This window comes from Chenopodium album, chromosome 22 (assembly GCF_948465745.1).
Source record: "Chenopodium album chromosome 22, dcCheAlbu1.1, whole genome shotgun sequence".
Classification (NCBI taxonomy): Eukaryota; Viridiplantae; Streptophyta; class Magnoliopsida; order Caryophyllales; family Amaranthaceae; genus Chenopodium; species Chenopodium album.
This window is the reverse complement of record NC_137855.1, coordinates 29,917,112-29,989,200: the sequence shown is the minus strand read 5'-3', so window position 1 is coordinate 29,989,200 and position 72,089 is coordinate 29,917,112. Positions and strand designations below refer to the sequence as shown.

At 35.8% G+C, this 72,089-nt stretch overlaps 1 protein-coding gene, 4 long non-coding RNA genes, 1 other non-coding gene and 1 pseudogene across 8 annotated transcripts in view; 3 read left to right on the top strand and 4 right to left on the bottom strand.

Moving 5' to 3' along the window:
• LOC145604149 (uncharacterized) overlaps positions 1–972 on the bottom strand; it is a 9,457-nt gene extending 8,485 nt beyond the window's left edge. Inside the window, exons 1-2 of the mRNA XM_081660099.1 lie at positions 910–972; positions 1–684 (exon numbers count right to left, since the gene is read on the bottom strand). The exon at positions 1–684 is cut by the window's left edge and continues 48 nt beyond it. Of these exons, the coding sequence (XP_081516225.1) occupies positions 1–684; positions 910–972 (747 nt within the window). The remainder of the gene's footprint in view (positions 685–909) is intronic.
• Positions 973–3,251: 2,279 nt separating this feature from the next.
• Positions 3,252–4,316, top strand: LOC145606108 (uncharacterized). The gene is made up of 2 exons (XR_014105217.1): positions 3,252–3,589; positions 4,064–4,316. It is a non-coding gene; the product is annotated as an uncharacterized LOC145606108 (long non-coding RNA).
• Positions 4,317–30,750: 26,434 nt separating this feature from the next.
• On the top strand, positions 30,751–38,274 carry LOC145603608 (protein NCA1-like; annotated as a pseudogene). Its single transcript, XR_014104882.1, has 8 exons — positions 30,751–30,901; positions 31,870–32,143; positions 32,271–32,502; positions 32,629–32,774; positions 34,489–34,576; positions 34,669–34,822; positions 37,045–37,194; positions 37,811–38,274. The product of XR_014104882.1 is annotated as a protein NCA1-like (transcript).
• A 2,938-nt stretch (positions 38,275–41,212) lies between these two features.
• Positions 41,213–43,395, bottom strand: LOC145605571 (uncharacterized). The gene is made up of 2 exons (XR_014105100.1): positions 42,785–43,395; positions 41,213–41,725 (listed from the first exon to the last, which is right to left on the bottom strand). It is a non-coding gene; the product is annotated as an uncharacterized LOC145605571 (long non-coding RNA).
• TRNAD-GUC (transfer RNA aspartic acid (anticodon GUC)) lies at positions 43,179–43,250 on the top strand. Its single transcript has one exon. It is a non-coding gene; the product is annotated as a tRNA-Asp (tRNA).
• A 2,311-nt stretch (positions 43,396–45,706) lies between the features above and the next one.
• LOC145605874 (uncharacterized) lies at positions 45,707–47,094 on the bottom strand. The gene is made up of 3 exons (XR_014105152.1): positions 46,959–47,094; positions 46,808–46,865; positions 45,707–46,047 (listed from the first exon to the last, which is right to left on the bottom strand). It is a non-coding gene; the product is annotated as an uncharacterized LOC145605874 (long non-coding RNA).
• Positions 47,095–48,013: 919 nt separating this feature from the next.
• LOC145605621 (uncharacterized) lies at positions 48,014–52,180 on the bottom strand. 2 transcript variants are annotated; one of them, XR_014105118.1, is made up of 4 exons: positions 51,946–52,178; positions 49,499–49,678; positions 49,021–49,415; positions 48,021–48,261 (listed from the first exon to the last, which is right to left on the bottom strand). It is a non-coding gene; the product is annotated as an uncharacterized LOC145605621 (long non-coding RNA). The 2 variants fall into 2 exon arrangements; XR_014105117.1 differs by having other exon boundaries at positions 48,014–48,261; positions 49,021–49,678; positions 51,946–52,180.
• Between the last annotated feature and the right edge of the window lie 19,909 nt (positions 52,181–72,089).

The following is a 72,089-nucleotide window of genomic DNA, read 5'->3' as shown; positions in this document are numbered from 1 at the left end:
TTTGGTTATGAACCATGAGTTGACTTTTAATTTAGAGAGAGCTGGGAAATTTAGATTGTAGTTCTCAGGCAAGAGCCGATATAGGCTCGGCAAATCTAGTAGGGCTAAACACAGGAGCTTGTCCATCTTGATCATCCCAACATCAGGCATATTAACATCCCCATCACTAAAAACTTGCTTAAGCTGAATACAATTTTGTATGAACATGCTCTCCAACTTTGGAAGGCGGTCCCCAACAATTAAGGATATTGGCAGAATGCTCTCCAATTTCTCACAAGATTCTATGTGAATCTGTTTGATTTCAAGGAAGCTCATCTGTTCAGATGGATCATCTAGCTTAATAATTGTTTCCAGTGCTCCACATTCAACGAGTTTGAGACATTGTAACTTATCCAAACTCCGAACAGAAGTAGAGGTGAATAGACAAGTCAACCCATTACATTTGTTCAAGTGAATGTTGGTGAGATTGTTGAGAGAGTAAGCTTGGTGAGGACCCTTCCATATGTACTTCAGTTTTGGTAAGTTAACCAACTCTAATTTAACCAACTCTGAGAGTAGTCCATCATACTTCCGATGCTTGAACTCAATAAGCGTGAAAATCTCTTCTAATTCATTGCAGTCATGGATCTTCATCTTACGCAGAGACTGGAAGCTGCTAACCATTGCTTCAAGCTCTTGCTTTCCCTACAATAATTAAAGGCCAAACTTTAGATCATAGCATAAATCAAAAGCCATTCAAACTTAGCAATAATGTATAGAATTAGAAGCATAAAGAAAACCTAGGCCTAGACCTTGACCATCATCCTCCGTACCAATTGGTTACTTTCAAATTAAGCAATTTTTATATTTTCATACATTACTTCAATACATAGTAACTTAAGCAAATTGAAAAGCTGTGCTTGCTCATACCAGTTGGTCAGGCAACTTCCAAATACTCTTGAGCTTCTTCAGGCATCTTAACTCCATCTCCATGATTGTAGGATAGAGCAGCGGGAGGTCATGTTTAGCATGTAATTGGCACATCATACACGTTCTCCAGTCCATGACAATTTTGTATCCACAACCGTTTTAATTGTGATCCAACTGGAAGCAAGTCTGGAATTACATTCTTCAACATTGGGCAACTGTTAAGGCAAGCAAACTTTTATCTTCCCCAGACAATTAGGTGGAGGTGGCCCATTGCACATCTTCCTCAGCTGATACATGTAATTTAATTCTATTTCAGCTAAATTCGGGAGTACCTGGGATGTAGGAGAAGGCAGCACTGGTGTTGTAACACTGTTATCAATGAAATACTCTAGATCCTTACAATTTGTAAGACGGAGTTGCCTAAGATTCTGAAAACCTTTGTCATCAAGTCGAGGAACCATGTTGCTTATACCCGCCATTGAACCAATACCAAGATACTCCAAACTTGGCAACAACTTATCAAAAAACTGATTGACTGAATTGCCATTAAGATAGTCTAGTTCCAAATTTCTTGCCCCGATGGGGTGTTTAAACAACGTGTTACGATTACTGAAAATTATGTTAAAGCTCTGCAGCTCTCTAAGATAATGGGAAAGAGAGTTGACAGTCTTGACACCACTAAGCCTTCCAGAGAAGGCAGTCAAACTAGGTAAGGACTTCTCATTTTGAGTCCGATCAAGAATACAACTTGCCTCACCATCATCAACACCAATACATATAGCATAATCACAAGAAAAATGTAACTCCTCTAGGCTTGTTAATCTCGACAACACATTCCAAGGGATCCTTTCTAGCCTCTCCCAGAGGGAGACATCCAATAGTCTCAAGTTACGAACCTCTCTGATCTCTTCCGGTAATCCACTATTATAAGCGTCTACACCAATATATTGTCTTAATTGGAGAATCTTCAGGTTCTTCAATTTTCCAATTATGCATAGATTTCTATCAATATGACAAATCAGCAAAATTAGTGTCCCTTTGGAATCTTGTTGCATACTTAATAGGAAGTGAAAATTTTAAGATACAGCCACATGTATCTTTTTTGGTACAGATAAAAAACCTAAAAAGAACATATAGTAGTAGCTGTTTTATAAATAACATACAACTAGGTTAGATCCGTGCCATATACGGCTTTTTTACTCTTTATTACGATCTATTAATTTAAAATTATATTTAAATATATAATAAATAATTTGGTCCAAAATAAACTTCTTATTTTATTCCAAATCAAGCAACTTAAAATATTATTTTTTATCCTTTATGATTGCATATTGTATTTTTTATTCAAGTTTTCTCATATTTAGAACCCTAATGGCATATTATTTTTTATTCTATGTTTGATAAGTTTTCATTTACTAATTAAATGTTAGCTTGAACGATACATGTTCATGATTTTTTACTATAAATAATCATACATATAAAGGAATTTATATAAAGATATAATGGTTAGATATCTAAGTTGCTAAATATATTATTTTATAATTATTTCTCTTAATTTTTGGAAGAAATATTTGCGTATATTCTCTATGAATTTTTAAAAAAGTTTTTTTTTTTTTTTTTTTTTTTGTGAACAAAAATATATACTAAGGACACACCAGAAGATGACACGTGTCATTGTTGGTGTGTCTTTTAGTATATAGTTATTGATTGATTGATGATTGATGGACTATTTTGTAAAGGACATACAATCATTTTTGTAAACAACATCCAATTTTATAATTTTTTTTGGAGAATTTCTCATTGGTGGGCTTGGTAGCCATAAAGAATTGCACATTCTCAATGGTGACAAAATTTTTTACCCCCTGCCCATGCCGAAAACCCTAACCATCACCCAAAACACCCACCCCACCATAAAAACCCCCAAGTCACCCCCCAAACAGGCAAACACCCGCCCCCAACCCGAAAACACCAGCCCTAACCCATTAGAGCCCGCCTCATCTCCCCTTTTCATTTTTCCCCACAACATCATCACCATCATCAACATCAGACATTGTTTCACCATCAGACATGCATCATCGCTGCTCACACTAGTAGAAAAATTGAAAAATACAACGCTCATTGGCCACCGGTTTTTGAAAACCGGTGGCTTAATTAAGTGGCGGGATGAGGCAAAGAACAATGGCCACCGGTTCAACCAAACCCGTGGCAAAAATTGGAAAGGCCACCGGTTTTGAACCGGTGGCTTACTAATATAAAAAAAACCGGACTTTTTTTTTTTGGGAAGACAAAATCAACCCTTTAAATACCCCAAACCCTACAATTTAACCCACATCAGCCGTTCACACACCCCTCATTCTCTTTCTCTCTCCTCATTCTCTTTCTCTCTCCTCAATCAGTCTCATTCTCCTCTTCGATCTGTGAATTGAAGCTTCCCCTCTCCCCTCGATCTTCTCCTTCATCCTCTCCTCCTTCTCTTTCTCTCTCCTCTCTCCCCTCTCCTCCTTCTCTTTCTCATCTTCTTCGATCTCCACCAACACCAATTTTTCCACCACCTCGAAGACCACCACCGCAACAATTCAAAGGCCACCACCGCAACAATTCGTAGGCCATTACCGCAACAAGAACACCACCACCACAACGAACACATGCATGAGCAACACCGACTTTAATCGAGGTTAAGGTTTGATTTTAATCGATTTTTAATCTGATTTTAATCCGATTTTTCGATATTTATTTGATTTTAATCGATTTTATTCGATTCTTGTTGATTTTATTCGATTCTTGTTGATTTTTTCGATATTTATTTGATTTTAATTCGATTTTAATCGAATTTTTTTTATTTTTCAATCGAATTTTTCTGGGTTTTTTAAATCTAGTTCAGATTTAATTATGGGTACATTCTTTTTTCTGGGTTTTTTCTGGGTATATTTCGATCTTCTGGGTTTTTTTATATATTTTTGTACATGTTCTGATTTTTTTTTTCGATCTTCTGGTTTTTTTTTATATATTTTAGTACATGTTCTGGGTTTTTTTCTGGGTATAATTCGATCTTCTTGGTTTCTTAAATATTTCAGTACATGTTTCTGAGGTTTTTTTTTTTTCTCGCAGCTTATATATTTTAATCATTTTACTTTTTTTGTTTTAATTGATGCAGGTATATTGATTTAATTTAGATCTTGAATCGAAGAATCAAGATTTAGGAATATTGATTTAGATGTTGTATGGTTTTTTTTTTATTTTGATGTTGTAATTTTTTTTTGTTTTGGTTTATATTGTATTTTATTTATTTATATGTTGTAATTGTACGATACTTCAATTATATCGATTTATATTGTAATTTTCTTTTTTGATTATATGTTGTAAGTTTGCGAGACTATATATTGAATGATAATATGATATTCGATTTATATTTTGATGTTGGAATTTTTTTTTTTTGGGTTTAATTGTTCGGAATTTCAAGTGAATTAAAAATATATATATATATATATATAGGGAGAATTGCCACCGGTTAACCGGTGGCATTAAATTTAATATCAAAAAAAAAAGTGGGAATTGATTATTGCCACCGGTTAACCGGTGGCCATAATAATTAATACCACCGGTTAACCGGTGGCAATTAGCTGTTTTGCCACCGGTTTTGAACCGGTGGCCTTTCTTCTGGGTATTGCCACCCCCCAAATGACCACCGGTTCAAAACCGGTGGCATAGGGGGGTTTTGAACCGGTGGCCAACTTGTTTTTTCGCCTAGTGTCAGATTCAACTTTAAATTTGAAGGGGAAGAAGAGGATACAGTGGGGTTGTTGGGGAAGTTCAGGGCAGCGATAAGGAGGGGAAGGGGGTGGCCTTTTAGGGCAGCGCAGAGTGGGGAAGAGGTGGTCAATGGGTTTTTTGTTAGGGGCTTTGTTTTTTTTTTTTTTATAACTTATATAAAATTAATAAACCTATTAAAAATCAACACATGGCAAAGAACCTAAGAAAACCGATCACCAACCTGTAATGGATCTTTTCAAAAGTGGGATTATATATTTTGGAATAATCGAAAGGTAGAATTGTTTATAGGGTGAATATTCCTATACACTAGGATGATCCCGTGTAAAACTTTAGCGTGAACTGTAATGTTTTATTTTTAAAAAGTAATTACCATTTTGATTCCTTAATTAAAGTTTTATGTCATTCCCTTTCATATTTATACTTTTTTTTAATTAGATTTTATCCACGTTCATTCATTTTTTTAATTTTAAAAACACACATAAATTAAGGGTCTGTTCACATTTACTTAATTTCAATTCAGTTCAGTTCAGCTCCAATTAGTTCATTTTAGTTCAGTTCAGATCCTAATTTTCCTCTCTCATAAAATATTCAGTCCAGCTCAATTCAGTTCAGCTCCAATCAATTTAATTCAGTTTAGTAAATGTGAACAAGCCCTGAATATTTAGATAGAGAGATAGAACGTTATAGCGAAAATGTGACCCATGACGTATTTCATCCACATTCGGATTGTAGATAGATTTACAATAGTTGATCATGCATGAGGTAGTTTTTTTATGATGATGATGAAATTGTCGAGTTTGAATCCAAAGGAGAAGATTATTTCTATATTTTAACAAACATATTTAATTTTTATTATTGTTGTTGTTTTAGAATTTAAATTTAAATAATGTAAGATCAATATTGATTTTAATTGTAATAATCAATAATTTTTTTTTAAAACAATAATTAATGATTAATTTTCAGTTATTACTAGAATTTACATTTTTCAGAATTTATGTTATTTTCGTCAGTAGAAGAAGATATTACTCAAATTATAATGAATGTTCTTTTTAATTTTTTAATGTATATTTAATTGTTAGCATTTCATGAATTCGTTTTTTGAGTTTTATTAACCTATATACTTCGTATTATTCAAGATGTGTAGATTAAAAAGTATTCTTTGGCTTTCAATAATTCAAAGTTTGTTCTTTTTTACTTAAGCAATGTGTTCTAATATGTTCATGTTCGTTTGTTTAATAAACTTCTATATTCTTTTGAGGCATTCATTTGTTTTATAATTTTTTTTTTGTTTTTTATTTTATTTTTATTTTATTTTTATTTTTTTTATCACTTCTACATTCTTTTGAGGCATTCATTTGTTTTATAATTGTTTTTGTTTTTTTATTTTTTTTTTATCTCTTATGTATTATAAGGTTCTTGATCATTTTGTTAAGCTTATGCGTTTTAGGGCTTGTGTTTATTGAATTTACCTCTTATGTTTTTTGAACTTAACTCTTACATACATATGTTTTGGAACTCAATTAAAATTAGTTTCCAACGTCCTTTTTTTTTTGGAAACAACATCATTTTTAATTATTATGATATTTATTTTGAATATCATATACTTTGTATTAGTTTGTATTTTTTATATTATATTAATTGTCATCTAATTGTGTTTTTATTTTTTAAAAAAATTAGGATCATGAAGGTTGATAACGATATTCTTGAACCCTCTCATCAAGTAATAAAGAACAATTATTTGTAATATTAATAAAGATTATGATTATATTATGTAATGAAATAAACAAGACAATCAATAAAGAACCTCACAACAAATACAAGACAATCATTAAAGATGAATTTTATCACTAGATATTTTTAAAAATTACTAGAAAAAAACATAATGATTTTTTTAAGAGAATATTTTAAAGAAAGAGAACTTCGATAAGTGCAATTACTAGATATATCAAGGATCACTATTATGGAGATAATAAGTTCATTCTATAGGGTCGTCAATATCTGGTGCTAGATATGATAATTGATCTTTGGGTTAGTTAAATAGCCCAAAGCCTTATAGAATGGATCCTATGAGGTCACACAACAAGGGTATTGGGTTAAACAAGTAAGAGGCCCATTAATAGGCCTCATGAGATTATGACATACCATGTAGAGTGTTGGGCTAGAGTAGTGTGTTTAGGATAAGGGTTTTGGGCTTTTGACATGGGCTCTTATTTAGAGATGTGATCTATAAATAAGATCCATGCCTAGGGTTGCAAGTAAGCAGTAACAATCAACATACAGTAGATTGTGAAAGAAGCAACCAAGCCCCAAAACCCTAAACACTCTCCTCACTCACGGCCCTCCCCTCTCCCCTTCACGTTCGTACGTGCGGTGCCCCTCATGGTGGCTCGCGGTGTTCGTCGTGGTGGTTCATGGTTAGCTCGTGTCTCTCTTCTCCGTTGAAGGTTGATTGAAGCGTTCAGTCACGACTAACTAGCATTAGTGGAGGTTTAACTTGTGCCCGGGGACCAAGTAGAGGAATCACGCTTGGGGTTCTTTATCTCCCTTTATTCTTGCTCGATCGCACGTGGAATCACGCTTCAAAGGTACAATTATTTGTTCTTTATGTGTTATGCATTAGATCCTTGGATTAGGTACTATATGAATATGATTCATGTTTATTTTCGCTGCGTACTACCTATAAACCCCTACAGTGGTATCAGTTAGCCTATTGCATTTACGCATATTGCCAATAATTCTTTGATAATCCACAATTTAAATTCAATTAGGAGGGAGAATATTTATTTATGGGTCAATTATTATATTAAATGTGATTTAACTCTTGGAATTGATTAAATGTGATTTTAATAATGCTCAAAATAGTCATGAAGAGATCCGAATTTTGCCCTAGTTTATTCGAATTTTTTCAAACCCTAACCCTAATTTTTCAAAAATTTCGAACCTAATTAGCCCTAAAATCTGATTTTGTGCTTGATTTTGTTCGATTTCGTTTGTTTAATGATTCATGAATTTAATCTAGTTGATTTTATGTATAAATTGTGAATTTTGCATGATCAATGATTTGATTTAAAAGTTAAATTAAATTGGGGATTATTTTCATGAAGAACCCTAGATTTTAAAATTAGATTGTGAATTTAATTTTAAATTGCATGAATTAGCATAAAAGTTATGTTTTAATTTATCATGGACCACATGAATTTTATTTAACAAAAGTTGTTGATTAAAATTGAAACAAAAAAAAGGGAGGATTTAAGGTACGGCAGCCACGGCAGGGTGGCGCTGCCACGGCGACTGCCGCACCAGGTGGTCCAGGAGGGAGGGCGGGCTGGGCAGGGTGCTCGGACAGCAGAAGCAGCGACAGCAGTGCCGCGCAAGTGTTGCGTGTGCTGCTGCTGCCCTTGCGTCGCTGCTGTGCAGCGTACACCGCAAGGTGTACGGCCATCGTGGCTGGCTTCAGCTGGCCACACCACGGTGGCTGGCGCACGTTTTTCAAAAAACAAAAAAAAATCTGTTTTTTGAAAATTTATTTCAAGATAATTATGAATTATTTTGGGATAAAATCAGTTTTATTTTGGATAAGTTAAAATATTTTGAAAATATGATCTTTTATTTTAAAAGATAAAATTTGTTTTATTTGGATAAATCTTTTATTTAAGGATAAAATCAAATATTCAAAAGTTGTTATATTTGATATTATCCATATTTAAGTTGTTAAATTGGTAATTATCCTAAATTAAAGTGGTTAATTTTGGATAAGATTTGTTAAGATATTCTGAGCATATTCCAAAAGGATAATAATTAATTTAAATAATGTGATTATCCCATAATTATTTTTGGATATAATTGATTTAAAATATTGTGATTGGCTAGTAATTAGGATAGAATTTCCTAACTTTGTTAGGATAATATTTGAGGATAAATATGATTTATCTTTTAGGATTAAAATAAGATTTGATTCTATCTTATGACTAATTTAGAATATATGATATTTTATTGATGATCATGAATAATATATAATATTATCTAATTACATTAATTAAAATATGAGATATTTAGATGCCATGTTTCCTTAATTGTGAACATTCGATGTTGTAGTTTAGGAAAGCATGATGAGTGATTTATTATGTGACAATTTTATAATATATGATGTTGTTTATTGCTATATAATGACTAGTATGGCCCAGTAGATGGCTAAATACGATCTGCGCATCGTGATGTATTTTTGTAATCTTAGTACGGTCTACGTACCGATAAAGTATTTTGTAATTTTATTTTATTTTATTTAAGTAGTAGATAGAATAGAGTAGAATTACAGGTTGCAGTTAATCCAAGAAGCCCATGAAGTGAAGGCCCAAAGGAGCAAGGTGGATGTGATCCATGATGATTCAAGTGGGAGCATTTACTTTATTAGTTTTCTTAGGATTAGGGGCCATGCTATGTCTTATTTATGCATTCAGTATTTTATGCATGTGAGATTTTATTGATGTTCTGTGATGATGCGCTAGAGTTCACTATTTAATCACAACATAATAAATCTAGATCCCAGTAATATTGATGCAGCTTTTCCAATTAAAAACCCGACGAAAACCTTGATCGTTTATGATGGGTCGGCCTCAGCAGAGCATCATAATATATCTTGGGAAGTGGGGGTAGGACCGCAGATCTACACTTTTAATTGGTTATATTCAACAAGGTTACCTAAAGCGTTTAGAACCTTGAAGCTAAGAGTAATAATTAAACATGCGATGGTTAATTATTCAACCAAGAATTACAAGAGTTGTAATCAGTAAAGAGTTTACTCACCTTGAAAATGTAATGGTTGATGGCAGGGCCTCAGTCCGGTCAATTATTGCACAAATAAAGGATCTTGGAATCACTTAATTCAAGTTGGGATCACTTAAATTGAATAGAGTGTTTTATAGTTACCAATTTAATTCTCTTATGGTACTTTAAATTTAATAAACATAATTGAATTTTGCGTTTACTTATAAGTAACATGTCGTTCTAATTTTATTATTATATATAATCTCCTCGATTGAAAATAAATTTGAGAAACGTTCTCAAAAAGTTTAAAAGATAATCCATAAACCTATATTCCAATTTTGCTAAGATTGTTCTAAAAGGCAAGTTTTAGAAATTCATGTCACAGGTCTAAGGTTGGTTTTATTCAAAATGTTTGAGTAAAATGCCAACACATCTTCATTTTGAAAAATGTTTCAAGGGATATAATGAGATTAGAGGTACAAACCCTCCAAAAGACAAGTATAAAAATCCAATAAAATCTCTTATCCTCAATATGATTGAATGTAAGAAAGTGATTGGAAATATCTATGATCAAAAGTTGATCAAATGACAGTATTCTTCATCTATTTTATATAGAGTTTAATACTTGATTAAACTCAAATATAAATAATGATAGAATAGACTTAGCAAAATCATAAAAAAAAAAGCTTAAAGTAGTTGAGCAATGTATCATTTTGAACCTAAGAGAAATGTTCTAAGTGGCTCAAAGGGAAAGGTTTAGGAATATATGAGGATTGCATTAAGATTTTATAGGCCAAGAAATGCAAACAAGTTGCTACTTCTCAAACCTAGAACTACTTACATGCTAAAAGTTGTTATGAACAACAAATGTTTGGACCAATTCAAATGTTTGGACCAATTCAAATTAATTAGAAACTACCTCATATAGTTGGAAGGTAAAAGAATGGAAATGTTTCAATATAAGAAGTATATTATAGAAATTGATTTAGCATATTGCTACTTCTTGGACATATGATGTCTTGTTTAGATCACTCATTGCACAATCTGGTTGAACTAAAGGAAGAATTTAGCTAAAGGAGGAATAAATCTACAAGTTCAAGAAGCAAATGTTGCTACTTCACAAGTAGAATCTACAAGTCTGGAAGCAAAAGTTGCAACTTTACAAGTAGAACCAGTATCTCACCAATAATAAATTGGCTAGAATTAAATAAATGTTATTCATTCTTGCCATTATCAAAACACCATTTAATGTTAGTAATGACTAAACATCGAAGATTAAAAACGTGGAATAAATGTTATTCTATGCTTCTTTGAGTCATAATGTGTTTTGAATTGCTAAATAGGTTTATAATTCTATATGATAGAAATAATTAAACCATTTCTATATATATAAATTGTCTCTAAAATGTCAATTAATTCGAATAAAAATGAAAATTGCATGTGGAAGATCCAAAGGGATGGAATTTCAATATCATTGAATTATGAATCCATTGATATATGTAATTATCATTCTAATTTGAAACTTTGACAAAGTCACCATTTAGAGAAATGATGATGCGAACTCAAGGTCGAATACATATCGATGTAAGAAAACCAAAGGTTCAAAGGCTAGAGACAGACAATGAAACTTCATTTGTGATACGATCACTATTTATTCTTAGTTGAAGCATGGAAGTGAAAATTTTGAAAAGTTCAAAATGTTCAGTATGAAGTTCAGTATTAACTTGACAAGAAAATGATTACATTACAATATGATTGTAATTGTGAAAATTTAAGTAAAGACACATGTACTTGGCAACACATTCGAAATATTGCAATATGATCGTAATAATGAGAATTTAAGCCAGGACATTGATAAACATCCAAGAGTTATGAAATCGTTTTACAACAAACTCCGAAAGAAAACCTTGTGAAGTGTTTATGAAGGGAGCTATCAATCTATATGAGATATATTTTGATAACGGATGAAAATACCCTATCTTCCAACCATTGTTCAAGGGATATACTTTTAAGATAAGCTACAAAACTAAACAAAAACTACATAGGTCAAATCAAAATGTATCAAAAGCTTCATATGTGATATGGATTAAGTCTTTCTACAAAGCAAGGAATACAAGATGTATTAAATCGTTTGATGCACGTTCGATTCCTATATAGAGCACGGGGTACTACTACACAAACCATACTTAGCACAAAATGTTTGTTGCTCAAGTAGGTGCCCTTATGGAAATTGTTCCAAAAGGTCAAGTGGGAGTAGTGTAAATCTCAAAAGAGTTTGAGAAAAGCAACAAACAAACGTGGTTCAAACCATGATTGGTTCACCCTATGCTAAATATGCCTTCTCAAAAGGCAAGTGGGAGTATAAGAATCTCGAAAAGTTCGAGAGCCTTGAAAGAGTTCAAGAAAAGTGATTTCGAAAATCTCGAAGAAATTTGAGAAGTTATCGAATAACAGCAACAATATGAGCATGATTCACCTCATGGTACAAATGACAACGCGTGGTCTCATTAAGTGTAATGGGATTAATAACCATGTGTCGAAGGTAGTACATTCCAAGTGCACATCCTCAATTGTCGTTTCTCATTGAAAGCTAAACAAAGTTGTTGTATGAGTTTCAATTGTTGCATAAGAACCCACAATGATGACTAGCATATGTAAAACTTAGCCAAAGAAATATGATTTCATATTGACTAAGAGTTATAAAATATTTATTTTGGAACATGATGATTATGCAAGTAATAAGGATGATTTGACAAGTTATAACTCCAAGTGGCTTTAAAACCATGAAATCTGAAATAGATTCTAAGTCTGTAAGCAAGCGTATGACACTTGAATAATTTGCCTAAGTTGGGTGAAACCCAATATAAGCAAAACAGACAAGAAATAAAGAAAGAAAAATGTTTTCTAACTAAAGCAAAGACTTGTTAAAGGATTCAACTAATTCATAGTATAACTATGATTACGATGAAACATTTACATGTTGCAAAGATCTATTAAAGATACTTTAGTGATTTCTACCTTATAAGATTTGGTAGATGGATTTCAAAACACTTTCTTGAAATTGTTCATGAAATAAGATTTGTATATGATACAGTCAAAAGTTTGGAGATCCAATAATCCTAGGGATGCATAAAAGATCCATAATGGATTGAAGTTAGCATCAAGGAGTTATGTTCCTAATTTTGTGAGTTAATCAAATCGTTTGATGTTCTCGTAAAATGAAGGAAAGATCTTGTATGTACAAGATGTTTAGTGGGAGCTATGAAATCTTCTTGGTCTAGTATAAAGAGCAAATATTCATTGCTTGAAGAGTCAAGTGGTGGGTAATGCATTTTGTATGAAAATCTCGAAGAAGAAGATGAGTACATTTGGGATTCAAGATCTATATAGATAGGTCTCGAAGGATGTTTGAGTTTTGGTTAAGAAGCTTATATTGATAAGATTCTTATAAGGTTCAACATTATATTGAAAGGAGTTTCAATCCCATGTGACATGGCACGTTGCTTAATGATTCAATACCTTGAGAAAGGATTGATGAAATTAAGACTTTGAGTGATGATCCTTATGCAATATGCAAAGGATGCATCATGCATGTCATAGACTATCCTCATCCATTTGATTCACGTGTTTTAGAACAAGTGATGATAGATTTCAATCGAAATCCAATGTAACGTTGGAATACAAATTAGAAATTCCAAAGTTCCTTGCGAAAGGGCAAAGGAAAATTCTTAGTGTATGGAGATGAAAATTATTATAAAACTTAGAAATTGCAAAATTCATGTTTATGAGAATGTCTCATGAACTATACTTACTGAACCCCTTCCATGACCAAGGTATGAGAGTCATACTAAGGTATTTGGATTGAAGCAAGTTATGTAATTTTTAGTTGTGTATGTTTTGAGAAAGCATATTACAAAAGTAAATACATTAGCTTGCAGAATTATGTTTATCAATTGAAACAAAGTTTCAATCTTATTTAATCGTGGTTTCAAGATTAAATAAAATGTCCAAAATAATTATGAATTGATAGGCTCACTAGGTTGATGACCTTTTGAATGAAACCCCACAGGTGAACTAAATTCATATATTATTTAAGTCCCTAGTTCGGAATCATTAAACTGGACATAAATGATTTCCAATAATGGACTAGCATGTTAAGATTGATTGGATAGCGCAGTTTCATGGGCTATAGGAGCGTAGTGATGCTCGGTCAATCACATGGATATGCATGAATGATGCATGATCGAACTATAGACCTACTTTGAAGTTCAAGTATAGAGCTTCCGGATATATTAGTGGATTCCTTAGACATGAGTGGAACATTGATCTCATTCAATGGATGTTATAACTGTGGTACATTCAAACGTCTGCCCGTAACTGGAGATTATAAAGGGTGTTTCCCGGTTATTTCAGAAGTTGAGTGGGAGCTTTGGTTGCCATAAGTTTGGATTGAGTCTACCTATTTAATTAGGAATGTGTCTTGGCCCCTTGAGGAGAGAGAATTCAGAAAATGCATGGCCGTGCTCAAATGGATTACATTGTAACCATTTGTTTTGTAATTCTAACTCAGATTTCAAGAAAGATTTGTAGATTAATTTGATCACGACATAAGATGCAATCATATTATCAAATCGACACACATTGACTTAAGGAATTTGAATATTGCGCACTTGTCTCAGACAAGTGGGAGATTGAAGGAATTATGTCTTCGATAAGCGCAATTACTAGATATATCAAGGATCACTATTATGGAGATAATAAGTTCATTCTATAGGGTCGTCAATATCTGGTGCTAGATATGATAATTGATCTTTGGGTTAGTTAAATAGCCCAAAGCCTTATAGAATGGATCCTTTGAGGTCACACAACAAGGGTATTGGGTTAAACAAGTAAGAGGCCCATTAATGGGCCTCATGAGATTATGACATACTGTAGGCGTCGCTTGAAGTGCGCCTACGTTAAGCATGGTGTGAATATGCTTGGCACTCATAGGAAGTGGGAATTGACATAACGATTAGGGACACGATTAGGGACAAGGAAAGTAGGGAGTCGCCAACAAGTTTTTGTGGAACTTGTAAACCGTTCACGGATCATAAAAGGCAACCACGAAAAGGGACAACGAAAGGCAACAACGATTGACCCGTGAAGGTTACACCCCATTCATAATCCATGAGATTACTAACTCCATATGGTTCGGAACCACGAAAGGAGGATCGGGGATGATGGTACGAAGTGAGTCATGGAGTCACATTCGTCCGTATTGGCCTCTACTCGATTCTTATTGTGAAAAGCATTCCTGTGATCTCAAAGGCATACAAACAAAATTCAAATTCGCTACAAACTATTATTATGCTAAATTGGTTTAATATTAATGCAACATATAATTCTATAATATTGTGATCACTTCGATTTAACAACAAGATTAAAAAGGAACCTAAACCGGTTGTCCAAATTATCTTATTAGTCGTGATTTTCAATTACATATTCCCTTTAAACATGCAATATGGAGATCATAAAATATAGACATTAATAAACATTAATATTGGAAATAATTCCACAATAAATCCAACAATATAAAATCGTTAGAAAAATAATAGAAATAAAAGGAACATGATTCCTTACTTTGATTTTGTTTGCTTGCTACTATAAAAACAATAAACGCGTTAGTAACTTCAAGGAAAATTAATTAAACAATAATTAAAATTAAATTAAATTAAATGAGTTGATTTGGGGCCAAACCCTCAAAAAGTTCTACCTTTCACGCCGTGGTTTAAGGATAGAACCCCGGGTAAAGTACGGACTCCTTTGAGTGCTTAAGGAAGGTATTTTGAAAGAGAGAAGGGTAGGCTAGTGTTTAGGCTAGAGCATAGAAGAGAAATGAGAGAATTAATTGATGCCCCATACATCAGAAATGAGGGGTTATTTATAGGAAAAATGTGTTGAGGGAACACACGGAACCCTAAAATGACAGATTCCCTAGAACAGTATCCCGTGACACGGCAAAATGTACCGTGACACGGGAAAATCCACCGTCAGATGGGAGAGAATCCCGTGACACGGTGCACTTTTGCGTGATGCGGGATACTTTTAAACAAACGGGGGAAGAAAACGCGTTAGGGTTTACACGAAAAAGACACGAACTGTACCCGTGTCACATCAAGTTTCCCGTGACACGGGATTGCTTACCGTCAGACGGGAGAGGATCCCGTGACGCGGGAATTCCTGCCGTGGCGCGGGACAGTTTTTGTCATTTTTCCGTCTAAATTCATTTTTAACCCTAATTTCATTCAGCTTTTAAATGCCGATTGATAATTTCGGGCCATTTTCTGATTTATTAAAATTGGGCTAAAATAAGAAAATAAATAAAAGGTTTGGGCCAAAATAAGTAATAAAACAATAAAAAAGGTTTGGGGCTGGAATTAAAACTATGCTTTTACCAAACACCAAGACTGATCCATGGGCAATCCAGAAATACGAATTTAATTAAATATGATTTTTAAGCACTCTCGGGATTAAATACTGGACCCGACCAATAATAGCGGCGAAAGGTTGTTCATCATCGGGTTTGGTTTTGGGGAGACTTTTTTAGGTGTCTACAGAAGCCCCCACTTTAACTGAGTTTGTAGAAACGTAAGTTTCGAAAACGATAGTCAAAGTAGTCGATAGGGGCGGAGAATGATTTAAGACGTTCTGCGATCCTAAATCACTCTGTATACGCCGATACCTGCAGAAAAATATTAGTTCTACAGATAAAAGAGTAAAGGGATAGAATGCTTATCTGACACCAGTGTATCGGTGACAAATGAGTTTGGTAGCTTCCTATGCTTGAAGGAATCCGCCGAATTATGTTTCGCTGAAATGCTTTCCATGCCTGAGGAAAGTCGACTGATGAATTTGGTAGCTTTCTATGCTTGAAGAAATCTACCGGAGAACATTTTCCATGCTTGAGGAAAATCGACAGATGATTTTGGCGGTTTTCTATGCTTGAAGAAATCCACCGATAATACTTTCCATGCTTGAGGAAAGCCGACAGATGATTTTGGCGGTTTTCTATGCTTGAAGAAACCCGCCGGTTGAGATACTTTCCATGCTTGAGGAAAGTCGATAGATGACAATTTTCCATGCTTGAGGAAAAACTTGTCTGATGATGAAATTGCAAGTCTCTGTGTATCGAGAACCTTGCGCCGTGAATCGTCTTCGCTTGGGAGATGATCACTAAAATGATGAAGGTTCGATTGTCCCCGAACGTGGGCTGTAGAAGGTTCGCTTGTCCCCGAACGTGGGTTGTAGTTGGTCCGCTTGTCCCCGGACGTGGGCTGTAGATGGTCCGCTTGTCCCCGGACGTGGGCTGTGGATGGTCCGCTTGTCCCCGGACGTGTTGTGGATGGTCCGCTTGTCCCCGGACGTGGGCTGTAGATGGTCCGCTTGTCCCCGGACGTGGTTGTGTTAAGACCTGAGAAATAAAATTTGCCAAGGGACTCGTATAGACTATGATTGACTTGACCAAATTTGACTTGACATGACATGACATGTGTATGACTTGTGAGTGTGTGTATAGTTTGAGTGTGTGTGCACAGACACAAGCAACCGAAAATGCAAAAGAAAAAAAATTTCCGTCATTTTTGTCATGAGTGGAGGGTACCGACTTTCTCCCTTCAAAAGAAAGACATGAAAAAGATTTTATTTTCGAACTTCCCTCGATGAGAAAATTTTGAAAAAGTTTTTGAACTTCCCCAACAAAAAATAATGAAACAGGGGAAGAAGTTTTGAACTTCCTCCTTAAGCAAGACGAAATGAATCGTATGAATTGAATTGCTTGTCTTGAAAACAGTTTATGCATGATGCATGCTCTTTGGCCAGGAGGCTAAGGACAATTACATCATGTGACACGATACATGAATGAACTTAGGTTATGGAGCTAAGCATCATATATGGTGTAAGAAACGATCTTGAACGTCACTTAGGTCTAGAAGCTAAGCACGTATATAGACGAAGTGATTATTGCATAATGAACGTTGCTTAAGTCAAGGAGCTAAGCACGATATGCTTTGTATGATTAAAAATCACAGATATATAAATGTAACTCAGCACATTATGCGATGCATGAAATAATGAATATTGCTCAGGTCAGGAAGCTAAGCAAGTATACAATGTTTTTTCTAATGAATGTTGTCTTGAAGGATGATGACATGCACAGTGTTGAAACAAGATTTCATGATAGAGGGTTCTTAAAGGGAAGGATGATATGGCTATGTATGTGTGAGTGAAGTGTGTGAAAGTGATACTAAGGTTGGCTGCAAAGGTTGTGGTGATGGAAATAGATGTGAGAAAAGTCAAAGATGATGACCCTTGTTGGGCTGGGTAAGCTAAGAGATGTGGGTTCAAGCCCCCAAGTCTAGCTCTAAATGGGTAAGGGTAAGCATCGGATATTCTTTGACTCGATCATGCATGGATATGAATATGAATGTGGCCGCACCTCAATGTGGGTTCAGGCCGAACGTAGCTCTAACCGAACTTTGCACAAGTGTATGTACACCTCAAAGAGGTCTTTCAAGGGTTGTAATGTGGTTGAGTTGATGGTTTAAGGAAGAAAGGAGTAAAAGGTTCAAGACCCGAGAGAAACCCCCCCGAGATGTGTAATTGTGTATTTGAAAACTTTGAATTTGCAAGTTTTATTTTTCACATATTTTTTGCTTTGAAATTCTTTTCTTTCTCTTTTTTTTTCATTCTTTTGAATCAATGTAGGCAATCTCAGATCATGCGGTTCATCACTCACTTAGCATTCATGTTTCTCAGGCACGGTACCAAGCACTCGATGAGAGACGCAATTTGAGACGTGTTCATATCGAAGACATTGGAACACTTGCCTTTAGACATTGTTTTTTATTATTATTTACTTTTTTTATTTATTTTATTATTTGAACTTGCTTTCTTACTGTTACACAAATTGCACATCTTTCCATCCCTGGGTTAAGTGAATGTGGGTTGAATAAATAAGGTCAATCGTTAGACGAGGCTCAAAGTGGTTGACGACGAAATGAAATGAGTGTTTGAAATGTTTTAAAGGAATGAATGGGTTGCCAAGGTGCCTCAAATCATGGGTGTACCTTGTGTTTAGTTCGGCAATTTTTATTTTTTTTTTTAAATGAAAATTGCTATGATCGAGATATAAAGAAATAATGCTCATTTTATTGATGGAAATGGTGAATAAGATAACAAAATATCAAATTATAGAAAAAGGGAATCTAAACACTAAACTTAGGATGGGAAATCTATGCTAGACTTAAAAGGGGGAAAAGGGAAAAAATCATGAAATCTTACACGAAGAGCTCGTCGCGCGCCTTGTCTTCATTGCTGCTTGTCACTTTTTACCACCTGGAGGGACTGGAAGTTTGTTGGCATCAACAAGATCCTAAATAGCATCCTTCAAATTCCAGCATTGTTCGGTAGAGTGACCCCTTCCTTGATGGAACTTGCAATGGGCGTTGGGGTTCCATTTGGCGCTCCTTTCTTCAGGTTTGGGCTCTGGAAATGGCCCAATAGGTGTGATCAAGCCTTGTCCGTAAAGGCGATCAAAGGCCGCATCATAAGTCATTCCTAAAGGAGTGTATGTTCTCCTTTTCTTGGGCAATGGAGCATCAAGAGCTAATACTTCATTGAGATCAACTTGGCTTATATTGTTGGTAGTATTTTCCTGCTTAGAAGACGAAGAAGAAGGAAGGTCGTTCTTCTTGTTTTTCCAAGTGTTGTTATTGTTACTACCAGCAGTCTTTATTAGCTCGTCCTCGATATTGATGCCAATGTCATATACAGCTTCAAAAGTGTTCAACGGAAGAAATTTGAGATTTTGCTTGTACTTGTGAGTCAGATTTTGGATGAAGAGGCGAATCATCTCTTTTTCTTTGGGAGGATCTACCAAGAGTGCAGCTGTTTCCCTCCACCTATTCAGGTAAGCAATGAAGCCTTCATTCTCTTTCTGTTTGAGAATTGAGAGTTCACGTTCAGAAGTTTTACTTTGAATGTTACACTTGTAACAGTTCATAAAACTGTCGGTGACATCTTGCCAAGTCGCAGTACACTTGGCATCTAGGGAATAAAACCATTGTTGGCAAGCATGTTCTAAGGAGAGAGGGAACACCGTAGGGAAGAGTGTTACGTCCAATCCCTTAAGAGCCATGGTTGCAGAAAAAGCCTTCAAATGAAACATAGGGTTATCAGTAGGCTTGAACTTGGGAATGTCAGCGGTGGAAAATTTCTCAGGAAGCCTATCCCTTATGTTCAGAGAAGTGGCAGGTTGCTCGACATAGGTAAACTCTTCAGAGATCTTACTCATCTGTTCTCTGATCTTGTCTATTGCAGCTACAGTGGCATTGCTTTGATTGTTTTGCTCTACCGTGAGAACCCTGGTAGTGAGTGCTTCCATCATAGTAGACAACCTTTCGATGGCCTGGTTCATATTAACACGGAAAACTTGACTGACGCTTTTTTTTTTTTTTTTTGGAAAATCCACCGTGTCACAGTCAACATTCCCGTGCCACGGTACGGCACCCCGTCAGACGGTGCACTGTACCGTGACACGGCACATTTTTTTTTTTTTTTTTTTTGAAAAATCCACCGTGTCACGGTCGACATTCCCGTGCCACGGTACGGTACCCCGTCAGACGGTGCAATGTACCGTGACACGGTCAACTTTTATTTTTTTTTTTCCTTTTTTTTTTTTGAAAAATCCATCGTGTCACGGTCGACATTCCCGTGCCACAATACGGTACCCCGTCAGACGGCGCACTGTACCGTGACACAGTCAAATTTTTTTTTTTATTTTTTTTTTTTTGGAAGAATCGACCGTGTCACGGTCGACATTCCCGTGCCACGGTACGGTACCCCATCAGACGGTGCACTGTACCGTGACACGGTCAAAATTTTTTTTTTTTTTTTTTTTTTTTAGAAGAATTGACCGTGTCACGGTCGACATTCCCGTGCCACGGTACGGTACCCCGTCAGACGGTGCACTGTACCGTGACACAGTCAAAATTTTTTTTTTTTTTTTTTTTTGGAAAAACCGACCGTGTCACGGTCGACATCCCCTTAAAAAAAACGATCCGCCTTTCTCCGAAAACAAAACGACACAAAAACAAGACTTCCCTAAAATACGGTCAAAAAAGTGGTGCACGACTTAAAAGTGTGTGAACACGACATGTGAGTGATAGACGCGTGTTTTGACCGTATATCTAGACATGAAACCAAACTGGACACAGCATTCGCACAAAAATCGAAAAAAAAGACTGACAAGACACTTTCCTGGGCACCGTGTCACGGTGCCACTGTCGTGACACGGTGCAGTCTGCCGTTAGACGATAGACTTTCCCGTGTCACGGCACTGTTCACCGTGACACGACAGAACATGCCGTGACACGGTGCGCAGTTCCAGGTCAGTTTTTGTGATTTTTTCAGATTTTAATCGATTTTAAGTCCGTACTAATTGTTATGTGAGAATAAAAAACCCTCGGTCATGGGTTAAACAAAAACAGCAAACGCATGAGGGTTAGCACCAAACATCCACATAGCATTTAGGCACGATGATGTAAAAAGTTCGCAACCTAGAGTCAAGATCTATGTTCAACTATTGGTCAAGCTTTGGGTGTCAAAAGGGTACCATGGTTAAGAGTTTGGACGCGTTAGCAAGGCAGCCTCCCGTGAGGGTGTATGCCAACGGGCGGCTCCGCGAGTTCGTGATGAAACCGAACTCGACTCCATGGTTTGGGTGGATTTTATAACTCGGATGAACCCTTATTGCCATGAGCGTTTTTGGGTCGATAGAGCTTAAATCCCCCGGGGCTAAGACGCATGTAGAACACATACGGTTTTTCAGAAAAATCGAAGGAAGTCGACTGTGAGGAAAGAAAATAAGCCACCGGACTGATTTTAGGACTGCCGTGACACGGCAGACTCTGCCGTGACACGGCAGTCAGAAAATCTGACTGGTGCCCTGTTTTTCTTCGTACGCAATCAAGTTGTTCAATTTTTTCCTACGGGACAGATCTAAATTCGACGTTAAAACGTTTATGCTTATGCAAAAATGCCAAATTAATCACGGGAATATTTTTCAAGAATCTTTCAAGTCTCATCCACTCATCTCGATTAAATACCTATCACTCAAATCGATAAATAACCAAGAATCCTCCCCAGTGGAGTCGCCAAATTGTAGGCGTCGCTTGAAGTGCGCCTACGTTAAGCATGGTGTGAATATGCTTGGCACTCATAGGAAGTGGGAATTGACATAACGATTAGGGACACGATTAGGGACAAGGAAAGTAGGGAGCCGCCAACAAGTTTTTGTGGAACTTGTAAACCGTTCACGGATCATAAAAGGCAACCACGAAAAGGGACAACGAAAGGCAACAACGATTGACCCGTGAAGGTTACACCCCATTCATAATCCATGAGATTACTAACTCCATATGGTTCGGAACCACGAAAGGAGGATCGGGGATGATGGTACGAAGTGAGTCATGGAGTCACATTCGCCCGTATTGGCCTCTACTCGATTCTTATTGTGAAAAGCATTCCTGTGATCTCAAAGGCATACAAACAAAATTCAAATTCGCTCCAAACTATTATTATGCTAAATTGGTTTAATATTAATGCAACATATAATTCTATATTATTGTGATCACTTCGATTTAACAACAAGATTAAAAAGGAACCTAAACCGGTTGTCCAAATTATCTTATTAGTCGTGATTTTCAATTACATATTCCCTTTAAACATGCAATATGGAGATCATAAAATATAGACATTAATAAACATTAATATTGGAAACAATTCAACAATAAATCCAACAATATAAAATCGTTAGAAAAATAATAGAAATAAAAGGAACATGATTCCTTACTTTGATTTTGTTTGCTTGCTACTATAAAAACAATAAACGCGTTAGTAACTTCAAGGAAAATTAATTAAACAATAATTAAAATTAAATTAAATTAAATGAGTTGATTTGGGGCCAAACCCTCAAACAGTTCTACCTTTCACGCCGTGGTTTAAGGATAGAACCCCGGGTAAAGTACGGACTCCTTTGAGTGCTTAAGGAAGGTATTTTGAAAGAGAGAAGGGTAGGCTAGTGTTTAGGCTAGAGCATAGAAGAGAAATGAGAGAATTAATTGATGCCCCATACATCAGAAATGAGGGGTTATTTATAGGAAAAATGTGTTGAGGGAACACACGGAACCCTAAAATGACAGATTCCCTAGAACAGTATCCCGTGACACGGCAAAATGTACCGTGACACGGGAAAATCCACCGTCAGATGGGAGAGAATCCCGTGACACGGTGCACTTTTGCGTGATGCGGGATACTTTTAAACAAACGGGGGAAGAAAACGCGTTAGGGTTTACACAAAAAAGACACGAACTGTACCCGTGTCACATCAAGTTTCCCATGACACGGGATTGCTTACCGTCAGACGGGAGAGGATCCCGTGACGCGGGAATTTCTGCCGTGGCGCGGGATAGTTTTTGTCATTTTTCCGTCTAAATTCATTTTTAACCCTAATTTCATTCAACTTTTAAATGCCGATTGATAATTTCGGGCCATTTTCTGATTTATTAAAATTGGGCTAAAATAAGAAAATAAATAAAAGGTTTGGGCCAAAATAAGTAATAAAACAATAAAAAAGGTTTGGGGCTGGAATTAAAACTATGCTTTTACCAAACACCAAGACTGATCCATGGGCAATCCAGAAATACGAATTTAATTAAATATGATTTTTAAGCACTCTCGGGATTAAATACTGAACCCGACCAATAATAGCGGCGAAAGGTTGTTCATCATCGGGTTTGGTTTTGGGGAGACATTTTTAGGTGTCTACACATACCATGTAGAGTGTTGGGCTAGAGTAGTGTGTTTAGGATAAGGGTTTTGGGCTTTTGACATGGGCTCTTATTTAGAGATGTGATCTATAAATAAGATCCATGCCTAGGGTTGCAAGTAAGCAGTAACAATCAACATACAGTAGATTGTGAAAGAAGCAACCAAGCCCCAAAACCCTAAACACTCTCCTCACTCACGGCCCTCCCCTCTCCCCTTCACGTTCGTACGTGCGGTGCCCCTCATGGTGGCTCGTGGTGTTCGTCGTGGTGGTTCATGGTTAGCTCGTGTCTCTCTTCTCCGTTGAAGGTTGATTGAAGCGTTCAGTCACGACTAACTAGCATTAGTGGAGGTTTAACTTGTGCCCGTGGACCAAGTAGAGGAATCACGCTTGGGGTTCTTTATCTCCCTTTGTTCTTGCTCGATCGCACGTGGAATCACGCTTCAAAGGTACAATTATTTGTTCTTTATGTGTTATGCATTAGATCCTTGGATTAGGTACTATATGAATATGATTCATGTTTATTTCCGCTGCGTAGTACCTATAAACCCCTACAACTCATTCATGCCCCAATAAGCTATACCACAAGCATCACTAAGAGAACACCCATGGTAACTAAGGAAACCATCTAATCTATCAAAGTATGCATAGAAGGGTTCACCATCAAATTGAGGAAAAGATAAGCATGCCATTTTTATACAAAAAAAACAAAGAAAAGCAAACAAAAATCAAATAATATATAAGAACCTAGCTAATCTAATCAACACAAACTAATGAATGCCTTAGTCCCCGGCAACGGCGCCAAAATTTGATCGCGGGATTAGATAGTGTCGTTGGTCTACTAACCCTAATCAAATTAGAAATTTATAAAACCTAAACTACCCTAATACGAGTATAAGGGTAAGTAAAGGGTCGAACCCAAAAGGACTAAGTGTATCAATTTGTGCTAATTAGACTACTAGGAAAGCTTGTGAGATAGAGAGAGGTTCAACTAAACACTACTAAGAGCAAATAACTAAAACTAGGGAAAGTGGAATCCAATTACATCAATGCATTCAACAAAATCATACAATTAGATGAAAATGACCTTGATTAGGAACAATCAACACAATTAACTCACTCTCGCACAATTAAGCATGTTAATTAACCTACTAAACTAATTCACTCTCATGCAACTAGCCTAGCAAAGGTATGGAAGAATTTAGACCCTCAACCAACTCACTCTCGCACAATTGATTGAAAGCACAATTAACAACATAGAATCAATTAGCTAGAAAGATTCTAATCCATAAAAGCATCATCCATACACAATAAACAAGAAACAATTTCATACTAACCACAATCAATCATTAAATTAATTAACATAACCTTCATCCATTTCCCTAGAACAAAACCTAAGCTAACATAATGAACAAAAACATGGAAAACAAGGTAAAATAATAATAAAAGCAAGAATCAAATAACTAAAATAATTAATCTACTCAAATAAACAAATAAATAAGCAAAATCAATAATAAATGAAAGCAATAAAGGTGAGAGAAAGTTAGGAAAACTCATTGAATAATTGAGAAGAAAAATCCACAAATTTGCTTCTTCAAAATCCCAAACACTCCATGAAAAATCCAAGCTTTCTCTCTCTAAACTACTCCTAAACTAGAGAGAGAAAATCTTAATCTAACCCTAAGAGAGAGAAAATAAAGGAACTAAACTAATCTAATCTAGGGTAAAATAATGTTGATTGAAAGTTGTTAGAGAATAACCCCAAAGGGGGTATTTATAATACAAGGACTAAAAATAAAATAAAAATAAAAGAGAAAATAAAATAGAAATTAAACTAAATAAAAATAACAAAACTAAAAATAAAAAGAAAAAGAAAAATAAAAAGGAAACCCATCACTGCCATCAGACCCACGAAATACCCCTTGTCTTCTTCCTTCAATTCACTGCTTTGATTTCATCATCAACATCTCCACCATTCAACCGCCATTCACCATCATCAATCATCACCGTCGATCAACTTCAATCAACAACACCATCAACAGCATCTTCAAATCATGGCCGTTGGATTTTCATTAAAATCACGTGCAAAGCTCGTGATGTGGTTCAAATTGAACCCCGATCTACGCGCCCGCGAAGACACCGCGCATAGGTCGCGCAAAGCTACTGCCTACAATCTGTATTTCGACTCCAATTGTGCGCCTTCTGACAGGGCTGCGCGGCCGCGAATAGCTCCTATCGAATTGGGGATAAATTTGGGTAATTAATTGCCAATTGCGAGGCTGCAAATTCCGATTGATGGGCGATTGTTGCGAGGTGAGAATAGGGTGTGTGCGCGACGGTGGCTGATGCTGCTGTTTTGCGTGGTGAAGGGGGCAGCAATGGTGGAGTGCGTGGTTGTTGTTGATGTTGCTATTGGCGTTGGTGGTGTGTGGGGTGAGATGCGTGGCTGCTCTGTTTAGTTGAAACAGGGGAGTTGCGAAGAGTGTGTGGGTGAGTGGTTTGGTGGTGATTGATGGTGGTTTTGGCGATGGCTGGTGTATTGGTGTGATGGTGTGTTGCTGGTGTAGCTGTTGTTGTTGTTGTTGTTGTGGCTGATTGGAGTGTGGTGGTAAGGGAGCTTCGTGGGTGGTGTTTTGGGAGGCGCAGCAGGTGCTGCTGGCTGGTGGTTGTTGGGGCTGAGATTGCTGTTGCGTGATGTTGCTGTTGGTTTGCTGTTGGTGTGTGGGGGCTGATTGGGAAACAGGGGAAGAGCAGGGGAGTTAGGCTGCTGTTGTGGTGGAGGTTAAGAAAGATGTGGTGTAGGTTAAGAGTGCAGCAGGGGTTGGCAGCAGCTTGTGCCTCGGACCTTGGACCTCGGACCTTGAACCCGACTTTAAAACCCGAAACACCAAAGTCATCCTACAACGAAAACACGAGGGTATTAACAAAAGACAAAATAAAATAAAATAAAAATAAAATAAAATAAAATAAACTTAAAAATAAAATCAAAAGAAAATTAATAAAATAAAGTAAAACAAATATGAAAATAAAATAAAATAAGAAAATAAAAGAAACTAGGAACTTATTAAATAACAAGAACTAAAAACTTAAAATAAAATCAAAGAAAATAAGATAGTTTAAATAAATTAAGAAAATAAACTAAAAACTATTAAAAACTACTAAAATACTCGAAATAGATAAAAGACGAGAATAAGTAAATAAAAGAAATAAAGGACAAAAAGGATTAAATTATTGGAAAAATAAGTCGAGAAACGACTCGATAAACACCCTAAAAGTGACATAAAAGTCACTTATCACTAGATGATTCTAAGTCTTGTGTATGCGGAATTGTGTTTAATAAAAAAAGCTAGCTTAGAAAGAGAGAGAGAAAGAAAGCATAAGCTATATTGCTCAAGAGAGAATAGAGAGAATTGGTGATTGTGAATTGATTGTTGATGAGAGTTGATGAAAGTTGATGAATAAAAACAGAGGTCGAGGACCCTATTTATAAGGAAAATAATCCGGAGAATCATAGAATTTAATAAGGAGTAAAAATCCACTCTGTCGCTAACAAACCGACCTTGTCGCCAGAAATACATCTTGTCGCCAGGCGACAGGATCTGTCGCGAGGCGACAAACCTGTCGTTTGGCGATAGAGACAGTTTTTGCGGATTTTTTTTTTATCATATCTTTTGATATAGAATTCCAAATAAGTCATATAATATGTTGTTGGAAAGCTCTTGAAGTCTACTTTCTAATGCAATTAGAATCAGATTAAAATCTTTTGTAGATAAAAAGATATGTCCGAAATAGTGAAAGGGTGTCAGTTTTGGATAGAGTTTCGTATTCCTTTCATATCTTTTTCGTTATAGCTCGGATTTAATATTATAATATATCATTGGAAAGATAATTTCAAGATCTATCCAACCATATAAAATTTGGATAAAATATATGAGGCACGAAAATAATATGTGACTATCTTTGAACATGTTTAAATTCAAATAGAATTAGGACTTTTAAAAAAGAAAGTTTTATTTAAATTCAAACTCTATGATCTTATCTTTTCAAAAAAGGATAATTAGGATATTTTAGAAATTTATAGAAGCTTCTAATCAATCCTAATTAGTTTAGGAATAGGATTAAACCTTTGGACCCTCCACATGATCATTGGGTCGTAGGTAAAATCCGGTTTGGGCCCAGTTTAGTATTTTGGCCATAACTTCCTCATTATTCATCGGAATTGGGCTTATAATATATCGTTGGAAAGGTCTTTTCAAGCCCCATCCAACTACACCATTATTGGACCCTTATCATGGACCAAACTAAACTGGATTGGACGTTTTCATAAAATAGAGTGGGTTTTCAAAAACAGAAAGAAAAGAATTTTAATAAAAACTAACCGCAACACTTGACTTTTCACACTTTCACCTCATTCGATTATGGTTCGAAGCGAAAGGCATTCATCACTGGGTTTGGTTTTGGGGAGACACAAATGGGTGTCTACAGTGGTCCCATCATAGGTCCCAACCAACACATTTTTAACCTTGGCCGGCTGAGCCACGTACTGAGCCGACTGGATTACATGAGGTCCAACTTGAACCCGAGGGCTGCTTGCTGGATTCTCATGCACAGATTGTGAATACCTCAAGGAGGTAGTCTGGAAGCTGTCATGATAAGTCGATGTTGAGGCCGACTCTGAAAGCTCATTCCTCTTCTGCTCAATGTAATGTCGAGCGTCATCCGGCTGAACATGCCGAATGGCTTTTCTTGTACCCGTTTCTAGGAAACGGAGACTGGTAAGGTCAAACTGAGGCCGAGCCTTCTCCTTAGGGGCAGGATGAGGAGTCGGCTGTCGGTCCCTGACCGATTTGTGCTTGCCCACCTGGGCTGACTTTTTGGCCGACTGCTCCTTTCTAGGAGTAGCCAACCTCTTGTCGGTGATCTCACCTCGGAGACTGCTCACAAGCTTCATGAGCTCGTCTCTGGTTAGTGGGGCAGATCCTTCCGCCTAGGTAGGATCAACCGTCCTCTTTGAATGTCCGGCTGGTTTGGTCGGAGCATTTTGAGAGTGAGGGCGCTCCCGCTTTTTCTTGCTGCGGATGCGCCTGGAGATGAGAGACCCATCTCTGGCAGTATAGGTTTCGCCGTAACCGTCGTCACCTGAGTCATGGTCCGTTTGGACCAACACTTCTTCCAGGGACCGATTGGTCTCTGGTGGCTGTCTGGTCTCAGGAGGCCGATTGGTTTCAGGAATTGGTACAGTTTCCAAAGAGGCCATCTTAGAGGTACTCTCCCCACAGACGGCGCCAAATGTTTCAGGGTTTTTTGTGTCCCTCAGGAGAGTTACAACACTAAGACTGGATGCTCACTTGGACGCCTGTACCTGCAAAACAACGGAGCACCGAATGGTCGGTGGTCCGCCTCCGAAGCCTAAGTTAGTAAAGGTCCGAAAAGTAATGTGCGGAATGAAAAGGTTATCTGCTCGGACTCCGAGCTCAGGTGTACTGTTCTCTTGAGAGTGACAGTTCTGACAATGATTGGTAATCACTGAATATTCCTCGTAAGGTGTGAAAACGTGAACGTGAGAATGTAGCCCATAAATGAGGAGGTTGTCTCCTATTTATAGGCTCCTAGAAAGGTGTGCCCTCCCTAGGGTTTCCTGCCCTAGGGAATGTCACACAGCTTTTTGCAGGCCTTAGGATTTTGGCCTGAAAGCCGCCAATCCCAGGTCCTTTTATCTACCTGCCACGTGTCGTTCTCTGGGAGGTCCAAAGTGGCGCCCCTTCCAGTGACGTGGCGGACTCGGATTGGGCCAACTGGCCAGGGTATTTTTACCCAAATTACAAGATGCCCAAAGTTTTTGGTCCGGTCAGAGATGGCTCAGCCCGAAGGCGTGCCTGACCAAGCGGGGCGAAACTAATATTGAAGCATCCTTCGCCTGAGCTCGCGCCCGACTGGGCGCGAGAGAAGCCCCTTGGAAGAAAAAGGTGGTGTGGCGCCCGACCGGGCGCGTGTCCCGATTAGATTTTTTAAGTGTCGTTTACTTTGTTTTAGTTTACGATTTCTTGCTTAATATAAATGCGTTTTCGTTAAGCAAGTTTAGTACTCTTTTTACTCTCTATTATCTCTCTACTTAGTTTATTTTTCTTTCTCTAGATTTCTCTGAACAACTTTACTCTTGTTCTTAACTCAACTCCTTAATTCCGTTAATTTTTGTAACGATTTCTTCGTTATTAATTTCAGCAATCTTATTTCTTTATTCCTTCATGACTTGTTTATTTGCTTTGTTTAGTTTAGATTTAATTATGTGCGAGTAGATTTCTTTCTAGGGTTTATGGGGATCCAATGAATAATATGAAGGGGTAATTTATGATTGTTGATTGTCAATGCTTAATTAATTTCCTATTGATTGATTTAATGCTATGCAATTAGATTAGGCCTGGTTTAATTGTATGAGTTTAGCAATATTGATTCGAAAGATGAGAATTGATGTTTAGGCTTAGTTTCAATAGGCAGACTAATTTATAAATGATTAAATTAGGTCGAGATTCGAGAGATGAGATTTAATACCGGTAAATTAACTCTGTGATTATAATACATAGTGAAAGCCCTTTATAATCTGATTAATTGATGCATTGATGATTGATTATATGTTTTACCCTAAAATATTGTTTATTGGTGAACCTATGCCCTAGGCCTTTTATTATTTTATACCTCCTACTTTTATTTCTCCCTACTCATATCTTCGTAGTATAGTCTTTTAATAACAACACATTGTTACTTGATAATTTAGATTACTTTTAATTAATTAGGAATAAATAGACTTGTTTCCTTGTGGTTCGACCCTTTTTCCTTATCTACATAGTTAGAGGATTTAGGAATTACTTTTGATTAGGTGACTACGACTTTAGCATGTCACATTTTTCCTATAAATAAAAGGTGATTAAAAAAAACTCCACAATAAAGAAATAGGCAAGATTATAATTCTTTTGGAGGGAAAAGTCGTTTTAGTATAGTAATATAGTTGTTCATTTTTTATTTTACTAAATGTTAACATTATGGGTGTGATCCACCTATTTCCATATAACAATTGGCTTTAGACAGAAATTTTTGTCCCAAGGTCGGGTTGGGCTCGGCCAACACAAATTTTTTTTAATTTCCCACGAGCCTTAGTCATGCATTGCTGAGTTTTTTTTTTTGTTACTTTAATAGCGTGAACTGAAAAGCCCTGCTAAACATATCTAATTTTACGACTTTTAGACCAGCATTTTCCTTATGAGCCTTGGCCCGACCCGACCAAATAGGCTGAAATTTTTAGCCTCGACTCGGCCTGAACCCTTCTGCGGTTCTGCCCCGCCTTTGGTCACCTCTAGAAAGTTGCACACTTCCTCATTGAGAGGGGCAAAACAGGAATATATTTAATGCTTGCAATTGCAAACAACTTCCCGTTCAATACCTTCACAATTGACATTTTTACCCCCTCCTTCTTCCTAAAAAAAATCCTATCCAAACAAACAACATTTTCACACTTACTCTTCCCCCGCCATTTTAAGTTTTAACACCATCCTCGATTCCTCCTCTAATCTCCTTATTTCAGATCTGTTTTTTCAGGTACTATTGAATTTCTTTTATTTATGAAAACAATTATTCTTAATCTTGATTTTGATGTCAAGATCCTATGGTTTATGTGACGGAATAATTTCTCGATTATAATTGCATGATCTGGGTTAATTTTAATTTTTTATGGAATGATATATTTTGGGTAATTGTTGAAATTTTATTAATCAAATGATATGAAAAAATCATTTCTTTTTTAGGTAAGATTGTATTATAGATGTAATGTCAAAATTCATCATGGGGTTTTCTTATGAGAGATGACGAGTCTAATTTTTGAAATTGTGGTGTTGATTGTTTATCATAATCTGAGCTGTTTGGGGTACCTAAAGATATAGGCGGTGATAAGTTCATTAAGCTGTACTCTCTTCGTTCTTTTTGTACTTTCGACATTTCCTTTGAGAAGCCCTCATAAATAAAGTCAAATGGGGCAAATAAAAAGGGATAGGGGGAGTAATACAATATCCGTAGTTATAGACTTGAGGCTGGTTTGAACCGAATCGTAAATTTGTTTTGCATATGTTGGAGTATTCTAAGCCAAATTTATATTCTGATAGTACATGTTCAGCATGTAAATCAACATAGTGTTAGTGGCAATGCAAGAGTTTGTAAAGCTGCCGAATATATCAATATGATTGCGTATTTGCGTTATTTATTTCATTTGCTATTGAAAGGTGAATTTAAGCTGGTTGTTTTTATTGGAGTAAGAGTTTTCTATGTAATTGTAGCTCTGGCAGAGTAGCCTTTATCACCCATTTATTGTGTATTTTCAAGAATGCTCCCTATACTCTTGTTTTTGTTGATTGCGGGTAACTTCTCCAAGATTTTTCTCTCCATTTGGTGGTTGCTTGTTTGGTTCAGATAATCAGATTTGACTTCAAACTGAAACTGGTTGGATTTTTGTCATGTGCTTATAGGCTAATAGATCATGTAAATACTTGGTCTCTGATACTTGCTCCCTTCAGTGTTGGAACAGATGACCCCAGTTTGCCCATTTGTCAAAGCTACTCATCCTGATGATGCCTCTTCAAAAAGAAGTGGTGAAAATATATGTAAACATGCAGCAGAACATGAGAGTAAAGCTAAAAGTGAGTCTGTTGATTCTGGCGTAAATGAACCTAAGTGTCCTCTTGGATATGATTCTCGTTCATTCAAAATTGGCCCTCTCAGCTGTGTGCTATGCAAAGCCCTTTTGTTTGAGAGCTGTAAATGTGTGCCTTGCTCCCACATATATTGCAAGTAAGTTAAATTTATTCGTGATCACTACTGCTTTCAACGCCTTTATTTTTGAAGGAAATTTCACGATTATTATGTTACTGCTCCTTTCTATCCTTGACTAGGTTTCTTATTTTGCTTGGCAATCCAGGGCATGCATATCTCGCTTTAATGACTGTCCATTATGTGGGGCTGATATTGAGAAGATTGAACATGATGAAGAAACTCAAAAGCTTGTTGATAAGTTCATTGCTGGTCATGCCAGAATCAAGAGGTCTCCTGCCAGTACAGATGCCGAGGAGGAAGTTAGCAAAAATAAATCTGTGATTTATGAAGATGTCTCACTAGAGAGAGGTGCTTTTTTGGTTCAACATGCCATGAGGGTAAGTTGTGGTGTGAATAGTTAATGTCTAAAAGCATGCTAATGGATATTGAACTTGAAGTTAGTCAACTGTTAAGTTTTAGCTTTAAAAGTATGTTCAATCATGTACTTTCTTTTGTATTTGTAGGCATTTCGTGCTCAGAACGTGGAGAGTGCTAAATCCAGGCTGTCACTTTGTGCTGCCGATATCAGGGAACAATTAAAGGAATCTGGTAACAAGCCAGAACTGTGCTCCCAACTTGGGGCTGTGCTGGGAATGCTGGGAGATTGCTGGTATACTCTTTCCCTTTCTTCCCCCCTTTCTCTTACTTACACCTCATAGAACTTCACTATGCGCTAGGAACTGGATTGCTCATCCTTTTAGCATCATCAGAAGTTTATATAAGGCTACCTTAGTTTAGCACTTTAATGATGTATATTCAATTTTTCTAGATAATAATTTTGAAAAAACCTTCATATAGTTTGATTGTTTGAGGAGTGATGAGGAAAGGGTTATCTACAGGGCTATCGATGTTTGACAGGTTATGGCTCTGCAGAAATTTCTAGTTTACATAAAGATCAAGGGAAGGTATTCAATGCATGGCTGAAATGTTTGAGATGACTCACTTAGTGTTAACTTGTTCATAAGAGCAAGGGTGACTTTCATTTATATTTTATTTACACAGTACTAAGGGTAGGCGGAATGCTATATGTGTTAGTCTTTTCTGAATCCTATTATTTGACAATTTCCATAGTCTCTCTTGTTGTGAGATCTAGCCTTTGTTCAAGAACAATGTATTTGGTACATTAGAATCATTGTTATAATCTTTCATCCCTTGATTTAACTAATGTAGTAACCTTTGTACATCTTGTGGGCCTCAATAATTATTTTTTGTAACTTGTGGCTTACACTGAGTTATTCCATGGTCAGATGCGTATATTGTGGCAAGTTCTTATGCAACCAATGCATAGATATGACTGTTAAGTAATAAATTTGTTTATTACTTTTTGAAAGTGTGAAAGATGGCAAAAGCAATGACACAATCGTTAAAACTCTAATACATGTATTCACTATTAAAGCTTAAAAATTCCCACAGTTTTCCAAACATTGTTCTACTTTTATGTGTATTTCCCATCATCCTTGGGACCAAGAAGAACCGCTTTGAAGACATTAAGCATGCAATAATAATTTGTATCATATTTAGTACAAGTGATGAGAAGACATCTTTTGTGCTATTTCCTCTGCAGGAGAAGTTAGCGAAAAGATTTCAGTATTTTTCTAGTTAAAAGGATAATGCTGCATACATCTTTGACACCTAATCGCGGTCACTGAAGGAGTGGAGGGGATCATTCTCCGTGTGACGTTTTTCATTTTGCTCAGCTTGTCTTATTGTCTTTCTCAGTGTCTGCACTATTACCTGTAGAACTGCAATTGTTTACAGAACTTTGGTCTTACTATACTTTTATGATCATACCCTTAACTGGAGCCCTGCTAAAGAACATAGCTGAAGACTTTTAGGAGATTGAATAATCTGTGAGGGATGGACATTGAGTAAAGCACTTTGGTCTTACTGTTCTCTTAACAATACTATACCCATAACTGGGACCCATCAAAAGCAAGTAGCTCAAGACTTTTTAGCATGTTTAATTCTCTGTACCATATTAGGTGTACAACCTCCAAAAGCAACCCTCTGAGAAGAACCATCTTTGACATGTCTGAAGATTCTGGATCTCCCTTCTTTTTATAGCGCCAATTTCTTCTATAGGCAAAAGAGAGGGGAAGGGATTTAAAGTACTTTTCTGGTTGACAGTGTGCATCTTTGAGTCCTGGGGTGATTGGGGGCATCATCATCATCATATATAGGGTAGAAGGAGAAGGATAAATTTGCAGAAGTTTTTCACTAAATGTGCTTATTTTTTCCACTAAATGTTCAATTTTAATTTTGAGCTGATAAATTTTTCAATATTCTGGAAAAATGGAGTGTATATATATATAAGTTTATTGCAGTCGTGCAATGGGAGATGCTGGATCTGCCGTCACCTACTTTGAAGAAAGTGTTGAATTTTTGTCACAAGTGCCTCCTGACGATATGGAGGTGATACATTCACACATCATGTGACAGCTGCAAATTTAATCTGCAAATTTTACTGTATTGACACTAATTAATAATGAATATATTATTGGCAGATTATACACACTCTTTCCGTTTCACTGAATAAAATTGGAGACCTGAAGTACTATGATGGAGATCTGCAAGCTTCACTGAATAATATATTATTATTTCCGTTGTTTGGAAGTTCGTCGTAATGCCATGTTAAATCACCATGATAATGCATCTCTGGTTAGCTCCTGTTTCAATTTGTTGCATATGATGTCTTAGCTGCTTAGTTTATTGAATATTCCTAGTAAATTTCTCTTTTGCAACTGTTCTTCATTGTGAAATAGGAAAGCAGAAACGGTTATATATTATTCCTTTCTTTTTCTCTCTCCCTTTCATGGTTGCAAAACACAGGTTTCTTGTCAAGTGGTGATCAATGAGTGATATAATAACCTGTTTCTTTTATTTTATTTTTTTCTGTATTGTATTTGTCTCAACGCTCTTACAACTTATAAGGTGACCATCACACCCAACTGTCTAACCTTCTGTTTTGTAAAAAGGATCTGGTTGTGACTTGTGAGCAATGCACTCTGTTTAATATTGGAACATTTCACCGAGCTAAATTTACTAGGTAATAGTATTTGCCAAATATGTTGTAGAAGGGAATAATTTCTATGAACACATCTGTGTTGGAGTTAAGCAGTGTTAGCTAATTGGGATTTGGGAGTATCTCAATGTAAATCTTTTTTTTTTTTTTTTTTTTTTTTTTTTTGGTTTGTTAAGTGGGAACAATAAATATGGGAAAAAAAAACCTTAATGACAATAATGAGATCAACTTTTATAACAGCAGTTAAAAAGTTTTATTTTTTAACTATTTTTTTTTTGAGAAGGTTTTGTGTAGAACGGACTCACGTGAGACCGGGCTTAGCAACAAAAATCGATAATATTGTCTTATTTCTTGAAAAAAATTATCTTATTTCTGACTAAAATAGTTTTATTTCTGATAAAAAATATGTTATTCCTGACTAAATTAGTCTTATTTCTGATAAAAAATTATCTTATTCCTAACTAAAATAGTCTTATTTATGATAAAAATTATCATATTCCTGACTAAAAATTTATAATTCCTAACAAATATTAAACCAATTAATATTTATCTAATACCTGACCATACTAATCTAAAACCTGACAATGAACGTCTAATACCTTGGCCCATCTGATTCAATTCACACCGCATATTGTCAGTGTTCTATTCATCCCCATATTCATCCCCTTGTTCTCCAGTGATGTATGTATGTGTTTCTGTGGATTTGACACTTTTCTATTCCGGTGTAGAAGGCGGCTAATGGACCGAAATACGCTCCAGAAATCGTCTTCAAAATCGTCGGCGTCATGCTGTCAACAGAAGACGCCATTGAAATTGAGGTCTCTGAAGTTTTATATGGGCTGATGAAGCAATCTCAAGCCCCATCGAAGCAAGAGGTGGGATAATAATTAAATGTTTTAGCTAAATTGGATTCTAGATCTGTTCATGATTCTAAATCAATGGAATTTGTGATGAATTCTCCCTCTTTTTCGGACCAAATTGATGGAATTTGTGATGAATTTCTCCCAAAATCGAAACAGGACAGAGATAATGAAAGTTTCGAAGGTGCGTAAATGAATCAACCCAAAGGTTGAGGATGAAGAAGCAGCATTGTTCTCAAGTCCGGACTCACGTGAGTCCGTTCTACACAAAAGTTCCTTTTTTTGTTTTTAAATCCCTTGATGAATATGAGGATGCTAATTCTTCTAAATTATAAATTTGTCAAATGAAATGTGGTTCTAATTTAAAATTTGTCAAATGAAATGCTGCTGTGACAGAACAGCATTTCATTCAACAATTTTTAGTTTAAAAGAATTATATGTTTTGTCGGAATAACATTTCAACAAATAGGAATTAGATATCCAATCCGAAATTTGAGATATTGCTATCCGAATCCGATTCAAAAAATTTCAGATATTTGAAAATTTCGGATTGGATGTTCCGGATATCCAACATCTGAAATATTATACAATAATATCTAATTTAGATTTTCTAAAAAGAAAATGTAAGATAAAGCCCAAATTTTTGGATTTTGGATCAGAGTTATTCAATACCCAAAATATAGATATTCGGATTGGATATCCGTTATCCGAAATAATTTGGATATATTGGATATCTGAAAATCCGAAAATTGATATCCGAAGAGGTATCCGTTATCCGAGAAATTTGGATCGGATACCTGATCCGAATTTATTTCGGACCGGACATCCTATATTATGGGATCAGATCTTTGAATTTTCAGATAGTTTTTCTCAGCTGTACATACAAAAACCCAACTGCATAACTTTTTACTAGTTACTACCTTGTCTTCTACTTTTTATGTAGTTAAGCAAATTTTATAATGTCTCTCTTCCTAAGTTATTGCTTCCTGTGATTCCAGACTTTAGATGTAGCAGTTTCTTTAGCAAAAGTGGCTGACGTTGACAGAGGGCTTGGTAATGAAGAGGGAGCTATTTCTGGCTTTCGTGAAGGTGTAAACATGTTACAATCTTTGAAGATAGACACTAGTCAAGAAGCACTTGAACAAAGGGTATGGCTTCTTGGAGTTCTTGGTCAAGCTCTACTATAATTTTTTTTTTTTTGGTGGTTTTCCTTTTTCGCTTTTCAATTGATACCAAATTACTAAGGCCCTTATGTTTTGAAGGTCAAATTTCATCTGCTTGGCTTCTTTTAGATTGCCAGATTCATGTCTCGCTATACTATGTAAATGCTGGTATATCAGTATATGTGGCAATTTAACCAGAAAAAATGAAAAATCTTGCAACCTGATGACTTGCAGTCATTTCCAGTTGAGATGGCTGAACTGTGTACAAAACTATATCCAAAGTTTATTAGCATGCTTTGTAAAAAGACATGTCATGTAGGATGAAACTCTTCCTGAAAAATAATATCTCTATTAAGCTTTTCTCACTTAAAGCCCCTTCACAATTAGCGCTGTTTGAAAGTTACAGAGTATTATTTTAGAAAGCCCATTGATCTTTCTGAACCTCTTCTTGTGTCTTGATATTTGAAGCAGTTGGACATGTAGTCAATAGCCTCCTGGTTCTTTAGTTCTTGTTGTTAATTTAGTAGTTTACTTTCATGCAGAAGTAGATAGATAGATATTCTTACATCAAACAAAGCTTACCTTTAAACTTGCCTTGCAGCGACTGTCAGTGTTGGAATTCCTCAATAGCCAAATTACAGAAAATCAACCAGATCAAACCAGCTAGAAGACAGCTCCGTATGAATGAAAGTTGTGACACAAGAGTGACAAGACCTCTGTATGATTCAACTTGGGCGAGTATATGTACAATAAAAGCTTATGTTTTTCGTGGAGATTGAGAATCTGTAGTTGATGGGAGGTACCCTTGGTAGAACTATGTGAAACCTTGGGAACGTGGGGATGTTATGCGGGCAACCCTTGCATGCCATATTTTATCTGCCCTTAAGATGATGACGATATGCTTTGTTCACCTTCTTATGTGACTTTGTATCCTGGGAAAAAAATTGATTCTCTAAAATGTCATCGATTGTAAAGAAAACCACTTTCCTGTACATATAACCTTTATGCTGTAACAAATTCTTCAGTGTTGAAACTTGAAAGTATTATCCTGTGTTTCCTCAATAATAGTAGTCTGGTCTCGACAAAGATTGCTCCTCTTTCTGTAGCATATTTGCCAGTGTGTTATACATCCATGTGCTTGTATTATCCAGTTGCAGCTCTGGCACAAAAAACGAGTTTAGGAACGAAGATAAACCGTGATGAAATCATAAGAGGCTAGTTATCGAAGCTTCTCAGAGCGAGGATCAGTCTCGCCTCTTGGGACACCAAGCAAGGTGGTGATGTGTATGATGTTGCTGTTGTGACATTCGTTTCCATAAATTGATGAGTGCAATTTTGAAGGAAAATGCATCTTTAAAAGATCCGGGGAGCAAATCAATAGGTAGGCAAGTAACTGTAGTGCCTTAGTGGTGGTGGTATATATTTGCTTTGCACTAAATATATACGAAGTATGTATTTTTAGTTTAATTTATACCACGGATCATTGAAAATATCAAGAACAGCAAGTGGGATAAGTTCTTTTTGAATCAACCACTGAGAAAAATATGGTATAGTTTTACAAAATTAAATGTGGATATCAAATAATCAAATCTTCAATACTATATACTAAAGTAATTACCGGCCTTATCCCCCTAATACACGTGTCACCCTTTCAATAAAAATTTTCCCATAGTTTTTTGTTTATCTTTTAAAAAAGTTTGTTGCTTTTCCCAAAAAAAAAAAAAAAAAAAAAAAAAAAATTGTTACAATAAAAAAAGATAATTTGGTAACTTTGTTAAATAAAAAAAATAACACTAATTTTTATATGTGGCTGGCCACATGGTGTGGCCAGCCCGTTTCATATAACGGACTCCGTTATACCAAACGGGTCCGTTATTTTAAATTAAAAAAAAAAAACGTGTCTTTCTTTTTTTTCATTTTATTACATCAAAAGGTTCTTCTTTCCCAAAGTTTTCTCATTTTCTCTGTTCCATTTTCTCTCTCCTCAAACTGTTCTTCTTCCATTTTCTCTCTCCTCAAATTCTTTATCCTCTAAATTGTTCTTTTCATTGATAATGACTAAAATCAAGATAATCTTCCCTAAGGGAAAGAAAGGATCGACATATACGCTGAACTCTCCTACTTCTAATATAAATCAAACCCTAATTTTAGTAATTTTTCGATTTTCCTGTCATCTATGCTCTGCAATTTGAACAAGCATCGAGAGATTGTTTTTGGTGGTGTGAAAGAATTCGTGAGTAGAAATCAAGCAATTTATGAAGAATTTCTAGAGAATGAAAAGAAAAAAAAAAGGCAGATGAAATGGAGGCTGCTAAGAAGATGCTGGAGGAGCTTGCTAATGTAGAAGATACAGCAATAGTTACTTTTTTCATCATGTAGGGATTACTTTTTAAAATTACAGTGTACTTATTTTAGGGGTTACTCGTTGGTTTTATAGGGAGGGGTTACTTGTTGATTTTACAAGGGTTGTTTGTAAAGTTTTAGGGGGTTACTTGTTACTCATAGTTTATTAGGAGTTACTTGTTAGTTTAATTTTACAGAATTTGTTGTTAAGTTAGAGGGGTTACTTGTTAATTTTTGTTAAGTTTCAGGTGTTAGTTACTTGTTAGTTTTATAGGGGTTACTTGTTAATTTTTGTTAGGATTACTTGTTTATTTTAGTGGTTACTTGTTAGTTTAACAGGGGTTACTTGTTAATTTTTGTTAGGATTACTTGTTTATTTTCGGGGTTACTTGTTAATTTTTTGTTAGGGTTACTTGTTTATTTTAGGGGTTACTTGTTAATTATACATGGGTTACTTGTTAATTTTTGTTAGGGTTACTTGTTTATTATTGTTAGGGTTATTTGTTTATTTTAGGGGTTACTTGTTAGTTTAACAAGGCTTACTTGTTAATTTTTGTTAGGGTTACTTGTTAACTATTGTTAGGGTTACTTGTTTATTTTAGGGGTTACTTGTTAATTTTTGTTAAGGTTACTTGTTTATTTTAGGGGTTACTTGTTAGTTTAACAGGGGTTACTTGTTAATTTTTGTTAGGGTTACTTGTTTATTTTAGGGGTTACTTGTTAATTTTTGTTAGGGTTACTTGTTAATTTTATAGGAGTTATTTGTTAATTTTTGTTAGGGTTACTTGTTTATTTTAGGGGTTACTTGTTAGTTTAACAGGGGTTACTTGTTAGTTTAACAGGGGTTACTTGTTAATTTTACAGGGGTTAGTTATTAGTTTTACAGGGGTTACATGTTAATTTTACAGGGGTTACTTGTTAATTTCTTCAATTTCATTGTATCTATTTTCATCTTCCAGATCCAATACCTGATTACTGGTTTGGATTTCGAGATTCATCAAAGAATCTTCAATTTGTTCGATCTTTAATGATTCTTGTGAATCAGGTAATTTTTCGAATTCTTCTGCCATTGTTATTCTTGAATTTCTGAAAGAAAAATTGTGTGAGGTTTCGCTCAATTTTCGCATTCGTTCCTCGTAAATGAGTTGTTATGGGTTTTAAGGTTTAGAAATTTGCGCGTGTTTTGTTGAGCCATTTTGTTCAGCGCTTGTTTCCTAATCCCGTTATACGCGCGTCGTTCTCCGTTATTTTGCTGACTTGGAAGCAGGCCACACGGTGTGGCCTGCTGTACCAAAAAGGCGCCGAAAAAATAATTTGGTTATCTAGATCTTCTTTCATTTATAAAAATTAAGAAAAGTTTGTCAACGCATGTTTTTAACGTATAATAACTCTAATTATCAACATTTATCGTAAAATCATATAAAGTGGATATTAATACTTTTAATAATTATGCTTATACAAAATCTTTAATAATTGATTTTTAGTCATTTAAAATGTGATTCTTTACTAATAAAGCGTAGATAAATTTTATTTGAACTGGGTTAACTTTTTATCACTTTAGGCTGCATGTACAATAATTATTGTACACCCGATATTCTTAAAAGTTTGTATTCAAGAAAAAGTTTTAACCTTGTATTTAGGGAATGAGGCATAACAAGAATAATTAAATTAAATAAAATTAATATAATGGTAAAGTACAAGAATGTTACATATACTATAAAATTGAATATTAGCAAAAAAAAAAAAAAAAAAGTAACCCTAAATCTAAGACTAAAGATAGGCTATTTCGGATAGACGCAGTTGGGTACGACAAGTAGGACAAGAGTTTTTTTTAGCCACTTTACACCAAGTAAACAAACAATCCTTGTGAAATTTATGACCACACGTCTGCAAAACCCATATACTTTGCTGTTCGGGTATCTCCCATCCCTCCAAACAAATTGTGCATTCGGTGCAATTTTGAGTTACTTTCTTGGCTCGCTCTACGATCACTTTCATGGCTCGCTCTATGTTCCTCAATTTCGCGCAACTCTTACATTCGGGATTGGGTTCCGGGATGATATTGGTCCTGATGTTGATCCACCCTGTGCGCTGCAGTGACGGCCGTCATTGGTCAGACGAATTAACTCTAGACGACGAAAGTCACATTTATCAGTTGGGATTTTGTTCACCTCTAACCTTGTGAGACCAATGAGCCAATCTTTAGTCATGAACCCCAAAGCAGCACAATATATTTGTATTGTTATGTAAGTTTTGCTGGTTTGGGTCTTAAACAACCCATCTTTGCTCAAACAATACGAAAACTCATGGTTCCAATTTGGGTTCGAACCATCACACATATCAGACTGAGTTATACGAAAATCCACAGCCGGGACAAAATAGACTACAGCGTAGGTACGTATTCGCTGAACAAGGCTCTGCGCCCAGATCCAAGGTGTATATTTTAGGGATTCTCCCGACTCTAAGGTCAAAACTAAACGCCATCCTTCTTCCATCAGGGTGTTTTGTCGAGCGTTGAAATAATTAGATTTTTACTTTTTTTTTTTTTTTGAATGATGACTCTATATATATATATATATATTGCTAACTTCCTAATCGTACAAAATATACAAGATATAGATTGGTTAAAAAAGCGATAACGTAGATAATGGAATTAAATTGTGTTAATACATCTTTTAGTTTTTTTTTTTTATCATGTGTTGAGAATAGACGATATATACAAAATATATCTTTTACTTTTTCTTTTTTTAAAAAAAAAAAAAAAATTATGATGATATTGCCGTGGTCATCCTAAAAACGACTATCATAAAATGTTAGTTTTCTCTCATATACTAAAGTGAATTTTTAAGCTTCTACTGATTTTTTTTAATTATTTTTATAAAAAAATACTTTTTGGAAGAAATATATAAAAAAAAAAAAAAAAAAGTATTTTTTTTTTTTTTTTTTTTTTTTTGAAGACCAAAAAAAAAAATACTTGTATACTTGTATTTGAATGTTGTAAATTTTTTTTTTCTGTTTTTGGAAAATTAAACAAGAACAAGTAGGTTTTGATTGGTACTTAGACTGGATATCAAATCCCGTCTACATCAACAACCCCAATTAATCCAATTAAATTGATCCAATCCCATTTCAGACATATTAAACAACATACCAAATAAACAAACAATTTCTCAAACTTACTACTTTAAAAATTGCAATTAATGAATTATATGAATTAGGAAAGAAAAGTTACCGCAGATCCTAATTGGGGCACGAAGTTGAAGAAGATTAGGCTGAGATAGAAAGATATTACGAGCGTTGACACAAAGTTGGCGGATCTCACCTTCAGATAATTGCACCTGTTTTCCTCCTTTACCTTCTAATAATCTCCTAATTATATCATCCAATACATTTTCATCCATTGTTCCTTCCATTGTCATCATCATTTTTCCCCTAAAATTAAAATTAATTCTGACCCTAATCCAAAAAACTACTCAAATCCCAATTAAATTGAACGAAAACCCAGAAAAAAGAAGAAATCTTTTTGGAGAAGAGTGAGAAAGAGAGGAAATGGAGGAGAGAGAAAGAGGAAGAAGGTATATTAATGGAGGAAATGTTTACATACTATAAATCAGTCAATCAACAAAGTCGTTGTAGTATAGTGGTAAGTATTCCCGCCTGTCACGCGGGTGACCCGGGTTCGATCCCCGGCAACGGCGATTTTTTTAATGTAAGTCTTATTTTTCACTCCCCCCCAATAAAAGTGGATACGGCTGCTAATTTTTAACATAAGATTGCGTTCTCATCATAATGTTAATTAAACTTTGTTAAATTTAAAAAAAAAAAAAAAAAAAAAAAAAGTTTAGCAATCGCTACTCCTCTGCTGATTCAATCTTACGAGCATGAGCATGTGTTATTTATTTATTTTTTTCTTTACTAGTAGTGGTAGTTTATTGTATGACAGCATAAAATTTGTTTAAAAAAAAAATATATATATTATCCAAATTTATTAGTTTTTTTTTTTTTTTTTTTTTTTTTTTTTTTTTTTTTTTTTTTTTTTTTTTTGAGGGGATCCAAATTTATTAGTTAAGTGATAAGCTGATAACTAATAAAGTTATTAATCTAACCTCAAATATTTAAAAAAAAAACTGTAGTATACAGTTATACACTGAAAAAAAAGTTTGGATTAAAGGAAGTTCTATAATAATTGAAACTTAGGGATCTACAGTTTATATAATTGTATTCTAGTAAGGATATTTATTTATTCTTGTACAAAATTGCTTAGAAATGCTTCTTCAGTTCTTTCAGTAAAAATTCCCATTCAAGGGGAAAGAATACTCATCTCATGCATGCACATAAGGTTTCTTTGTGGATTTCTGGTGTATCCTCTGGTTTATGTATTGCAGCTATACTTTACATCAACTGTCAACCGTCAACCTTAAATACTTGCTGTCAACTATAAATTTTGAGCTCGAATTTACCTGCGGGATAAAACCACTTGTATTAAATTGTTGATAGCTTCTTGTTTACTATAAGCAGACTTGTTAAACATCTTACGATCTCACCTTATCTTAGCTTCAAGGGTAGCTCTAAATTCACTATCGAGCACTGAAATATCAGACTCCTAGAGACTTTTCGACACCAGTTTTGGAAGTTTCAGAGCTCCATCTGGAGAGCCTGTTCCCAGTATAGGAAATTATAGAATATCGTAGTGACACCAATACAGCCACAAAAGGTACTTTAAATCAACAAAAATATAACATGATCTCTACTGCCCAAAGATCACAGTACTCAACATTATCTTATGATATTCAGGATGGGATCTAAAAGTGACCCGATTAGATCAATGATATAATGATGCATGATTTATCATTCATGAATAAATAGAAGAGTCAAGGGAGAGGCTGGACTCAAAAGATCCTGTATCTTTGATTTATCTTCAAGCATCCTAAAATTGAGACTCAGTAGTTAAAATGAATTTGTTGCTTTTTAGGAATGGTCGAATGGACGGTGGTTTTCAAATATTCATATAATTATATAAATTCTTTAATTATGATCCAATGGAATATAAACTCTAATCAACTCTTCATTTAAATAGTTAGCCTTCTGGTAAGCAGCATTTCCAAGGACTATACGTCTATACATACTCAGGGACAGACGGACAGCTACATATAGAATCTGGACCTCCTCACACCCTGTCTTATAACTGTTATAAGATTGATATAGATCAATCTCAATTTTTGTTCTGTAGCTTAATAAGGTAATGAAAGAATCTTACTAGAGCAACAAGTAAAAAAATTTCACATTGTAAATTGCAATATAATATTGGAAAATTATAACAAAACGGAAGTTTTGAAATCCTTACACAATATAAAATCCATATGTAAACTGCAGCAAGCTATCTTAATCATTTTTATCACATGAATCAGCAAAATACCACCCTAAGCAGCTTCACAAAAGAGTTTTTTATACGTACTTATCAGTATTCACTAGGACTTATCTGCAGCAAGTAATCTTACTTATCTTCATTTCTTGAATCAGGCAAATCATTTTTAACATCACCACCCTGAGCAGCTTCTTCAGCATATTGCCCGATGAGTTTCAGGATCCACCTTATCGTCCACTGCGCTGTAAAAACCCCAAAAAGACCAGTAGAAATTAAGGTACCAAATCCAACAGCCATATGAACTTGCCAGCTCTTTTGGACGAGATCCCCTAATTGGGTGTGCTTGGTTAGAACGTTCCAAACCAGGGAATAGACCAGATTCTCATACACGAGGAATGCAATTGAAACAGTCACAACAGTGCCCAAATCCACCTTTTCATTTGTTATCCTCCCTCTCACAACGACACCACAACAGCACACAACCCTAGATATCCAGCCTACAATGTTGCTAACAATTCCTTTCACCCATTTGTATCCTTGGTTCACAACCTTCTTAACTACCACCATATTGCAGCAACACATCCAGCCTTTAATCTGGTAGAGGATCCCATTAGACGGAGAACCACTCATTGGATTCAGCTGTTGAGTGTGGCATAACACAATCCCCTGTTGACTTTGCGGATCAACCACAGGATCATTGGATGGATCTGGAATAGGATTGTCTGAATCGGGCATGTAGGAAAAGCGTTGATGTTGCTCTTCAGATGTCTCAGATTGCTGCTGGTCCAACATGATCTGCAGCTGCGGCTGGGCTAACTGGATCTGCTGCTGCAGCTGTTCATGCATACGCAGCTTGCTTTGCTGCAGATCCTTCTGCCTCTGTTCCTTCTCCAGCTTCTCCTGCCCTGAAGACACCTGTATCTCCTGCTGTAGTGTCTCTATTTCCATCTCCATCGACAAAATGTCCTCCTTCAAGTTCAACATGATTGCAAATCCTGTTCTTGCATTTCTATCAGCTTATGTTGTTCTTCACGTTGTGACAGATTAGATCCCCCAGATTCAATGTCAGGATCATACACTCTATTAGTCAAGTGCCTCCACAGTGAAGAAAACTTGCCCATCTGATTTTACTGGAAGAACAACAAACAATTGACAAAATAAAAAAAAATTAAAACTATCTAACTCATAGGCAGAACTAGCCCCCAATAACAGTAGCCCAATCAGACTTATGGCAACAACCACAACACCCTACATCCTTCCTAATTAGCAAAACAGATCAAATCTGCAAACGTGACACCCATCCTCACTAAATTCGTACAAATTATACGTTGTTTGTATAAAGATGCAACCTCTAACAATGGAAATGGTACCTTATAATTAAACATAAAATCAAAAAATAGATAATTCACAAGATTAACCCAACAATAAAATCAAGAGATAAACCTCAAAAAGATTTCAGCCAAATACATTTCATAATTAATGCTCTAATTAAGGGAAAGATGCTTAACAATACAATCCTAACAATTACGAACCAAAAAAAACCCAATCAAAATGACAAACTAAGCCAAGAAATCATTTCATTCTCACAAAATTCGTACAAATTAACCTACATTATACAAAAAACAAAGCGAATATTGAAAAAATTACTAAGAATATGAAAAAAAATTAACAAAATTACTACATACCCAGTTTACATAATATCAATATACATCATATTACATAAAAAAAATTGACATTACTAAGAACTGAAAATATTAGTAAAGAATAAACGAAAACCATTAAATCAAAGAACCCGTGCATAAATTTGCACCAATGAAGAAAACACGCCAAGAAATTAAGCAATTGATCAAAATCTAAGATGTTAAAGTGTAAAATGGAACAGATTTATACCTTTTCAGCAAGAAAATCTCCAACCCACAAGATTTTGATGATGATGAACGAGTATATTCTGCGACAATTATATGAATTTTGAAGAAAATGAGTAAATTGGAGTAAAAGAAGTAAAAAGAGGGAATATAAATGGGAAATTAAAGAAATCAACCTTTGCTAATTGCTATTATTAAAAGGTAATGAAGCTTCAGTAAATTTTGGTATCATTTGTTTCTGTTTTATAAGCGTGAGTGCGTGACTTAAAATGGTATTGAACAAATTTGACGAGTAGTCGTATGACACTACGAAGTATGAATGTACGATTACTGATTAGGCCTGAAATTTCAATTGTTTTCAATTGTTGTAAATTTGGAATACTACTTTCCTTTTTTTTTTTTTTTAATGGTAAGAAAAAAGAAAACATTAGGAAACCCTCCTCACAAGGGGAATTCCTAATGCGTCGGAAGAAAGGATGGGAAATAAAGAAGAATTATTACAAGAACTATATCCATACTATCACTAATTAAATGACCAACATTTGCTATCCAGTCCGCTGCTTGATTTGCCTCTCGAAAGATGTGACGAATGCTCCAGTTATCGAAATTGCTAAGAAGTGAACAAATGTCTTGAATAATATGATCAATTTGCCATGGTGTTGACCAGATGCCATTCACGGAGTTGATTACTAAAAGATTACACTACAACAAATTGACCTTTGTGCCACGGGAAAAATCGTGGCACAAGTTTAAATTTCCACGGGAATTCTGAAATTTACTCCCGAGGCACAAGAGGTCGTGGCAAGAAATTTGCCACGGGAAAAAAGATGTCGAGGCAAATATTGGATTTTATGCCACGGGTATTCAAGTGGCAAACAAATTCTTTCGCCACGAATACTAACGAGGCTAACAACTAATTTGCCACAAATTCTATTGTGGCTAATAAACTTCATAGCCACAAATATTAACGTTGCTAATAAGCTTGTTTGCCACAAATACTTTCGTGGCAAATATTATCCATTGCCACAAATACTATCATGGCTAAACAAGTTGTTTGTCAAGAATTTTTACCGTGGCTACCAAATTTACTATCGATGATCATTGTCGTGAGCTCCTGGCATGATCAACACGCGACTAAAAATTTTAGATGATATTTTTCAATCAAATAAAGCACATTTGGTAATTTTTTTATACCAATAAATAAATTTCGTAACACATAATAAATTTGGAGGAATAGATTTTCTAATTGATGTTTAATATCCATACAAACAAAATATTTGAAATTAGTATGATTCATCACTATTCACATACACACACGGAAAAAGAAAAATAAATAAATAAATAAAAAATGAGCTAAGAGTCATGCCCTCTAATCCTAAGCTAAAGAAATACAAAATTATTACATTATATGTAATTTGATCGATAAAAATAAATAGTACGTAGTATATCTTGGAACGTGCTTTGCATTCTCCTTTTTACCTACAAGAATGGAAAACAAAAAGAATTAGTTACAAATTATTTTATAAAAGCCTAATAAACTATAAATTATAAACAATATAACCAACACATGATAGAAACCTCTATGTTTTCCTTGCACCTTTCTTTAGAAGTTGATTATATACTGCAATTGAACAGATTCATGGACAGATTCACTAAACTGATACTTGGCAAACTACCTAAATAGGGAGGAGTTTTTCCACTGAACTGTATACTTAGCAGACTACCTATATAGGGAGGAGTTTTTCCACTGAACTGTATACTTGTATACTTAGCAGACTACCTATATAGGGAGGAAATTTTCCAATGAACTGATTCATGGACGATTCAGGGTCTAAAGATTAGTGCAGGAATTGGTAAAAATGGTCTCGAAATACGGAAGCAGCCCTGAAATTCTGGTAGTAGACATGTCAGGAACCTGCAGTCTACTAATACTACTATTGCTTAAGGTTGAACTCAGAAAATCTTTTAACAGTAAACCAGTTAGATTATTACCCGAAAGATTAAGGATATATAATCAGTCCTAGGAGATGTTTGCTAGTGTTCAGCAAATAAAGAAGGGTATGATATTAAGTTATTAAAAGTCAGATCACTATTAGATCATGATTATTTCAAGGTTACACAACATATTATTGTGTAAGTAAATTAAAGCAAGAAAGACCAGGCCAACTCTCAAATCAAAGCAAAACAGATAACTATAGTTGACTGAATGTGAATTCAGAGAGATCGAGGTGTACTTACTTCACTTTGATGAACCTTCAATTCCTGAATCATCATTATTTGAAGAACCTCCTGCTCCAAGAAAATCCAGAAGTGGACTAAATTTCTTCTCCCAAACCGCATTGTTCCCTGCAATTTTTTGTCCACGTCATTCTTAACAGCTTCCGCTTCTTTTTGGCTTGTTCAGCTTCTATTTTAGCTTGTTCTGCCTCTGATCTAGCATTTTCAGCATCTTTTCTGCTTCTTCAACTGCTTGATTTGCTTTCTTTCTAACTTCATTCACCTCTTCAAAAAGATCTAATCGAGAAGGCTTTACTTTGAAATGTTTTTCACCAATCACCATTTAGTTTTTCAACAGGAGGTAATAGGGTAAGCTTCCTGCAATAAACTGTCCCTCTTTTTTTTTCCAACTCTACCTAGATCATGCATAAGCTCAGTAGGCATAGAATTGACATGAAAACCAAATTGAGCATTATACGTATTAACGGATAATTCATACCTGCTGAAATGTTTAATTCCTCTACCTCTGCTATATCCATGAGTTCGTCATTGTTAAGTGGTTCACTATGTGATGAAGATGCATTTTCAAGTTCGAGATCTTGACCAATTTGTCCTTCATCATCATATCGCGCTGTGTTGTTATCATCATCCCTTGTCTCTTCAGCCTCTTCATCCTTTTCTGTTTACGTGTATTGGAAAAAAAAATAGATAAAATATATTTTAATCACTATATATGTATAAAGAAGGGAATATTTCTGGTGTTGTTGCTAGGTTCTGCAAGAATTTATATATACATGGATATGTTTAATTGTTATTTAAACATGGTTCTGCTGCCAGAAGTGTATAGCCGCCCCTACCCTACCACAACAGTTTGTAGCATACAGCAGAAAAAAAAAAACCCTTCCTACATTTGCCCCCCTCCCTGCAGGCTTGCAGCATGATTTCAAAATGTGAATATTGGCCATGAAATAATTTGAATGGAATTTCGCACCTGTAATCTCTGATCTTATATTTAGTTTTGCCGTAGATACTTCAATATTCTTTATTTTATTCAAAAAAAGAAAAGGCTTTGGAAAAGCAAATTTAAACCAAAGAAAAAACACTTCCTTTGGAAAAGCATTACCAAATCCATTACTATTGGACATGAAATATTATTAAGGCACAAATCTTGATACAAATTGCAAAATGTGAAGTGAAATAAATCAAAATTCTATAGATTTCAAAGAAAAGGTTGAGCACCTCTTCCGTGACTGTGAGTTTGCAAGCCATATTTGGAATAACTAAATGCTTATGTCTCGATATAGAGAGTCAACAGAATTTTATCCTCGAGGATTGAATAAAAAAATTGGCTGAATTATGCAATGAATCAGGTCAACCCACCCATACAAGCAATTCAGGTCTATGAGAGTAAAAAGGAATAACAAGGCAGGGGACAAGTTCAGCCAGCAACAGCAACTAAGGAAACATGACAAAATCTTTTAATGAAGCACTAAAGATTGTGGTGAATGAGTAGCGTTTTTATGTAATTTTGTGTGTATTGAGTAGGATAGTTTAAAGTAGTCTTAAGCTGCCATTTTGATGACTTGTTGCCTCAAGCTATAACTTGTAATTGCTACCTTCAAATATCTATCAAAATTGCAAACTTTCACCTAAATTATAATTCCACCATTGAAATATTACAATCAGTTTTCCTAGTCGATCTACAGCAAACTACTTGCAGAAAGATTCTATGACAGTATGACCAATGAGGGCATGTATAAATATTTCCTATTACAGGGCATCTGGCTTGCTAGGAGTAGGAAAATATTCAAGGGCCTGAGTTAAAATCCTGCGATTGCTCTTGATGAAATTAACGGCATGGCAAGAGATTCTAAAAAGAGTACGAAGATAAAAGAGAAGGCACTAGGGAGGCGGTTAGATAGACAAGACTTGGAGCTCGGATGGCTACAACCAAGACCAGTCCCATACACCCTCCCTACCATACCATCTCCACCTACATCCCCTACAACCATCAAACCTCCTGCTGCCCTCGCATACCCCCTCCCCCTCCCAACACCATCTTCTAAACTGCCCACCAGTTGACACCCACAGCAACAACAAATATAGCCTTCGAGCATATAATAACACAGATGACAACAATACTAAAGATAGAGCTATATGTATCACATATTAGACAATGATAGGACACACATGAACTGCGACTTATTCAACAAAAGGAACAGAGTAAATTGCATACACGATGCATTCAAAAACCCAAAAGAATCTATTGCTTATTTAACATTACTGAGTAATCATGCTTCAAAAGTACTTACAAAGAACAAGGACTTTAAATAGTAGCATGAACACTAATTATTTAGCCCAAAACAAATTAAAAATTATAAGGAGTAGGAATTACTAATTAATTGCTATAAAGTACTCTGTTTTGCCTTTTTACTGCTCTTACATTATACATTGAGGTAATTACTAACTATTTAGGATTTAGCCCAAATAACAATTACAAATAATACGAGGTATTATATACTGGAAAATACACAGCGCATGCAAATATATCAGAAAATTGAAAATATTTCACAAAAAAAAAAAAAAAAAAAAAAAAAAAAAAAAAAAAAAAATCCATTAAATATTGTTTAGTAATTCAAAATTTTGAATTGGTTAAATTAAATCAATTAAGCTGCCATACGAAAAAATCAACATTAAAGAACACATCGAAATTTAAACAAAAAATTGCAAAAGGAAAACACATCGAAATTTAAGCAAAAAATTGCAAAAGGAAAATTACAATTGGAGTATGTATAATTTTATTTGAGCATAGCAATTACAGTAAAACATAAATAAGAACTAAATTCAAATATTACCATATTCGAATTGAAATAAATAGCCATTACCATTGTTTTAATTCTTTAAAGTACAAAATAATAAGAAAAACGAACAATTAACGCATCTTACCTTGGAACTTTTACAACGGAATTAAAATCACGATTCAAAGGCGTGGAATTGCGTATCGAATCTTGATTCTGGTCACGAACGGTTGTGAATCACAAACAATAAGGGTAACGTGATTTTGAGAGGATATTTTTTTTTTTACTAAATTGGCGGAACCAATTTTCGTTTTAAATACTTAATTATTTTTTTTTTTTGGGGCAAAAGTGGGATAAACCGCCTAATCTATCAATGTTGGGATTTGTGAGTTTTTTATTTTTATTTTTAAGTGCTCGATTTTTTTTTTTTTAATAATGCTCAATTCTTATATTTAATTAGACATGTATGATTATTTTTTTTTTGATGCAAAAGAGGGCAAGCCCGAGAAAAAGAACAAGAAAATTACACCACCATACGTGGCAAAGCCACTGCCACCGTGTCCTCCTAGAGTAAGTTTTTTATTTCGATTGGAGGATCATCGAAATAAACTACCTTTTCTTGAAGGACAACTCCCAAGCTAGCAAGCTTATCCGCCACTCTATTCCCCTCCCTAAAACAATGAACAATAGAAAAAGAAGTACCAAAAAAACTACAAAGACTACGACAAGAATTAATGATGTGCACACACTCTCCATGCTGCTTGTTTGCATCGACAATAGCTTCTACACATGCTTTGTTGTCCATTTGCACAATGTATGATTATTCATAATGTAATAAAGATTTTTTTGGTGAAGTTCATCATGTAATAATGATATAAAAAATAAAATTTATATGATAATTTTTGAGAATTTTAATCTAGTACTTCCTTTGTTTTTTTAGTTGACATTTTTCTATTATCACGCTTGCCAGCGTATGTTTTTAACGATTAATATGACTAATTAGGGTCTGTTCATATTTACTGAAGTGAACTAAACTAAACTGATTGGAGCTGAACTGAACTGAACTGAACTGATTGGAGCTGAACTAAACTGAACTGAACTGAACTAAGCTGAAATGAATATTTTATGAGAGAAGGAAATTGAAAGCTGAACTGAACTGGACTGATTGGAGCTGAACTGAACTGAACTGAACTGATTGGAGCTGAACTGAAATTAAGTAAATGTAAACAGGACCTAATTATCAATATTGTAAAATTATAAAAAGTGAATATTAATAAAATATACATTGAAACGATTCAAACAAGATCCCACATGAATATGTTTTATCGTATCTATAAACTACAAAAACATTTTTTTGAATAAAATTATGATTCAATTTGTACATTTGAAAATTGGTATTTTATCGAAAATAAAACTCTAAACTAACAATTTCATCCTAAAATTCTATCCAAATTGAATCTAAACTAACTTTTTTATCTTATAAAGTCTATTTATTTAGGGGTTTACTAAGTCAGTCAAGGGTTACTATAAGTAACTTTTAACCGATCGAGTAACCCTAATTGACCGAGTAACCCTGAATAACCCCATAATAAGTAACCCCGTAATATAAAATTTTGTTATATTATAAATATCAATAAGTTAAATTACGACAATTGATTATTGATAAAAGATTATTTTGTGTTGACTTCCGACAAGTACACACAGTACTACACAGTATATAAATACAATCTACGTATATTATTGATTAATGGGTCAAAAACTAAAATAGTTCACAACAAAAAATAACACATTATCATGTAACTAGAGTTGACAATACAAGTGTTTGGGACGAGTTTGGAATGTGGGTTACATGTGACCGACGTAAGACCATGTTAATTACATTACGAATTTACGAGAGTGAGATATAGTTCAAGTGGTTAGAGCTCCACTCTTAATTCCATCAGATTTTGGGATCGATTCTCATCACCCGCCCTTGTGGCTCTCTAAACACCAAAAAAAAAAATGTTAATTACATTACAAACAGATAGGTGCGTATCATCAGTGTGTTAATCTAAAGAATATGATATTTAAAACAACTTGGAATGTTGACGTCTTGACCATAAACTAGTTATTAGTATGTTCTTTATCAAATTATAATCAACCATTCTTATAATGTTCCATTGTCTTCTCAAATGATCGATTATAATGTGCTTCCTCCGTTTTTTTTTTTTACTTGTAACACTTCCTTAAAAAGGAAATGTCACAATACTTGCAACACACTATAAAAGGAAAGTTACTTTAGGAAAAAACTATACTATATTCCTTATTTAAAGCACATGTCCAACTAAATTACACTCCTAACAACCACTCATCGTATTTTAAAGTTTATTATATCATGTAAACCCCACCTTTCTTAATTACCGCGCTGGATGTGTTGCATCTAAAAGAAAACGGAGGAAGTAGTTTATATAAGATTTTAAGAAATTTAGGAAAAACAACATCATCATTTCATTACAACTAGTACTTGGATATTTGATGAGTTCCTTGATCCAATAGTATTTTAATAATCTCTTAAAGTTGATTAACAACATTATTAGAGTAGTATTAGCTTATTGTTAATCCATGAAATTAACAACCCCATTCCAATTATTTCATATACTTGTAATAGTTTAGTCTCTAGTCTAGCTTAATTCATATGCCTGTCTTATTACTGTATATATATATACAACATTTAGATTTATTCATGTATAGTGACCGAGTGCTATGTAATTGTACACTATCGTATATTAATTTAATGAGCAATCCGGATATATAATTACAATTTTACAAATAAAATCGTGAATTAATAAAAAAAAAATCAAAATTTCAATTTTACAAAGCTACAAGAGAAAATTTAGGAGTTACCTCCATAATCAATATATTGTTTAACTTGGTTGAAAATTTTGCGGGAAATTATACCCTCTAAAACTAAAATTCATTAATAAGCGGTAAAACTCACTCCAAATTAATTCTGAGCACAATTAATTTATAAAAATTAAAAATTAAAAGTTAAAACAGTAAACACCTACCTACTCAATTGGTCAATCATGCGTTCTTCACTCCATTCTCCATTCTATAATCTCCATTCTCCATTTTATATTCTCTACAGAAGCGTTTTAACATCTACTCTCTTCTATACACAAGTGGGAAATCTCTAATTCTCAGGTAATTTCCTTCTCTCATAAATCTGAAATTTAATTTTTCTCTAAAATTATGTTTCTTTAAATCAATTAGCGGTATCTATATTGGTTTATTTTCATTTTATTTAGTTTTTATTTATATTAGTGATATTAATTTCGGGTTTCCATGGGTTGTGAAATTTATTTTTAATCTATCATCATCTGTCAATTAGCTGATTTAATAATGACTATGGACAATGTTAAATGTTGCCCTATTTATTGATAGTTATTTGATTTAGTTGTTGTTCAATACATTTTGCGTTTTTTGTGAGATTTGTGTTCGGATCTGATTTGGGTTTTTTTTTTTTTTTTTTTTTTTTTTTTGTGGTCATATTGTTTTTATTGAATTTGTTGCATTGTTTTCACTAAATTGGGTTTCTGAATGTTATTTGATCATGAGAAGTAAATATATATATTTTCTGGGGCTATATATTGTTTATGCTAGCAACTGATTGTGTCCAATTGGTTGGAAAGTCATTTACCCTCTAATTTCTTCTTAGTATTTCAACAATGGATAAAAGTTTCCTTTAAAAAAAAAAAAGGATAAAAGTTCTAGTGAGAGCTGTGCAGCAGCTTATCATATATAAGAAACCTATACATTGATTGAACCATGATGTGATAATTGGAAATTTTGTTGAATATGTGAATTTAATAGGCTATACAAACCCTTTATTGAGAAAATTATGCATTTCTGTAGTTTTGTTTATGCTGGACACATAATATCTATACTTAATATTTTTGTAAAAGGTTTTATTTTTTTCTTCTCGTGGATGATAAATGGAAAAATGGACACATAATAGAAATTAGCTTAGACACTTTGTTTGGAGGGCCTGTAAGGGGTTCTTAGCAGTTTGTGAGAGGCTACATTATATGCATTTCCTCTCTGACCCTGTGAGTGCGATCTGTGGGAATGGTATTGAGTGTACTCTACATGCTACATTTGAATGTCAAGCGATTAAGAATATTTGGACAACGAGCTCCTTCATGAACATTATTAATCAGGCCCTATCCTCTGATTTTGCTGCAAGGTTTCTTCGGTTAACGTCGAATGTATCAAGAAAAGAGCTCCTTTCCATTACAACCCTTGCCTGGTCTGCTTAGTGGTGCAGGAACAAGCGCATTTTTGAGAATGAAAGCCAGTGCCTAGTGCAAAGAGCATCAAGCTTGCTGAAGTATGTTGGGGAGTATGAAGAGTATGCTGCAAATAAAGGTTTTCATAGTATAGGGGAGATTACCATATGCTTCTTTAAATTCGTGGAAGTGTCCAAGAGCGAGGACTGTTAATATCAGAGACGAGAAGGGTGATTTGCTGGCTGCGGCTGTGCAAAATAAGCATGCTTGGTGGTTTCTTGCACTAGCTGAAGCTGCAGCATGCCGCTTTGGTATACAACTGGCTGCTAGGTTGGAATTTATGAGTATCATTGTAAAATCTGACTCCCTGATGGTTGTTGATGGCCTGATGGGGTTAAGAAGCAGCATGGTGGTTTTGATCCTTTGAGAAGCTGAGATTGCCTATCAAAACTGACTGTATTTTGGGAGTCAAATTCTCGAAGCTTATATCTTTCTTGTGTTCATATGCTCTGTTGGTGCTATGTAGCTTTGTAGAAAAATCAAAAGTTCTGCAATTTCACATTCACAAGTTGTATATATGTGTTTTCAGTATGATCTTTCTACCTAGATCTGGATTGATGATGTGACACCTTTTACTAAATTCAGGCATTTGTGAATTTTGTCCATGCTACATACGGATTTGGGAAAAATATGAGGCATGCTGGTCTAGGCCCTTGTTTCCTTCAGGTGATGGTTCTCATAATTATGTGAAGTCTGCTTCTTATTCTAAGCTTTTGATTACTGTAGAGTGTAGATTGAAATCTAATCATGCTTTAGAATGAAGTATGCCTTTGGGATTTGTTAATGCTCCAAAAACAGGCTGTAGTGCGGGATGATAAACATGGCATCTTTGTAGTAAGACTTACATAAGGGCACATTTTGTTAGGGAATCCTATTCTTATTCTGAGAATATTTTTGCGATTTCTTTATCACTTAGGTTCTGGGTTCTCAAGTTCGGCAGCATTTGTTTGCTCTTCTAAAATCACTATAATGGACGTTGTTGGGTTGAACTTCCCTAAGGTATTTTAAATTATCTGTAATAATTTTTATTGTTCTGTAGTAATTTAGTAATTTTCCTTTCTAAATTAAAGTATGCCTAACACCGAATGACCTTTTTTTAGAGGGCCGCTCATGTGTACTCTGAAGCTAAGAGGGTACATGCTTTCAAGGATATAATGTCCTCGGATTTGAGGTAAGCTGAATTTAGCTATTTTCTAGGCACTAGGATCCTCTTTCCCCTATATATTTTCTACGAAGTATATATGTAGTCTTTTGGGTTCTTGTATTTAACTAATGCATAGTTGTCATTTTAGCATAATTCTTAAAGTTATGTGTTTGCTGGTTATTCTCTTCTATTATAGTTACCTCCTAACGAGATTGACTTTTGTTGGACAGATCACTTGTGGGATTTGCTGGCCTCCAATGGTGGCTGCTAGTCCTGCTTGTGGACATCTATTCTAAGCATGTTTGTTCTGATGCAAATGTATTAATCTGATCTCTGATGCAAATGTGCTAGGTGGTGTTACTTGAGATTTATTTTTCTTTGCAGGTGATGCTGACAATCCCCTCGACTGACTTTGGCAGAAGTAGGCTCAAAGTGGTCAGGGCAGTATGAATTTTACAGAATCACAGTGAGTATTGATCAAGAAGGATTTTGGACACTAGCCGAGGCATGTTGCTCGTGCAGTGGCTGGGGCTTATGGATGTATAGTACTATAGTGTGACGATGCATTATTTGTGGTTCAAGCTATTCTTAGACACCAAGTTGGAGCTGCTCCAATCTCTCTTCTATGATGATATTAGTAGATTAAGAGTTGATTTTTTTAATTCTTTCTCCCTTTCTCATGTAAAACGAGTGGGTCATACAATGTGGCTTATTGTGTAGTTTAATGGGATAGGAGTATTTACTAGTAGTTTAAACTTTGGTGGATCTTGGTATTAGTTAATATATTTGCTTATTTTGCCTCCCCAAAAAAAGTGTCAAATACTTGGTATTTTTCATTTTTTATTTTTGCACCAACAATCAGTGTTTATAGAACATATAGGTACTAATATTCATTTTTACTCTTGACTCTTGAGATTATATATATGGTCATAATTTAACAAGACTCACATTCACAAATCTTAAGGTGTTCGGTTAGCTTAAGTTTACTTTGTCAATATATGTTTGCCACAAAAATAAATATTAATGTGGCACAAGTATTAGAATGAATGCCACGGCGAAATAAAAATAACCGTGACACAAGTGTTTGTTTGCCACGAGAATAATATTAGTTGTGACACTAGTGTACATTGGCCACGGGAACATAATTATATGTGGCAAAAGTGTTTATTTGCCACGGGATAAAAATTTTGTCGTGGCACTAGTTTCAATTAGCCACGAACTTTTTTTTTCCCGTGGCATAATATATTATTGTTATATGAAGTTTTTGACAGACTTATTTTTCCCGTGGCAACATAAAATTATGCCACGAATTTAGAATTCCCGTGACATAATTCGTGGCACAAGGGTCAATTTGTTGTAGTGTTATCACCTTCAATTATGATATTTTTGATCCCACGCTCAAGAGCTAGAAGAATGCCTTTATGAAGAGCCATGGCCTCTGTTAAGAAAACTTTGGTAGTGCCGAGGTTGAAAGCACGAGCTCCTAAAACTGCCCCACTACTGTCTCTGATAAGAATCCTTGCTGCTGCTGATTTGTTGAAACTGAACCATCAAAATTGAGTTTGTAGAAATTTGTTGGTGGCGCCTCCCAGGAAACCAAGATAGTGTTTGTTGGAGAATGAGAAGGAGAAGATGAGGATCTCCGAAAAGGAGATCCCGATGAAGAAAAGGTATCGGTGAGAATTCTGTAGTGCCACTCATTGAACGCAAATAGCGCTCGGTGGAAAATTCTAGGAATATCAAAGGATTCTTGGCGAAAAATTATAGAATTTCGCTCTTTCCAAATACTCCAAATAAGGAAGATAAATTTCCTAATAGATAGTTTGTGTTTTTTTAAACATAAAAGTGCTTCAACTAAATCAGTGTAGGGAACTCTACAATCCAACCAATTCTTAACTAAGGTATGGTTCCAAACATCTTTAGAATGAATGCAAGTGAGAAAGAGATTGTTTTGGGTGTTTTTGTCCCTCGGGAGAGTTACAGCTCGAAGACTGGTCCGGAGCGGCCTGTACCTGCAAGACAAACGGAGACACCTGTTGGTAGGTGCTCCGCCTCCGACGATCAAGTTAGTAACTTGAAAGGAGAGAAGAAGGTGCGGAAATTTAGGTGGGGATCTGCTAGGGTTTCTAGCTCAGTTGTCTCTATCAAAGAGACAGTTTGTAATAAATGGAAAAACGTGCCCTCCAAAAGAGGGGAATCTCCCTATTTATAGGGTCCTTGGGAGTTGTGCCCCTGATTAGGTCAAAGAACCCTAATCAGTGGTGGGCTGCGCCGCATTGCGGCTTTCTCGGGATTTGGGCCTGAAGGTCGACATTTTCCCTAAATATCTGGGATGACACGTGTCAAGCAGGGATAGGTCCACTTTGGACCATCCTTGGGCTGACACATGTCGCCCTTTGATTGGGCCACATGGCGGGGTAAAATTACCCTAAACATTTGCCCCTCACAGATGTGACGTGGCACGCCACGTGGCATCTGTGACACGTGTCACTCTTTGAATGGTGGTAATTTTACCGCCAAAATTTAACTGTTCACCTTCTGGGTAAATTACGGGAATACCCCTTCATTTACCCTCTTTATATAGCCGTTTACCCTCATATTTTTGGTACGTTTCACAAAAATTTTCAGAGTAAACTTAGAGAGAATCTTGAAAGAGAGAGCAGAAGTCACCCGTCTGAGTCAAGCGCAAGTTTAAGAAAACTCAGCCTCTTCAACACAGGCGGACCCGTCTACCTTCAGATCTCAAATCTAAAGGTACCGTCTCTGACTCTCTCAGCTCTTTTTTCATTTTACCGCTTGTATATATTCCTTGCAATAAATGGATTCATCACCAACACACATGGCACAACCTAGGGTAGAATCTAGCCGTTCACCAGGGACGGCTGAGTCTAGGACTGGTAGTTGTAGACACCCATTTGTGTTTCCCCAAAACCAAACCCAGTGATGAATGCCTTTCACGTCGAACCATTATCGAATTAGGTGAAAGTGGTTGAAAGTCAAGTGTTGCGGTTTAGTTTTAAAATTCTTCTCTGTTTTTGAAAATAACTCTATTTATTTGAAAATAGACAAACCAGTTTAGTTTGGTCCATAATTAAGGTCCAATAATAGTGTAGTTGGATGGGGCTCGAAAAGACCTTTCCAACGATATATTATAAGCCCAATTCCGATGAATATTGAGGAAGTTATGGTCAAAATACTAAAATGGGCCCGGTTAATTATTTAAATACGGCCCAATGATCTAGAGGAGGGCCCAATGTTAATTATTATTCCTAAAATTATTAGGATTAATTATAATTTTCTAGAAGTTTCTATAAGGTTCTTTTTAATTCTAATATTGTTAGATTTAATAATTAATTATTTTAAAATAGACTTTTATTTGGAGTAAAATATTGTTTTATTATCTTAAAAATACGTATTTTATCTTCTGTACGGATTCCGTAGATCAAGTTGATTAAAGATCGGATTCCGCGTGAAGAAAACGAGCTAATACAGGTTGTCGCCAAACGACAAGTCTGTCGCCTCGCGACAGACATTGTCGCGTCGCGACAGAGTCGATTCCTGGCGACAGCGTGTAGTTTTATTCCTTATCAAATTCTATGATTTTCCAGACTATTTTCATTATAAATAGGGTCCGAATCCTTGTTTTCAGAATCATCAATTCTCATCAACTCTTCTTTAATTCTCTCTTTTCTCTCTTGAGCAATATATGCTTTCTTTCTCCCTCTTTTTCTAAACTAGCTTTTTTCAAATACAATATTCTGCATTCACAAGATTTAGAATTTCTTAGCCAAGTTCGAAGTTGCCTTCGCCCTAGACGTGCAAGGTTTGATATTTTCTGAGGGTTTGGTCCAAAACTAGTCAAAACTTTATTTAATTTGATTTCAATTTGATTCTTTAATTGTTCTTTATTATTTTCATTGAAGTTTACTAACTTGTGTATTTTGTTATTAGAAAGAGGTACGAGGCTTCAAAGTAAGTAGATTAGCTTACTCCCTATTTTATTAACAATGTAGATCGCATGCTTATTATTGTTTTATAATTCCTAGTATCATGTTAGGATGTTATTTTATGCTTTCTAGTATCATGTTTAGGGTGCCTTTACTCTTTTCTAATGTCATGTTAGCATGTTAGTGCCATGTTAGGTTAAAGCTTCGATCTTTATTGTTTAGTGACATACTAGGATTTGTTATTAATCTTGTTAGTATCATGCCTAGGATCTTGCTACTATTATTAAGCTTTATTATGCCTTATCATGTTATTATCGTTGTTATTATTTATTATTATTCTTTATCCTTATGTTGCTTGATTTTTATATTGTTATTGCTTGATTACACCTTTTATGATTGCTAAAGGGAATTTGTACTTGAAATCACGCTTAATAAGATAATTATTAATTTGGTTTAGGCTAATGTGATTTTAATACAAGTGATCGCCAATAATAGTATTATTTGTGCATTAATATTCAACCAACATAGATAAACAGGGTAGGTTTAATATAATGTTTGTATGTTATTCGAAAAGCGCACATGAATACGAGCAGAACAAAGTAGAGGCCTATTTTATAGGGCGGGTCCTTTCTTTTGTAGATTGGATTCGTACCCTCATCCCCGGACCCTGTTTGGTTCAAGACCTTATGGAGTAGTTGATGGTCCTTTTGGATTGTCTTTTGGGTTTACAAGTTCCTAAAACTTGTTGGCGACTCTTTTTGCTCTTTGTCTTTCCCTTTGGAACGCCACCGTACTTTAGTGTATGATCACAGTGGGGTTCAAGTTTGGGGTTATCATAATGCTTGAAATATTCCCTACAGTTTTTGGCGACTCCACTGGGGAGGATTTCTATTTATATTCCTGAAATTTATTTAATTTTGGCAATTATTTAGAATGAGCGGATGAGAATCGAAAAATTCTAAGTATTTCATGTGCGTGATTTGATTAACATTATTGTCATATGCATTAAAAGGTCCTCATGGGAGCACCCCATGAGTCAATCCATAGGAATTTTACACGTAGGAAATTTGAGAAATATCCTTCATGACTGGAATCGAAAAGATGATGCGAAATCTGGAAAATTCGAAGAACACAGAAACTTGCCAGGGCATGTAGGAACTAGCGTCTAGAAAACAGGGCTTGTCGCCCGTAAAAAGTTTCTGTCGCCTGGCGACAGGAGCTTTTTTGCGGCGACAGTCCCTGTAGTCTGGCGCCAAGTTCTTCCAATACCGAGCCAGGGGTCTGCCTTCTTGCTTTGACCATTTCTAGCATTGTTGGCTTGATTTTGCTTATTGATTGAGTCCTTTTCTCACTTTTCTGAACCCATATGTGTTCTACATATGGAAATAACCCTCTGGGGGTTCCTGCTTCACCTGCCCAATGGAATATCCCACTATCATGTGCAAAGTTCAGATTTGGGTACGTGCAAAGTTTGTGAATCCACCAAACCATGGAGTCGAGTTCGATTTCATCACGAACTCGCGGAATCCTGTCCATTCGCTCCAACCCTCCCGGTAGGCTTGTGTGCAATGCATATGGATTCATAACCATGGACCTTTTTGACTTAACCCATATCCTCGAACTTTAGAGAACTAGAGCCATGGTTAGGTTGCAAACTCATCATATTGTGACTATGTGAACTACTTGTGCACCCTTGCTTGTATATATTATATATGTGTTAACCGTTTGTTTGACTTGTGTTAAAGACTAAATAAAATTGACTAATGACTAAAAGGACTTTGTCTAATTAATTAATTTTGAATTAATTAAAGGCTAATAAATTAATCAATTCGACTTAGTACGACTTTAGGCATGTCCATTTAGAGTAAAATTACTGGAAACAGTCCAGATTAATGTTCCAGCAATGGCACAGAAATTTGGACTATGGCGCTGCAGTTTAGTGTCTGTCGCCTGGCGACAATTTTGTCGTCTGGCGACAGGCTCTAAACAGTGGCGACAGTCCTGTTGTTTTAGCGACAATCCAGTTTTCTTGCTCGAGTCATCACGACGAGTCTAATTAACAGTCTACTAATCGGTTAATCAGTTTATTAATAGTTCAAACCATGTTTAAGTCTTTAATTGAGTTTAGGCACTTAAAGTCCAATGGTCATACACTAAGAGTCAAAGCATGTCACTCACATACACATAAAGCACACACATAACATGTTTGTCACGTTATGACCATGCCTAGAGAGTCTTGAATGCGTGTTTTCCGTCATTTTTTAGGGGGGTAAGTCGGATATTAATCCTCCAATTTTAAAATTTCCCTTTAAATATATACCCCATTTTTGCCTATTCTTTTTAATTTTTAAACCATAAAGTCAAGTCAATTAGAGTCAAGTATTAAAACAAATATGGTTTAACTTACAGCGCGTGGGCAAGAAAGGAAGGGCGTTTAATCAAGGACAATACTTTTGTTCAAGTCTTACTTTTTGACAAACCAATCGGTAGGAAAAGGAAAGCTAAGAAGGCAATGGCTAGTCAAGAAGAACTTAATGAAGTCAAGGGACAGGTAGCCAACTTGGCTGAGATGTTACAAAACCTATCGCTGCAAATAAGTAATCCTGAAAAACAGAAACAAATGGACCTAATCCAGGAAAGCTTGGGCAAGCTGTCCAACGACTTTAGATTCCAAGAGATTAGCTCTCAAGGGGTCTCGGTGGATAAGGACCTTCTCCCACAAAAGTTCAATCCCAATGACATCCCTAAATTTAAGGCTATGGATAACCCTTATTTTCATTTAAGAGCTTTTAAAACTGTAATGAACATTAAGGGGATAGATAGAAAAGCATTTCACTCTGTATTTTCATTATCTTTAGAAGCTGTATGTCAACAGTGGTACTTTTCACTTGATAAAGAAAAGACCTCTAGTTGGGAGTCTATTGTAAGCGCTTTCATTGAAAGGTATAAATGCAATATACAAGTTGAAACCGATCATAGAGAGCTAGAAATGCTAAAGCAAAAAGAAAATGAAGGTTTCACCTCCTTCTTTAATAAATGGAGGGAAACTACTGCAAAAATGGTTGAAGTACCTAGTGAGAAAGAATCTATCAGGATGTTCATTAAGAACCTCCAAGAAAAATATTCTAAGCACCTTAGATACCAAAGCAATCTAAACACCTTCAAGGCCGTCTATGATATTGGAATTAATATTGAAGATGACCTCGCTAAACAAAAAGCTGCTAATAATAACTCAAGTAGTGGCTGGAAAAATAAGAAGAACGACAATCCTTCTCCATCCAAATCCACCCACTCAAACAATGTTAGCACCTTTAATCTAAATGAAGTTTTGGCAATGAACAATAATCAAGGGCAAAAGAAGCCATTTAGGAAGAATTATACTCCTATTGGTATGAGTTATGACACTGCATTTGACCGCTTACATGCAAAAGGTCTTATAACTCCCATTGGACCATTTGGGGACCCACCTGTCGAAAGGAGAACGGCTAGCTGGAACCCAAATGCACATTGCAAATATCACCAAGGTAGGGGTCATCCTACGGAAAATTGTTGGAGGCTAAAGGAAGCTATTCAAGACTTGATCGATAGTAACAAGCTCCCATTGCCCCCTGCAAGCAAGAAACCAAGTATCAATACCGCACCGCTGTCGGATTCCTTGGCTATTTCCGACGAAGAAAATCAAGTGGATCCATCTAGCCTCATAGAGCCTATCGAGACCATTGAAGAAGAAATCTTCGAAGATGCTCTCGAATTCCATGGCCAGGAACCTGCAACTAAGCAAGAAGTATTGGCGTTGACATCAATATTGTCAGAATTGGAAAAGTTGATATCACAAACCTTTGAGGCTATAAGAGAGAAAAATGAGTTACTTAAAAGTAGACCTCCACCCAAGCAAAAGAAACCTTTTTCTCTCCAAGTGATTGACACTCCCAGGAAAAATAATAGAAAATATACTCCAATTGGGACGTCGTATGCAAACATGTTCAAAATGCTCTCCGAGAATGGTAAAATTCAACCTCTCGAACCGAGACCATTTGAATCACTAAAAAGAATGGACAAATACTATTGTTCATATCATCAATCAGGGGGACATACGATAGAGCACTGCTTCAAGTTCAAGGACTTGGTTCAACGTTTGATTGATGAAAAGAAATTGGTTCAACTTCCACAAGATGCCACGATTAACGGAGTATGGGACAGTGATGATGAGGATGTTTACCTTAAAGATCTTGAAGAGACTCCTCTATCAACAATATACCCAGTAAGTGACATTTGGGACGAGGAAGATTCACCCATAGATGTCCTCACTAGGTCCGGGAGAGTACAACCTCCCATTTCAACACAACCTATACCTTCTATCCAGCAAATTCCCGTGCCTATTATAGAAGACAACGATGTTGTCAAACAGCTAAAAAAGACTAAAGTGGAAATGAACGTATGGAAGCTCTTAGCCACATCTCGAGAGCATAGAGTTGCAGTCATGGATGCTTTGGCTAAAGTAGGCATAGATTCGGACACTACTCCTGAGGGACTTGCTAACTTCCTCACGAGTGACCTTCCAAGTCCAATCAATTTAGTCACTTTTTCGGATAAGGATCTACCACCGGAAGGTGACAAACACAATAAAGCTCTAAACCTCACAGTCATATGCAAAAGGATGAACGTTCCTATGACTCTTGTGGACAACGGTTCAGCAATTAATGTGTGCCCACTTAGAACCGCAAGAATGCTAGGAATAAGAGATGAGGATTTATCCCCATCAACCCAAGGCATAAGAGCTTATGATAACTCACGCCGTGAAGCACTAGGGACATTACCATGAATATAACGGCGGGTGCAATTGAGCATGCCACCACATTTCAGGTAGTGGATATCAAGGCATCCTTTAACTTGCTATTGGGACGCCCTTGGCTTCACGATCTAAAGGCCGTCCCTTCATCTCTTCATCAAAAAGTAAAGGCCATAGTTGGAGGAATTCCAATTACCATTGATGCTTCATCCATGAGGATCAAAACAGTAGAAAATCCACTAATTAATGTGGAACATGATGAGGATTTGTGGAGCTTTAGCGAAGAGGTCTCCTTAATAGAGGAAGACGAAAGGACCCCTCTTCATTACGACCTCCACTCAAACATGACGACGAATGCTATTCTAAGAAAGCAAGGACATTTTCCTGGAATGACTCTAGGAAAGAAGAAAGGAATAACTAAACATATGGGACTACCTAGCCTCCCTAAATTGGATACTTTCAGACTTGGTTTTGAACCAACTCGCGAAGACCTTAAGTGGGCTCAGGAAAAATCAAGAGCACGAAGGAATGCCCGCACACAAAAAAGGGAGATACCCATGGATCAATATCCTCTCACCTTAAATGGGCAATTTATAAGAGAAGGAGAGGATTACCCTTGTCATGAATTTCCTGAACCTTTTGTTGTAAATGGCATAAGACAACCTGGGTTCGAAATCTTTTTGGATTGTTACTTTCTAGACGAGATCCCAACTCCAATTTATAAGGAGAAGGCACCTCCTTGCTTTGACTTTAATGTCATGGGACTCCTCTTTGGAAGAGATAAGAATGAGCCAAAATACGTGGAAGATGATTCTTCACTTATACAAACGGTTCTCCAAAGTGAAGGCTTTGATCCCTCAGAATTTATCACTCCAATAGAAGATCAAGAGCGTGGATGGCGCAAGACGGTGAAGATAACCACTACAAATGGAAAGAAGATTTCAGTAACTACAGGACAAGGACCAATGTTCGAAGAATCATCTGAGTCAGAGTCTGAGTTAGAGTCTTCCCCTATCGAGTCTTCTAAACCTTTAGTTGTAGCACCCTCGCCTTCTATTTCTACTCCTAGGATAGTTAGCAATCAAGTCCCAACGGACATTTCTTTATTTGATGTAATGATTTCTGAATTCAATAATATGTCTTCTTCCCCGTATTCTTCTTTTCTTTATCGAAAGATGACGAGCATTGCTTAACTAATGATGAAAATGATAAAGAAATAATTAAAGCAATGGAAACACTTGAAAACAAGACACCAATAATTGAGGATACAGAAACGGTTGATATCTCAAAAGATCCAACCATTAAAAGAGAAGTTAAAATCGGACTAACGCTAAGTAAAGAAGAAAGAACCGATGTAATTAATCTACTTAAAGAATTTATTGATGTATTCGCTTGGTCATACGAAGATATGCCAGGCATTATAGAGAGATAGCTCAACACACAATACCATTAATTCCAGGAATGAAACCTGTAAAACAAAAGTTACGTCGAATGAAACCTGACATAGCTCTTAAAATAAAAGAAGAAGTACAAAAACAAATAACTGCAGGTTTTATCAGGGTATCTAAATACCCCGAATGGGTCGCCAATGTCGTCCCGGTTCCGAAAAAAGATGGTAGAGTTCGAATGTGTGTCGACTATCGAGATCTAAATAAGGCAAGTCCAAAGGACGACTTCCCTTTACCACACATCGATATTTTGGTAGATAACACAGCAAATCATGCACTTCTCTCGTTTATGGATGGGTACGCAGGATACAATCAAATCCTCATGGCCGAAGAAGATATGGAAAAGACAACATTCATAACACCTTGGGGTACTTATTGCTACACGGTAATGCCATTCGGGTTGAAAAACACGGGTGCTACTTACCATCGAGCAGCAACTGCCCTACTCCATGATATGATGCATAAAGAAGTGGAGGTCTATGTGGATGACATGATCGTAAAATCAAAAGACCGCCAAGGACACCCAATAGCCTTAAAAAAGTTCTTTGAAAGGCTAAGAAAATACAACATGAGATTGAACCCCTCCAAATGTGCTTTCGGAGTTACCTCAGGAAAACTCTTGGGATATGTCATAAGCTCTAGAGGAATAGAGATAGACCCCACCAAAATCAAAGCAATCATGTCCATGCCACCGCCCAAAACCGAAAAGCAAATTCGAGGATTCATTGGCCAGTTGCAATACATAAGTAGGTTCATGTCCAAGCTAACCACGATATGCGAACCAATATTCAAGAAGCTTAAGAAAAATGTACCAATTATATGGGACGATGAGTGTCAAAAAGCCTTTGAGAAGATCAAAGCCTATCTCTCGAATCCTCCCGTATTAGCTCCAGCACTCCTTGGAATACCCCTAAGGTTATACTTAACCGTCACAAACGAAACGATGGGAGCCATGCTTGCACAAGAGGTAGAAAGTAAGGAAAATGCTATTTACTACCTAAGTAAGAAAATGCTCGAGTATGAGACACGCTATACGCCATTGGAAAAGTTGTGCCTCGCATTAGTGTGGGCCACAACTAAATTAAGACATTACATGCTCGTGCATACCGTTTACGTAGTCTCACGAATGGACCCCCTTAAATACCTATTCGAAAGATCTACACTTAACGTGCGTATCTCAAGGTGGATAGTGAATTTGGCCCAATTTGATTTAAGGTTTATGCCTCAAAAGGCAATTAAAGGATCAGTGGTCTCGGATTTTCTAGCAGATTTCCCAATAGAAGATTCGACACCCTTGGAAGAGAATGAATTCCCAGATGAAAGTTTAATGATGACGGAGGATGATACATGGACTCTATATTTCGATGGAGCCTCAAACCAAAAGGGATGCGGCGTAGGAGTCTTACTAGTATCACCTAAAGAAGAACATGTTCCTATATCCATTAAATTAGATTTCGACGTCACCAACAACGCAGCCGAATATGAAGCATGCGTGGTAGGCCTCGAAACCGCTTTAGCCTTAGGCGTAAAGAAACTCCGAATATTTGGGGATTCTTCTTTAATCATTAATCAAATCTCAAAAAGATGGAAGGTTAGGAGTGAAAGCTTAGCTCCCTACCAAACATATTTGGAAACTCTCACCGATCAGTTGGAAAAAGTGGAATACACTTACCTACCTAGAGAGGAAAATCAATTCGCCGATGCCTTGGCAAGACTAGCCTCAATGGTTAGAATTCCTAAGGAAATTGAGCAAATGCCTTTAACCATAGAAAAAAGGCATAAACCAACATATATTCAAGCTATAGAAGATGATGAAGTGATTCAAGAAGAAGAACATGGAGAAGAACCATGGTTCATAGATATATTAAATTATGTCACCAAAGGACAATATCCTCCTCATGCTGACAAAAGAGCGAAAAGAGCACTAAGACTTTTAGCTTCCCAGTTTGTACTCATAGGAAATGAACTACACAAAAGGGTGCCTAAAGGTCGAGCTCTATTATGTGTAGGCAAAAAGGATGCTCAAAGAGCTATGAGAGTAGTCCACGAAGGTATATGTGGAACACATGTTAATGGAAAAATGCTAGTCCAAAAGATAATGCGAGAAGGATATTACTGGACTACCATGAATAAAGGTTGTCATCAATATGTAAAAAGATGCCCCAAATGTCAAATTTATGCAAATTTACAACATATCCCACCATCTCTCCTCTACACCTACACTTCACCATGGCCTTTCTCTACATGGGGAATAGACATAATTGGAAAGATCACACCTCCCGGAACAGGAGGTCATGAATACATCTTAGTTGCAATAGATTATTTCACAAAGTGGGTGGAAGCACAATCATATGCCAAACTCACTGCCAAACATGTAGCACTCTTTATCGAAAGAAACATAATTTGTCGATACGGAGTCCCACATGAAATGATAAGTGACAATGGAACTCACTTTCAAGCCGAATGTGAAGAATTGCTACAAAAGTATGGTATTCAACATCACCATTCTTCCCCTTATAGACCTCAAGCAAATGGAGCAGTTGAGGCCGCTAATAAAAATTTAAAAACAATCATTGAGAAAATGACTGAAAATTATAAGGATTGGCCTGACAAACTTCACTTCGCACTGTGGGGTTATCGCACGTCAATCCGAACATCAACAGGAAATACGCCATTTAACTTAGTATATGGAATGGATGCCGTACAACCTGTAGAGTTAGAAATACCTTCGCTACGCATCGCTTTAGAAAGTAAACTCGATGAAGTCGAATGGACTAGAGCACGGTATGAAGAGCTAATTCTACTCGATGAAAAACGACTGGAGGCTCTACATCACACTCAATGTTATCAAACCCGCATGGCTAGACATTTCAATAAGAAGGTCAAGACTAGAAATATCAAGGTTGGGGACTTGGTATTAAAAGCATTAAGAAAAAATGTTTTGGACCCAAGAGGCAAATTTAGGCCTAATTGGTCCGGACCATATATTGTCAAAACAATCCTGTCAGGAGGCGCGGCTAAATTAACTGACATGGATGGTAATGAATTTTCGAACATGACAAACCTTGACCAACTTAAGAAATACTACCCATAAGTACTTGAGTAAAATATTCAAGAGAGCTACGTTTGGCCTGATTCCTTAAACAAAGGATACGTAGGCAACCCAGACAGGGTGCGGCCACTTTAATGTTTTCAAATTCTGTATCCCCGAAGTAAAAAACACATGTCTGCAAAATTTCAAGACTGGCGCCAGAAGATAGACTCCGTTGCCAGACGACAATTCTGTCGCCAGGCGACAGAGCCAAATTGACAGCGACAGTAAATTGGGTGACAGCGCCAGGTTTCTGCCAGTGTCTGGACAAGTTTCGTATATCCTGGAAATTTATTCGACTTCTGTACTCGAATTAATTCTCCGAAAAATAAATATTGTAATTGTTTCTCATTGCTTTAATTGAAAAGTTAATTGAAATAAAAACTGAAATTTTATTATTTAATAATGAAATTACATTATTGATGAAATAAAAGCTGAAAAATTAACTAAAACAAATTAACTTTGTCTAATAAATCAAAAGAAAAGCAATGCTCTTTTCTTTTTTCTCTTTCTTGATTCTCTTCCAATTTTTGTCTTCATTCTCTTCCTCTTGATCCATAACCTTTGCTAGGAGACAACCATTAGAAGACCTACACTCTATTTTAGTATAGATAGTTTCCCCCTCCGCTAAAACCCCATGTTTCTTCTCTACCCAAACTTCCTTTTTCGTAGAATCAACCTTTCTTTTCCCTTTATCTTTCTTAGAACTTTTCTTCCTTGGCATAATAGGAGTTTTGAATTCGCTCCTTTCCCCTAGGCGTTCCTTAGCAGGGACCTTTTTGTCACCTAGACGATCCTTCACATCGGTCTTCTCAATCTTGACTTGAGATTTCTGGAATCTTCCATCAAGCCATTGTTTCACTTTGCTTGACAAACAAGGTGGATCCTTGTGGGTAATCACCTCCCATAAGGGCCACCAGTCCAATATCTGTCAAAACGCTCAACCTCTTGTGACACAGGAAATTCATAAGGACGGCGGAGATCTCCTGTAGGAATGGTTTGTGCGAGACCATATTGTCTCATAACTCTACAAGGAAAATAAAAGGTTAATCTTGACAAGCTCGGGAGACGACAGTATGCTTGGTTATTACAACCAACCATCGCCTCAATCTTCCACCAAGGAACGATCCAGCTTATGGTAAATCATCGGCAGCAAACACCTTGCTCCATTCACGGCGACCTATCTTCAAAAATCGTTTCTTTCGCTGGACTATGCAATTTGGGACATATGTGTGTATATCGTCAGGAGGATTAATAAGCTTTAACCTCTCCATGAGCCATATCTGTAAAATATTTATTTGATTAGTATTACAGTATAAAAATATTTTTAGTTCTTTGAAATTAAAAATAGTATTATTTTATACCTGTAATAAAATTGGAGAACCTCGAAAAGGTGCTCTTGGATTCTTTCTTAATGCATCCAACCATAGCATAGTCTCTCCAACAATTAGCGGCATTAGATTTCTCCCAGATTCAACTTGTTCTATAACAGATATAATCATTGATTGGCCTTCATTATCCTTACCACTAACTGAAAGTAATTGG